At 60.1% G+C, this 69,894-nt stretch overlaps 1 protein-coding gene across 1 annotated transcript; it reads left to right on the forward strand.

The window, feature by feature from the left end:
• The first annotated feature begins 29,838 nt into the window (after window positions 1-29,838).
• LOC132321527 (E3 ubiquitin-protein ligase BRE1B-like) lies at window positions 29,839-50,190 on the forward strand. Its single transcript, XM_059835026.1, is given in 16 exon segments — window positions 29,839-29,870; window positions 29,872-29,971; window positions 30,264-30,431; window positions 34,663-34,782; window positions 36,085-36,264; window positions 38,733-38,868; window positions 39,551-39,672; window positions 40,153-40,281; window positions 40,441-40,637; window positions 40,815-40,932; window positions 42,386-42,535; window positions 44,296-44,508; window positions 45,477-45,602; window positions 46,145-46,285; window positions 48,051-48,152; window positions 49,797-50,190. Coding segments are annotated over 16 exon segments (2,211 nt in total). The 3' UTR covers window positions 49,974-50,190.
• The last annotated feature ends 19,704 nt before the right edge of the window (window positions 50,191-69,894 follow it).

Genomic DNA, 69,894 nt, shown 5'->3' on the forward strand with positions numbered 1-69,894 from the left:
ACTGGATCCCCTGACCCCCTCACAGGACAGACTGGGCCCTGTGCCAGTCTAAACTGGACCCCCTGGCCCCCTCCCAGGACAGACTGTGATCATTCCCAGTCGAAACTGGATCCCCTTGCTCCCTCCCAGTAAAGGCTGGGATCATTCCCGGTCCAGACTGGATCCCCTGGCCCCCTCCCAGGACAGACTGCGATCATTCCCCGTCCAAAATGGATCCCATGGCCCCCTCCCAGGACAGACTGGGCCTTGTCCCAGTCCAAACTGGATCCCCTGGCCCCCTCCCAGGACAGACTGGGATCATTCCCAGTCCAAACTGGATTCCCTGGCCCCCTCCCAGGACAGACTGGGCCCCATCCCAGTCCAAACTGGATCCCCTGGCCCCCTCCCAGAACACACTGGTGTCATTCCCAGTCCAAACTGGATCCCCTGGCCCCTCCCAGGACAGACTGGGATCATTCCCAGTCCAAACTGGATCCCCTGGCCCCATCCCAGGACAGGCTCTTCCCTGTCCCAGTCCAAACTGGATCCCCTGGCCCCCTCCCAGGACATACTGGGATCATTCCCAGTCCAGACTGGATCCCCTGGCCCCCTCCCAGGACAGAGTGCGATCATTCCCCGTCCAAAATGGATCCCATGGCCCCCTCCCAGGACAGACTGGGCCCTGTCCCAGTCCAAACTGGATCTCCTGGCCCCCTCCCAGGACCAAATGGGGTCATTCCCATTCCAAACTGGATTCCCTGGCCCCCTCCCAGTACCAAATGGGGTCATTCCCATTCCAAACTTGATCCCCTGGCCCCCTCCCAGGACCAAATAGGATCATTCCCAGTCCAGAGTGGATTCCCTTGCCCCCTCCCAGGACAGATTGGGCCCTGTCCCAGTCCAACCTGGATCCCCTGGCCCCCTCCCAGGACAGAGTGGGCCCTGTGCCAGTCCAAACTGGTTCCCCTGGCCCCTTCCCAGAACAGACTGGGACCTCTCCCAGTCCAAACTGGATCCCCTGGCCCCCTCCCAGGACCAAATGGGGTCATTCCCAGTCCAAACTGGATCCCCTGGCCCCCTCCCAGGACAAAGTGGGATCATTCCCAGTCCAAACTGGATCCCCTGGCCCCCTCTCAGGACAAACTGGGATCATTCCCAGTCCAAACTGGATCCCCTGTCCCCATCCCATGACAGACTGGGCCCTGTCGCAGTCCAAAGTGGAACCTCTGGCCGCCTCCCAGGACAGACTGGGCCCTGTCCCAATCCAAACTGGATCCCCTGGCCCCCTCCCTGGACCAAATGGGGTCATTCCCAGTCCAAACTGGATCCCCTGGCCCCCTCCCAGGACAGACTGGGATCACTCTCAGTCCAGACTGGATCCCCTGGCCCCTCCCAGGACAGACTGGGATCATTCCCAGTCCAAACTGGATCCCCTGGCCCCCTACCAGGACCGACTGGGTCCTATCCCAATCCAAACTGAATCCCTTGGCCCCCTCCCAGGACAGACTGTGATCATTCCCAGTCGAAACTGGATCCCCTTGCTCCCTCCCAGTATAGACTGGGATCATTCCCAGTCCAAACTGGATGCCCTGGCCCCCTCCCAGGACAGACTGGGATCATTCCCAGTCCAAACTGGGTCCCCTGGCCCCCTCCCAGGACAGACTGGGATCATTCCCAGTCCAGACTGGATCCCCTGGCCCCCTCCCAGGACAGACCGGAATCATTCCCAGTCCAATCTGGATGCCCTGGCCCCCTCCCAGGACAGACTGGGCACTGTCCCAGTACAAACTGGATCCCCTGACCCCTCCCAGGACAGACTGCGATCATTCCCAGTCCAAACTGGATCCCCTGGCCATCCCCCAGTGCAGAGTAGGATAATTCCCAGTCCAAACTGGATCCCCTGGCCCCCTCCCAGGACAGACTGGGCCCTTTCCCAGTCCAAACTGGATCCCCTGGCCCCCTCCCAGGACAGACTGGGATCATTCCCAGTCCTAACAGGATACCCTGGCACCCTCCCAGGTCAGACTGGGATCATTCCCAGTCCAAACTAGATCCCCTGGCCCCCGCCCAGGACACACTGGGATCATTCCCAGTCCAAACTGGATCCCCTGGCCTCCTCCCAGGACAGACTGGAAAGATTCCCAGTCCAAACTGGATCCCCTGCCCCACTCCCAGGACAGACTGGGATCATTCCCAGTCCAAACTGGATCCCCTGGCCCCCTCCCAGGAAAGAATGGGGTCATTCCCAGTCCAAACTGCATCCCCTAATCCCCTCTCAGGAAAGACTGTGCCCTGTCCCAGTCGAAACTGGATCCCCTGTCCCCTCCCAGTTAAGACTGGGATAATTCCCAGGCCAAAGTGTATCCCCTGGCCCCCTCCCAGGACAGACTGGGCCCTGTCCCAGTCCAACCTGGATCCCCTGGCCCCCTCCCAGGACAGACTGAGCCCTGTCCCAGTCCAAATTGGATCCCCTAGCCCCCTCCCAGGACAGACTGGGATCATTCGCATTCCAAACTGGATCCCCTGGCCCCCTCCCAGGACAGACTGGGCCCTGTCCCAGTCCATACTGGATCCCCTGGCCCCCTCCCAGAACACACTGGTGTCATTCCCAGTCCAGACTGGATCCCCTGACCCCCTCCCAGGACAGACTGGGATCATTCCCAGTCCAATGTGGATCCCCTGGCCCCCTCCCAGGACACACTGGGATCATTCCCAGTCCAATGTGGATGCCCTGGCCTCCTCTCACTACAGACTGGGCCCTGTCCCAGTCCAATCTGGATTCCCTAGCCACCTCCCAGAACACACTGGTGTCATTCCCAGTCCAGACTGGATCCTATGGCCCCCTCCCAGGACAGACTGGGCCCTGTCCCAGTCCAAAGTGGAACCCCTGGCCACCTCCCAGGACAGACTGGGCCCTGTCCCAGTCCAACCTGGATCCCCTGGCCCCCTCCCAGGACAGACTGGGCCCTTTCGCAGTCCAAACTGGTTCCCCTGGCCCCTTCCCAGAACAGACTGGGACGTCTCCCAGTCCAAACTGGATCCCCTGGCCCCCTCCCAGGACCAAATGGGGTCATTCCCAGTCCAGAGTGGATCCCCTGGCCCCCTCCCAGGACAGACTGGGCCCTTTCCCAGTCCAAACTGGTTCCCCTGGCCCCTTCCCAGAACAGACTGGGACGTCTCCCAGTCCAAACTGGATCCCCTGGCCCCCTCCCAGGACCAAATGGGGTCATTCCCAGTCCAAACTGGATCCCCTGGCCCCCTCCCAGGACAGACTGGGCCCTGTCCCAGTCCAAAGTGGAACCCCTGGCCACCTCCCAGGACAGACTGGGCCCTGTCCCAGTCCAAACTGGTTCCCCTGGCCCCTTCCCAGAACAGACTGGGACCTCTCCCAGTCCAAACTGGATCCCCTGGCCCCCTCCCAGGACCAAATGGGGTCATTCCCAGTCCAAACTGGATCCCCTGGCCCCCTCCCAGGACATACTGGGCCCTGTCCCAGTCCAAACTGGATCCCCTGGCCCCTTCCCAGAACAGACTGGGACCTCTCCCAGTCCAAACTGGATCCCCTGGCCCCCTCCCAGGACAGACTGGGATCATTCCCAGTCCAAACTGGATCCCCTGGACCCCTCCCAGGACAGACTGGGATCATTCCCAGTCCAATGTGGATGCCCTGGCCTCCTCTCACTACAGACTGGGCCCTTTCCCAGTCCAAGCTGGATCCCCTGGCCCCGTCCCAGGACAGACTGGGATCATTCCCGGTCCTAACAGCATACCGTGGCAACCTCCCAGGTCAGACTGGGATCATTCCCAATCCAAAATGGATCCCCTGGCCCCCTCCCAGGACAGACTGGGACTTTCCCAGTCCAACCTGGATTCCCTGGCCCCCTCCCAGGACAGACTGGGATCATTCCCAGTCCAAACTGGATCCCCTGGCCTCCTCCCAGTACAGACTGGAAAAATTCCCAGTCCAAAATGGATCCCCTGGCCTACTCCCAGGACAGACTGGGATCATTCCCAGTCCAAACTGGATACCCTGGCCCCCTCCCAGGAAAGAATGGGGTCATTCCCAGTCCAAACTGCATCCCCTAATCCCCTCTCAGGAAAGACTGTGCCCTGTCCCAGTCGAAACTGGATCCCCTGTCCCCTCCCAGTTAAGACTGGGATAATTCCCAGGCCAAAGTGTATCCCCTGGCCCCCTCCCAGGACAGACTGGGCCCTGTCCCAATCCAATCTGGATCCCCTGGCCCCCTCCCAGAACAGACTGGGATCATTCCCAGTCCAAACTGGATCCCCTGGCCCCCTCCCAGAACACACTGGTGTCATTCCCAGTCCAAACTGGATCCCCTGGCCCGCTCCCAGGACAGATGGGATAACTTCCAGTCCAAACTGGATCCCCTGGCCCCCTCCCAGGACAGAATGGGGTCATTCCCAGTCCAAGCTGGATCCCCTGGCCCCATCCCAGGACAGACTGGGATCATTCCCAGTCCTAACAGGATACCCTGGCACCCTCCCAGGTCAGACTGGGATCATTCCCAGTCCAAACTAGATCCCCTGGCCCCCTCCCAGGACAGACTGGGCCCTCTCCCAGTCCAAACTGGATCCCCTGGCCCCCTCCCAGGACATGCTGGGCCCTGTCCCAATCCAAACTGGATCCCCTGGCCCCCTCCCTGGACCAAATGGGGTCATTCCCAGTCCAAACTGGATCCCCTGGCCCCCTCCCAGGACAGACTGGGCCCTTTCCCAGTCCAAACTGGTTCCCCTGGCCCCTTCCCAGTACAGACTGGGACCTCTCCCAGTCCAAACTGGATCCCCTGGCCCCCTCCCAGGACCAAATGGGGTCATTCCCATTCCAAACTGGATCCCCTGGCCCCCTCCCAGGACAGACTGGGCCCTGTCCCAGTCCAAACTGGATCCCCTTGCCCCTTCCCAGAACAGACTGGGACCTCTCCCAGTCCAAACTGGATCCCCTGGCCCCCTCCCAGGACAAACTGGGATCATTCCCAGTCCAAACTGGATCCCCTGGCCCCCTCCCAGGACAAACTGGGATCATTCCCAGTAAAAACTGGATCTCCCGGCCCCCTCCCAGGAGAGACTGGGCCCTGTCCCAGTCCAAACTGGATCCCCTGTCCCCGTCCCATGACAGACTGGGACCTCTCCCAGTCCAAACTGGATACCCTGTCCCCTCCCAGTTAAGACTGGGATAATTCCCAGGCCAAAGTGTATCCCCTGGCCCCCTCCCAGGACAGACTGGGCCCTGTCCCAATCCAATCTGGATCCCCTGGCCCCCTCCCAGAACAGACTGGGATCGTTCCCAGTCCAAACTGGATCCCCTGGCCCCCTCCCAGAACACACTGGTGTCATTCCCAGTCCAAACTGGATCCCCTGGCCCCCTCCCAGGACAGAATGGGGTCATTCCCAGTCCAAGCTGGATCCCCTGGCCCCATCCCAGGACAGACTGGGATCATTCCCAGTCCTAACAGGATACCCTGGCACCCTCCCAGGTCAGACTGGGATCATTCCCAGTCCAAACTAGATCCCCTGGCCCCCTCCCAGGACAGACTGGGCCCTCTCCCAGTCCAAACTGGATCCCCTGGCCCCCTCCCAGGACAGACTGCGATCATTCCCAGTCCAAACTGGATCCCCTGGCCTCCTCCCAGGACAGACTGGGCCCAGTCCCAGTCCAAACTGGATCCCCTGGCCCCCTCCCAGGACAGACTGGGCGCTGTCCCAGTCCAAACTGGATACCCTGGCCCCTTCCCAGAACAGACTGGGACCTCTCCCAGTCCAAACTGTATCCCCTGACCCCTCCCAGGACCAAATGGGGTCATTCCCAGTAAAAACTGGATCCACTGGCCCCCTCCCAGGACAAAATGGGATCATTCCCAGTCCAAACTGGATCCCCTGGCCCCCTCCCAGGACAAACTGGGATCATTCCCAGTCCAAACTGGATCCCCTGGCCCCCTCCCAGGACAGATGGGATAACTTCCAGTCCAAACTGGACCCCTGGCCCCCTCCCAGGACAGAATGGGGTCATTCCCAGTCCAAACTGGATCCCCTGTCCCCGTCCCATGACAGACTGGGCCCTGTGCCAGTCCAAACTGGATACCCTGTCCCCTCCCAGTTAAGACTGGGATAATTCCCAGGCCAAAGTGTATACCCTGGCCCCGTCCCAGGACAGACTGGGCCCTGTCCCAGTCCAAAGTGGAACCCTTGGCCGCCTCCCAGGACAGACTGGGCCCTGTCCCAGTACAACCTGGGTCCCCTGGCCCCCTCCCAGGACAGACTGGGCCCTGTCCCAATCCAAACTGGATCCCCTGGCCCCCTCCCTGGACCAAATGGTGTCATTCCCAGTCCAAACTGGATCCTCTGGTCCCGTCCCAGTACAGACTGGGCCCTGTCCCAGTCGAAACGGGATCCCCTGGCCCTGTCCCAGGACAGACTGGGATCATTCCCAGTCCAAACTGGATCCCCTGGCCCCCTACCAGGACAGACTGGGTCCTATCCCAGTCCAAACTGAATCCCTTGGCCCCCTCCCGGGACAGAATGGAATCATTCCCAGTCCAAACTGGATCCCCTGCCCCCTCCCAGGACAGACTGGGCCGTATCCCTGTCCAAACTTGAATCCCTGGCCCCTTCCCAGGACAGACTGGGCCTTCTCCCAGTCGAAACTGGATCCCCTGGCCCCATTCCAGCACAGACTGCCATCATTCCCAGTCCAAACTGGATCCCCTGGCCCCTTCCCAGAACACACTGGCCCCTGTCCCAGTCCAAACTGGATCCCCTGGCCCTGTCTCAGGACAGTCTGGGATCATTCCCAGTCCAAACTGGATCCCCTGGCCCCCTCCCAGGACAGACTGGGATCATTCCCAGTCCAAACTGGATCCCCTGCCCCCTCCCAGGACACACTGGGATCATTCCCAGTCCAATGTGGATGCCCTGCCCTCCTCTCACTACAGACTGGGCCCTGTCCCAGTCCAAACTGGATCCCCTGGCCCCCTCCCACTACAGACTGGGATAATTCCCAGTCCAGACTGGATCCCCTGGCCTCCTCCCAGGACAGACTGGAAAAATTCCCAGTCCAAACGGGATCACCTGGCCCCCTCCCAGGACAGACTGGGCCCTGTCCCAGTCCAACCTGTATCCCCTGGCCCCCACCCAGGACAGACTGGGCCCTGTCCAGTCCAACCTGGATCCCCTGGCCCCCTCCCAGGACAGACTGGGATCATTCCCAGTCCAATCTGGATCCCCTGGCCCCCTCCAAGGACAAAGTGGGATCATTCCCAGTACAAACTGGATCCCCTGGCCCCCTCCCAGGACAGATGGGTAACTTCCAGTCCAAACTGGACCCCTGGCCCCCTCCCAGGACAGAATGGGGTCATTCCCAGTCCAAACTGGATCCCCTGTCCCCATCCCATGACAGACTGGGCCCTGTGCCAGTCCAAACTGGATACCCTGTCCCCTCCCAGTTAAGACTGGGATAATTCCCAGGCCAAAGTGTATCCCCTGGCCGCCTCCCAGGACAGACTGGGCCCTGTCCCAGTCCAACCTGGGTCCCCTGGCCCCCTCCCAGGACAGACTGGGCCCTGTCCCAATCCAAACTGGATCCCCTAGCCCCCTCCCAGGACAGACTGGGAACATTCCCAGTCCAAACTGGATCCCCTGGCCCCCTCCCAGAACACACTGGTGTCATTCCCAGTCCAAACTGGATCCCCTGGCCCCCTCCCAGGACAGACTGGGATCACTCCCAGTCCAGACTGGATCCCCTGGCCCCCTCCCAGGACAGACTGGGCCCTCTCCCAGTCGAAACTGGATCCCCTGGCCCCCTCCCAGGACAGACTGGGATCATTCCCAGTCCAAACTGGATCCCCTGGCCCCCTCCCAGGACAGACTGGGATCATTCCCAGTCCAAACTGGATCCCCTGCCCCCTCCCAGGACACACTGGGATCATTCCCAGTCCAATGTGGATCCCCTGCCCCCTCCCAGGACAGACTGGGCTGTGTCCCTGTCCAAACTGGACCCCCTGGCCCCCTCCCAGGACAGACTGGGCCTTCTCCCAGTCGAAACTGCATCCCCTGGCCCCATCCCAGGACAGACTGCCATCATTCCCAGTCCAAACTGGATCCCCTGGCCTCCTCTCACTACAGACTGGGCCCTGTCCCAGTCCAATCTGGATTCCCTGGCCCCCTCCCACTACAGACTGGGATAATTCCCATTCCAAACTGGATCCCATGGCCTCCTCCCAGGACAGAGTGGAAAAATTCCCAGTCCAAACTGGATCCCCTGGCCCCCTCCCAGGACAGACTGGGATCACTCCCAGTCCAGACTGGATCCCCTGGCCCCCTCCCAGGACAGACTGCGATCATTCCCCGTCCAAAATGGATACCCTGGCAGCACGATAGGCCAGGATCATTCCCAGTCCAAAATTGATCTCCTGGCCACCTCCCACTGCAGAGAAGGATCATTCCCATTCCAATCGGGATCCCCTGGCCCCCTCCCAGGAAAGACTGGGCCCTGTCCCAGTCCAAACTGGATCCCCTGGCCCCCTCCCAGGACAGACTGCGATCATTCCCCGTCCAAAATGGATCCCATGGCCCCATCCCAGGACAGACTGTGCCCTGTCCAAGTCCAAAGTGGAACCCCTGGCCGCCTCCCAGGACAGACTGGGCCCTGTCCCAGTCCAACCTGGATCCCCTGGCCCCCTCCCAGGACCAAATGGGGTCATTCCCAATCCAAACTGGATTCCCTGGCCCCCTCCTAGTACCAAATGGGATCATTCCCATAGCAAACTGGATCCCCTGGCCCCCTCCAGGACCAAATAGGATCATTCCCAGTCCAGACTGGATCCCCTGGCCCCCTCCTAGGACAGACTGGACCCTGTCCCAGTCCAAACTGGATACCCTGCCCCCTCCCAGAACACACTGGGATCATCCCCAGTCCAAACTAGATCCCCTGGCCTGTTCCCAGGACAGACTGGGATCATTCCTAGTCCAAACTGGATCCCCTGGCCCACTCCCAGGACAGACTGGGATCATTCCCAGTCCAAACTGGATCCCCTGGACACCTCCCAGGACAGACTGGGCCCTGTCCCAGTCCAAAATGGATCCCCTCGCCCCCTCCCAGGACAAACTAGGCCCTATCCCAGTCGAAACGGGATCCCAGGGCCCACTCCAAGGACCAAATGGGATCATTCCCAGTCCAAAGTGGATCCCCTGGCTCCCTCCCAGGACAGACTGGGCCCTGTCCCAGTCCAACCTGGATCCCCTGGCCCCCTCCCAGGACAAATGTGGCCATTCCCAGTCGAAACATGATCCCCTGGCCCCCTCCCAGGACAGACTGGGATCATTCCATGTCCGAACTGGATCCCCTGACCCCCTCCCAGGACAGAATGGGCCCTGTCCCAGTCCAAAATGGATTCCCTGGCCCCCTCCCCGGACAGACTGGGCCCTGTCCCAGTCCAAACTGGATCCCCTGGACCCCTCCCAGGACAGACTGGGATCATTCCCTGTTCAAAATGGATCCCCTGGCCCCTTCCCAGGACAGACTGGGATCATTCCCAGTCCAACCTGGATCCCCTGTCCCCTCCCAGTTAAGACTGGGATAATTCCCTGTCCAAAATGGATCCCCTGCCCCCCTCCCAGGACAGACTGGGATCACTCCCAGTCCAAACTGGATCCCCTGGCCCACTCCCAGGACAGCCTTGGCCCTGTCCCAGTCCAACCTGGATCCCCTAGCCCCCTCCCAGGACAGACTGGGCCCTGTCAAAGTCCAAACTGGATCCCCTAGCCCCATCCCAGGAAAGACTGGGCCCTGTCCCATTCCAAACTGCATCCCCTGGCCCCCTCCCAGGACAGATTGGTCTTTGTCCCAGTTCCAACTGGATCCCCTGGCCGCCTCCCAGGACAGACTGGGCCCTGTCCCACTCCAATCTGGATCCCCTGACCCCTCCCAGGACAGACTGGGCCCTGTCCCAGTCCAAAGTGGATCCCCTGGCCCCCTCCCAGGTCCAAATGGTGTCATTCCCAGTCCAACCTGGAGTCCCTGGCCCCCTCCCAGTACCAAATGTGATCATTCCCATTCCAAACTGGATCACCTGGCCCCCTCCCAGGACAGACTGGGCCCTGTCCCAGTCCAAACTGGATCTCCCGGCCCCCTCCCAGGACAGACTGGGCCCTGTCCCAGTCCAAAGTGGATCCCCTGGCCCCCTCCCAGGACAGACTGGGATCATTCCCAGTCCAAACTGGATCCCCTGGCCCCATCCCAGGACAGACTGGGCCCTGACCCGGTCCAACCTGGATCCCCTGGCCCCCTCCCAGGACAGACTGGGCCCTGACCCGGTCCAACCTGGATCCCCTGGCCCCCTCCCAGGGCAGACTGACACGCGGAAACCAACTTCACAACTCACACAGTTATAAAGCAGGCATGTTTACCTGGCGCCGGGTGCAAGGGGATTTCTCCTCAAAGCTTGCACACCGCGTTAAAATCGTGACAGGTAATTAAAACAGGTAACAAAGTTAGTTACGCCGACTGGTGCGACCCCTTAATGAACAGCTGGTTAATACTTTCCTTGCTTCATCTGAAAGTTACAGTTCTCTTTTAATTCACCACGCATGCTCAGAGAGTAGGGGGCTTAATTGCGCTGGGGCTTTCCTAGCTAGGGGGTGTGTTCCTTAGTATTATAACGAGATTATAATGAGACAAGTTAACTCTAGGGCACTATTTTGGCAGTCTTTTCTATTTTTCTACGATTCGTCCGTGTGCTAATCGTTATTGCTCGTTAGCAGAGAGTCAGTGAAGACAGTCTTTCTCTCTAATATGTCTAAGTGCCAGGCACAGTTGTTATGAAGCATCTTCTTTACATTCTTCTTTCTTACTTTTAGCCCTTGTTTCTCAAAATGCCCTGTAACATTCCCCCCTTTTCTTTCCCCTAAGCAAATTCTCTTGCTTTTAAAAGTGGTTCGTTATGTTTCATCATTAGTTTTAGCATCCATACTTGTCCAATCAGTTCCTTTAGTTTACACCAAAGGATAAGATTGACTATTGTTCATGTTCTCATGGCTATTAGTAACAGCAATATCGGGTGGGTCATTATGTTTAAGATTTTGGTAGCTGACGGGGAATAACCCCTACACACATCCCACCAACTGTGCTCTCCCTCTGACTTCACTCGTTCCACTACTTGGTGTCTTTCCTCTGCATCATGATGGACAGTAATTAAAGTCTTTCTTCCACTTTCTTGAACTTGTTTTAACAATCTTTTTAAATTTTCATGATGCAATAGTCTTCTTATTAGAGTGAGATTCATTCCAATAGGGGTGGGCTGTATATTCTGAATCAACGTATAATTAAATTGTAGCAATTGATAAGTAGTAACAGGAGCTGTGTAGTTAAAATCACATCCTGTAAGACTAACAAAGTTACAAATGCAAATATTTGAATGGTTGCTCGGGTCCACCATTTGATCATCTACTTGTACAAAATCACATTGAGTTCTCAAACACATTCCATACCCCTGTAAATTATGATGGTTCTTAGGGTCTTGTTGGGATGCACCTCAAAGTGACAAACAGTTTGTTCAGTGTCAAGACAAATATCTTGCCCTTTGATGGTGTTTCCTTCACAAATAAATCCTTGCTGGTCTCATACGATACAGGCCTTGACATCAACAGTTTGCCACTTATTCCTGTTTTTCATAGCCCATACCTTATGTTCCAGGGGATAAAGTACAGTTCCATGGTAATTTAATCCTAGCGCAACAATCGGGTATATGTTGTACACTAAAGCTTTATATCCTGTTAGGACCAAAGCTGTAGCTGTGTTGTTAGTAGGGTCAAAGGTAAAATTAACCAAATGCCACCACGATTGGAATCTCCTTTCATATTCCGTTGCATTATTCCAAATCACCTTTTGGATCTCTTTTGGTAGGATTCCGTCTTCACCTTCCCTAATGATTGCAGCTGCTATTGTCTGTATCCATAATTGAGCTTGGATACAGCTAAGTGCTGTAGAAACAGTAGTCGGAGCCACGTCTAATGCATTTATAATTAGTTCATTGTCCTTTTCATTAAGCTTCTCCCACTGTGGTAACACATTTGCTGTAAGCCATTGACCGGTTCCTAAAGTTGGGAGGGAAGATCTTAAAGGGTTCTGTATTTTGTTTGGATCACTGGTCACCGTTGCAAATTTGTTCCTTATTAGCTCAGTATCTATACTATTTAAAACTCCCAGTCCTGTTCCTACTGCAGCAATCACATGTCTCCTTTTTCTCATTCGGGAAGGAAGGGTCCTTTTATGTAACCATGACGTCCACGCTATATGTAAGGGTCTTATAAATGACAAACAGGCTGGTTGAACGGTGGAAATATCATTCTGTATTAATAATTCCACTCATTTAAGAGACCATATTGGATTAGACATTCCCTGTTGCTGACCGACATATTTAATTACGTATGGTCCTGTCGGATACACATATGGTCCCATTTGCTCAGGCTCTGTGGGACTTGATTTAGTAGCCTGAGTCGAGGTGGTGTAGGCAGGGGGAGTGGTGGTTTCCTCTGCTGTCTGCAACCAAAATCTAAAAGTTAGAGCTTGGGCCCCCTCTTGAGCTGCCCCCAGACATACTATGGTCACCATTTGAGTTATACTGAAGGGATACCAACAAACCTCCTTTCTTTCACACATCGTGCTGCCTGTTCTATTGGCAGAGTCCCAGACAGCACCGTTCTTGACAGGAATTTCGGTCTGGAGGGGAGGCGGGTTACTTACATTAAGGAGTCTACAACCTACCTGAACCTCCTTTCCTTTTTCAATCGTCCAGGTATAGACCGAATCTATTCTTTCCCATTCAGTTGGTCGCAGTGTCATGTTATTATTATATATTACCACAGTTGCCAAATTCAACACATATAGATCCTTTCCCAAGCTTCCCGGACACAAATAAGCGTTTGTCCAAGGCCACTCCCAACAGTGGTTCCAGTTCAGCAGAGTCATAAGAATCCATATCACCGCTTTCGAATGCGAAGCTTCAGTGGTCCCATAGGTGTCGATTCCCATCGTGGCTTAGGGGCTTTCTTCACTCTGCTATGATGCATCCACGAGGTCTGCTCTTTAATCTTGATCGCTGTATGGGATGTCAGCAGCACCTGGAAGGGGCCATCCCATTTCGGTTTCAGAGGTGAATCTGAAAAGGGCTTCACATACACATAATCACCAGGCTAATATCATGCACCGGCCCATCAAGACCTCGGGCTCTGGTTCCTAAGACAAGTTTCTCTATCTCCCAAAGTTGTTTTTGCAGGCTTATCATATAATCAGATAACGTTTTGTCTCCAAGCTGAGTTGATATTCCCGCCTGTACAATATAGGCCCTCCCGTACAGTATTTCAAAAGGGCTCAACCCCTCTTTAGTTCTGGGCTTACTTCTAATCCGCAGGAGTGTAGATAATGATTGTGGCCCAGGCAATCCGGCCTCCGGCCCCAATTTTACAATCTGTAATTAATTAAGTGGTTCATCTTTTCCACTTGACCACTTGCTTGTGGCCTATATGAGGTATGTAACTGCCAATCTGTTCCCAAGAGTTTACTAACTTGTTGAACGATTTTTGCAATGAAATGTGATCCTCTATCTGAGGAGATTGTTGCAGGAATCCCGAATCTCGGTATTACTTCTTGTAGTAATGCTTTAGTTACCTCCCTAGCCTTATTAGTTCGGCAAGGGAATGCTTCTGGCCAGCCTGAAAAGGTGTCTGTTAGAACCAGCAGATATCGAAACCCCCCTTTTCTTGGAAGTTCTGAGAAATCAATTTGCCACTGCTGCCCTGGGTAGTTTCCTTTCCCTATTTGTCCAGGTTGGACTTTAGGGCTTACCTTAGGATTATTTTGCAAACCTGTTTCACACTGCTGTGTCACTTGTTTAACAGTGGTGTAGAGGTTCCGGGCAACTATGCGCTGACTCAAATGTTTATACAATGCCTCAGCTCCCCCGTGGGATTTCCTGTGTTCTGCTATAACTATGGCCCACAATAACGCAAATGGGATCATTATTTTGCCCTGCGGAGTCTTTGCCCACTTACCTTTCCCTATTTCTCCACCTAAGTCTTCAACTAATTTCTGATCTTCTTTGGAATACCTGGGTTCACAATCAATTTGTATTTTACCGTCTGGGACCAAAGACTACACCTCTAATTCACCTTTCTCAGCTGCTCTTTTGGCTTCTCGATCCGCCATAGCATTGCCCAATTCTTGAGCGGTATCTCCTTTCTGATGAGCCTTGCAATGCCTGATAGCCACTTTTTCGGGTTGCTGCACTGCTTCCAGGAGCCTCAGAATTTCTTTAACATGTTTTATATGTTTCCCTTGGGTGGTAGGAGTCCTCTTTCTTTCCATATGGCTCCATGGGCATGGACTACCCCAAAAGCGTATTTGGAGTCCATCCAGCTATTAATCTTTTTGTCTTTGGCTAGCTCCAACGCTTGGATTAAAGCCATTATTTCTGCTTGTTGTGCCGAAGTATTTGGGGCAAGGGCTGCGGATTCTATTACCTTATTCACGGTGGTTATTGCATACCCCGCTCTGCGGACACCTTGTCGAACAAAGCTACTTCCATCTGTGTACCAGGAATCCTCAGCGTCTTCCAGCGGCTCCTCCTTTAGATGTGGTCAGCTGGAATAGACTGCTTCAATTGTTTCCAGGCAGTCATGTGATACCGGTTCTCCCGTGGTTCCACTGAGGAAAGTTGCTGGATTGACAATGTTAGTAACAATTATTTCCACATCATCCTGTTCCACCAGAACAGCCTGATATTTAAGGAATCTCCGTGGTGAGAGCCAATGCCCCCCTTTCACCTCTAATACTGTGGATACAGTATGAGATGTCAGCACTGTAATCTTTTGGCCCAATGTAAATTTACGGGCTTCTTGAATATTTAACACCAATGCTGCTACCGCCCTTAAGCAGCTAGGCCAACCTTTACTTTCTTCATCAAGTTTTTTGGAGAAATACGCCACTGATCTTCTATATGGTCCCAAGTTTTGGGCTAGGATTCCCAGGGCTATTCCCTGTTTCTCATGGGAGAACAACCAGAATGTCTTATTAATATCTGGTAACCCCAAAGCAGGGCCTTCCATTAATGTCCTTTTCAGTTGCTGGAATGCTCTTTCTGCTTCCCCATTCCAAGTGAGGTCTTTTGGATTAGATTTCAACAGTTTATAGAGTGGCCTTACCAAGAGTCCGCAGTTATAGATCCATAGACGGGCGCCATCCCGTCATCCCTAAAAACGTATGGAGTTCTTCAGCCATCTGTGGTCGAGGAGTTTGGCAGATGACCTCCTTTCTTGCTGTTCCCAGGGTCCTTTGGCCAGCAGTTATCTCCTATCCGAGGTAAGTTACCTGCCGCTGAGCTCTTTGGGCTTTCTGTGGAGAGACTCGATAGCCATTAATGGACAGGAGATTCAGCAGACTGACTGTCCATAGTATACACAGTTCTTTTGTTTTAGTGGCTATCAATAGATCATCTACATACTGGAACATTATTCCATCTCCAAGTCTTTGACTAGTTGGTTCCCAAAAAGAGTGGGGCTATTTTTAAACCCCTGTGGTAACACAGTCCACGTTAGTTGTGTCTTTCTCCCAGAGTCCGGGTTTTCCCACTCAAATGCAAACAGCAACTGGCTCTCTGGACTCAAAGGTAGGCAAAAGAAGGCGTCTTTCAGGTCCAATACGGTAAACCAGGCCAATTCAAGTGTCAGTTTAGTTAATAACGTATACGGGTTTGCCACGACAGGATGCAGATCCTCAACAATTTTATTACTGGCTCTGAGATCCTGTACTATTCGATAATTACCATTGGGCTGGAACTGTTGTCCAGGCTCTTCCTCACCCCGGCTGCCCCCAGCCCGTTTCACCCATTTCTCCTCAGGCCCCTCCACCTCTGCCCCACCCACCCCAGGCCGGCTGTGACTGACAGGCCACCTCCGCCTCCGCTGATTGGCTCAACTGTGGCCAATGGCGTGGCTGTTGCCAGGCGGGTAGGGGCAGCCCGGGCCTCTCCTCACAGAGCCGCCCCGCACCCGAAGCCCCCCCACCGCAGCTGCCTCCTCAGCCAGCCGGGACACTGGGCCTGCGGAGAGACGGCCTTCAAGAAGGGCCATGGCACCTGGAGCTGTTCCCTCAGCAGCACAAGGTGTGTGCACAACTCTGCTGTCCCTCGGTCCGCTCACGGGGTCTGGGCGTGCTCAGGGAGGGAGGGAGGGAGGGAAGGGGAGGGGGGTAAGGGGGGGGACATGACAGGAGGGGAGGGGACGGGAGGGGAGCTGCCCTGGATTTGCTCTGGATCGGCAAGTCTTTCCCAAAGGGCAGGTCTGTCTGTGCTCCAGCCACAGCCCTGGGCAGGAGGAGCTGCGTGACGGGAGCCGCTGGCGTCGGCCAGGCCGGCACCTGGCAGGAGACAGGGCTCTGCCCCCGGTCACACCGCCCATGCTGAGCCCAGCAGCCAGGGCCTGCGTCAGGCCTCACCTTCCCCCGGGGCTGAGGAGGGCAGACGCCCTGTCCTGGCGTGGCCCAGGGCATCCTCCTGTGGCCAGAAGGAAGGACAGAGCCCTGTCACTCTCCCCACGGGGGCTGACCTCGTGGCACGTGGGCTGGACAGGCGCCACGTCCCTGTTCGTCTGGGCGGCCTTCAGGGAAACGAGGAAGTCACAGGGTGCACACAGCCATGAGGCGAGGGAAAAGGAGTCCTGTCAAGGTTTTTCGTTCTTTCACATCTGAACTCAAATACCTGTGTGCAGCAAAGTCAGCCCTTTTTCCTCCAAGCTGCACAGCTTTCTGCCAGCGAAAGCGAGGTGGGCTGAGCTGGCCTTCGGGATAACTCGGCTCCTTTCTTTTCAAATTGTGTGCCTACACTTTTCCTTTTTTCCACCTTTTCTTTCTTCCTGCTTTCCCCCAGTTGCATTCTCCATTAAAGGTGATTATGATTTGGCTTTCTGGACAGGTCATAGAGTAGGTAGATACAGGAAATAAGTATAGGCCCGTCTATACCTCCAGAGCTGTAGGCTATAGACTAGATAGATCTGGGCGACAGGTAGAGTTGCTATTTGCTACTCATAATTTCTTTTCCATCTTGTAAAATAGGTAAGCATGGGGACAGCAGTGGAGTCCTCCTACTGAGAAGCTGGGCTCAGTCTAGAATGACAAGAAGCCCACCCGGACTGATCGGGAAGGAAGAGGACAGAAAAGGAGCACGGCCAAGAGAGCCATTAAAGTAGCAGCTGAAAGCCAGTCACTCCTGCACACAAGGTGGGAAAGTATGAGCTGGAGAGCCAGAGGGCTCTGCTGCTCACGCTGGCAACAAGTCAGCAGCAGGTCCTCTTCAGAGAAGATGACATGCATTGGAGTCTTTCAAAAGGGCCTTTGTAACTGCTCTGAACTGGAGCCCTGTGACAGTGATGGGAAGGTTCAGCCTGCAGCCCTGCAGCAGTTAAAATCGCACTGAAACAGTTTGGATGGTGTTTTGCTTTAGGTCCTCATTTCATTGAGCCAGAAGTATTCCTTTGCAATTAGGTGACGGAGATCTTCTTGCACGGATCTTCTCTTTCTGGACTGCGTCCTGACATCCTTTGTCATCCAGAGCTTTCCCCTCTGTTCCCAAGAGGAACGATGGTCACAATGTGGACTCCTGTGAGTAAGGACTGCAGAACTAGGCTTGGATTTTCTGACTCTCTGAAGAAAACCAGACATGGCAGGTGCTCCATCCCTGATTTTTGATGTGCTTGAAATCCAGAGGGAATACGGGGCTGTTTCCTCCTCTGCCTCCTCCCCTTCCTTCTTTTCCTCTTGCCTTCTATTACCTCCTCGTTGCCTCCTTCTCCTCATCGTCCTCCTCTTCTTCCTCCTGTTTCCTCCTGTTACCTCCTGCTGCCTCCTCCTCCTCCTCCTCCTTGGTTTGCCTCCTGTTATCTCCTTTGCCTCCTGCTGCCTCCTCCTATTGCTTCCTGTTACCTCCTCCTCTTTCTCCTCCTCTTTCTTCTTGTTGCCTCCTGTTCCTCCATCTTATGCCCTCCCCCTCCTGTTTAAACCTCTGCCTCCTCCTCGTTCCTGTTGCCTCTTGTTGCCCCCTTCTCCTCTCCCTGATGCTTCCTTTTGCCTCCTTCTCCTCTTTCCTCCTGTTTCCTTCCCCTTCTTTAGTTGCTTCGTGTTTCTTCCTGTTGTCTTCTACGCCTCCTAATGTTGCCTCCTGTTGATTTTTGTTTCTTCTTCCTCCTCCGCTTACTCCTCTTACTTGTTAGTGCCTCTTGTTGTCTACTTGTTCTCCTCGTCCTTTTGCCTTCTGTTGCCTCTTGTTGCCTCTTTCTCCTCCTCCTGCTGCCTTCCTTTGCCTCCTGATACCTTCCCCTCCTCTTGCCTCCTGGTGCATTTTAGTGCCTCCTGTTCCCTCCTCCTCCTCCTGTACTTTCCTCCTGTTCCCTCTTGTTGCCTCCTCCCTCTCCTCTTCCTCCTCCCTCTCCTCTTCCTTCTCCTTCTCTTCCTTCTCCTCCTCCTCTTCCTCCTCTTCTTCCTCCATCTCCTTCTACACTGCCTGCTGCTGCTTTCTCTTTTTCCTCTGCCTGTTGCTTCCTGCTCTATCATGTTTCCTCCTCCTCCTTCTCCTCCTTGTCATTTTCTCCTCCTCCAGTTGTGTACGCTTTCCTCCTCCTCCAGTTTTCTTCCTGTTGCCTCCTCTTCCTCCTCCCCCTGTAGCCTCCTGTTTCCTTTTACCCCTCCTCCTCCTCCTCTTGCCTCCTCAAGGGGAGATGGCCGCCATGCAGCTCTGCTGCCTAGCAGGGAGAGCTCAGAGAAGGCTGACTTAGGCTGTCATATTTATGGGCTAAACTGCTTGGCTCGTAGTCAAATTCTATGCGGTGGTCAAACTACATGCGATGGGAAAGGTATGCATGAGACTCCTAGTCCTCACAACTGTCTTTGTTCCTCGATAAATGAGTCTTGGAAAAGCCACCTGCTAGTCATGGGTTAATGGCATGATGGGTGTTCCAAGCTCATATGCATCAATGCTCTCACTGTGTCACTCTGCTCCATTGGGGGTTTTCAGAGAACAGATTGAACCTAGAGGAGTTCTTGGCCGGGCTACAGCTCAGGCCTTTACCTCCTCCGGAGCCTGCACCAAACCACTGCCAGTCTGGTCAAGGGGTCGAGCGCACCCGTCACAGTCAACAAATACTCTGAAGGATTGAGTGAGTTTTTATCTAAATGGTCCTTTTAGGACATGTAGTTACCTTCATTGTTACACAATTTCTTAAAAAGAAAATGTTGCCTGTGCACCCTTTGTCCAAAGACAAAGATTTCTTCAGAAAGTACGTGGCCTCACACAACCCCTTCTCCCTGCTGCGCATAGTGTGGTGAGCAGTACCTCCAGGGGCTTATGGATGAGTTTTTGTGCGGAAAACTCCGCCAATGACCCATTGCTTTTGGACCCCCAGAGCATCCCCAGATGCTCAGGCACTTTCCTGCAGGTGGGCAGGAGGAATTCCAGGGACACAAGTAAGAAGCAGCTCGCCAAGCCCTTGGCTGAGGTTGTTTTATAGGAGTAACTCTTCCTGCCCCCTCGGGAGGATGTTCCTCCCCTTCCCACACGCTCCTCCCACATCTCCCTGAGCCACGTCTCACCCATGCCAGTGTCCAGCCCAGCCATGGCAGGGGTGGTGTGCCCAGGCGGGGTCTGGATGGGTGGCTGCACCCACTGCTCCTCAATGCCTCGGCTCACCAGGTCAGGGCTCCTCTCGCCCTCCTGCCTCCCGTGCCCCCATCACTCCGATGTTCTAGTCAGTTCCCTCCCATGGCCCTGCTTGGTGCAGGGGGTCCTGGCACGGTGGGGGCACTGGGGGAATGGCCAGAGGGGTACCAGGGCTGGAGCTGCCCCGGGCTGTCCCCTGTGCCTGCCCTGGCTGGACCTCAGAGGGGCCATGCTGTGGTGGGAGGGGGCAGTCAGGACCCTGTGGGTGCTGGGAGGGGGTGGCAAGGCCCCAGGAACTGTGGGGATACACCGCCCCAGTGCCATCCACACACAAAGACACCTACACGGGGCCGCTGGGCCCAAATTATGGGGCTGGGGTCAGCCGGGCATGGGGCTAAGGCCCACCCCATCGTGGCCACCATGTCATGGCCATCAGCTCTCCATGGGCACCAGCGTCTGTCCCAGCATCACCATCCCTGACCCAGGGGGACGTAGGAGGTGACAGGGCCACAGGGTGATGTCGTTTGGCAATGGACCTTGAGGGTGTGGAGAGGAAAACTGGCAGCCCTCGCACCCCGGGAGGGGTCATTTTCAATTCAAATCACCAAAATGTCTCATGATGTGCCAAGCCAGACTAGTCAAAGGGACTCAACAAGACAGTGAACACAACTATACGTTCAGAGGACATGGCATTAGATGACGCAAATTTTGTGTGCTGGGGGCCAGGACATACCTTATAAGGCCATGCAGCCCCACCCCTGGCTGATTGCAGACGCTGTCTCCGCTTGTGCATGGTCACGGGAGGCAGCAGCTGCTGAGAGGGAGTGACACGCGACGTTGGTGGCTGTTGGTGGCAGCGTTTGGTTGCCATCCCTGCAGCCATGAGACAGGACGGTGCAAGACGGGGGCCCATGGCACGCAGCCGCCCCTCACCCTGCCAGGGCCCGGCGCAGAAGGATGAGCACAAGCGGCAGCTGGAGAGGCTGCGGGCTGAGCTGGAGGCTGAGCGACTCCGCTCCCAAGAGCTGCGCCGCCGCTTCGCTGATGAAACTCGTGAGCTGAAGGAGGCGGCAGAGCGGGACCGGCAGCTCCAGGCCCAACGGCTGCGCTCCCAATGGGAGCAGCGGCAGGCACGGGAGCTCCAGCGGCTGCGGGAGCTGAACCAGCGGCAGCGGGCAGCGGAGATCCGCCAGCTGCTGCGCTCGAAGGAGGCTGAGCTGCGTGAGGTGCAGGGGGTGCTGCAGCAGGAGCGTGACGACACCATCCATCAGGCACGGGACCTGCAGCAGCAGCTGGCCAAGGAGCTGGTGAAAAGAGCCTGGAGCAAGAGCGAGGCCCACAGGAAGCTCCAGGATGTCCTCGGCAAGCTGCGCTGGGAGACCACTGGCGAGCAGGCTGCTCGCATCCTGGGCCTTGAAAAAGAACCGCTGCTGCAGAGGAGACTCTTCCTAAAGTACATCTTGGAGCGGTTCGAGAGCGAGCAGCCTGCTCCCTGCAATGGGGCCAGGGCCAAGGCTACAACCTGGCAGCACCTGCAGACCCTCCTGGGCACCGGGGCCGCTGGGCCCTGCTCTTTGGAGAGCCTCATGGCGCCTTCCTCCTGCAACGGAGAAGGGCAGCCGAATACCCACCAGAGCTTAAAAGACGCTTGCCTCCAGGAGGAAGGGAACAACATGGACGTTTTTCTCGAGGCCGTGGGGCAAGACTTGCTGCCGCAGAGCTTGGAGTCCCCGCCACAAGGAAGCACCGGCAGCGGGCGGTCTGTGGCAGAGGTGGGTGTTCAGACTGAAGGGCAGCAGGAGGACTGGCTGCTGGGTAGCAGTCACAGCAAGCTGCTGGAGCACAACACCCACCTCCAGCGTGCCCTGAAGGACCTCGAGAGGCGATGCAGTGTCCTTCGAGAGGAGAACTGTCTTCTGAGGAAGGCAAGCTCTCCTGAAGTGCAGGAGGAGAGGGAGAGGCTCAAGCAGCAGGCTGCTAAGCTGCGCCTCATTAGCAAGCGGCTGCAAGAAAAAGCCCAGCAACTGCAGGCCATCGATGGCCTGATCAATGCTCAAGTGCCACTGCCCATCCAAGGCTCCACGAGGAACTGTGCATGACATGGTTTCCTCAGCAGAGGGCTGGAGAAATGGGAGAGCCTGCCGGAGCGTTGCTGGCACAGAACAAGCAGGATGAAATCAACAGCTGCAGAAAGTAACTTGAGGAGACAAAGTTAGCACTCCAGAGGAAAGAAGAGGAAGAAGAGGAGACGGATGTTTTCTGTCCTGTCTTCTTCTATCTTCTTATTAAATCTTATCTTAACGATCTCTGTGCGTACTCTCACTCTCTATCCTGTGTGTATGTGAACTGAAAGGACCATGTGCCAGCCACTGGGCGGCTGGAGTGGGTTGACTGGGTGCCAGCTACTGGAGTCAACCAGGGGGTGCAGGCACCCCTGGCTTGTGGTGCCAGCCACTGGCGTGGGTGCCAGTGCAGCTATTGGAGTGAGTGGGGGGGTCTCAGTGCAGCTACTGGAGCTTGTGGGGCTCTCAGCCACCAGGCGCTGGGGTGGTGTCGTGGTTTAAGCCCAGCTGGCAACTAAGCACCACACGGCCACTAGCTCTCTCTCCCCCTGCCCCAGTGGGATGGGGGAAAGCATAGGAAAAGTAAAAGGAGGAGGAGAACCCGGGTAGTTGTGGGGCTGGAGGGACCACAGGGGGTTGAGGAGAAGCTGGGTGGTTGTGGGGCTGGAGGGACCACAGGGGGTTGAGGAGAACCCGGGTAGTTGTGGGGCTGGAGGAACGACAGGGGGTTGAGGAGAACCGGGGTAGTTGTGGGGCTGGAGGGACCACAGGGGGTTGAGGAGAACCCGGGTGGTTGTGGGGCAGAGGGACCACAGCGGGTTGAGGAGAACCCAGGTGGTTGTGGGGCTGGAGGGACCACAGGGGTTTGAGGAGAAGCTGGGTGGTTGTGGGGCTGGAGGGACCACAGGGGGTTGAGGAGAACCCGGGTAGTTGTGGGGCTGGAGGGACCACAGGGGGTTGAGGAGAACCTGGGTAGTTGTGGGGCTGGAGGGACCACAGGGGGTTGAGGAGAACCCGGGTGGTTGTGGGGCAGAGGGACCACAGGAGGTTGAGGAGAACCCGGGTAGTTGTGGGGCTGGAGGGACCACAGGGGGTTGAGGAGAACCCGGGTAGTTGTGGGGCTGGAGGGACCACAGGGGGTTGAGGAGAACCTGGGTAGTTGTGGGGCTGGAGGGACCACAGGGGGTTGAGGAGAACCTGGGTAGTTGTGGGGCTGGAGGGACCACAGGGGGTTGAGGAGAACCCGGGTGGTTGTGGGGCAGAAGGACCAAGGTCTCCATGGGGTTGAGGAGAACCCAGGTGGTTGTGGGGCTGGAGGGACCACAGGGGGTTGAGGAGAAGCTGGGTGGTTGTGGGGCTGGAGGGACCACAGGGGGTTGAGGAGAACCCGGGTGGTTGTGGGGCAGAAGGACCAAGGTCTCCATGGGGTTGAGGAGAACCCAGGTGGTTGTGGGGCTGGAGGGACCACAGGGGGTTGAGGAGAAGCTGGGTGGTTGTGGGGCTGGAGGGACCACAGGGGGTTGAGGAGAACCCGGGTGGTTGTGGGGCAGAAGGACCAAGGTCTCCATGGGGTTGAGGAGAACCCAGGTGGTTGTAGGGCAGAGGGACCACAGGGGGTTGAGGAGAACCCGGGTGGTTGTGGGGCAGAGGGACCACGGGCATCCGGGGAGGGTTCGGGGTCACCCGGACATCCGGGGGGAGGTTGGGTGGTCCCAGGGGTCCGGGTGGGGCACCCAGCACCCGAAGGACCCAGACTTCCCGTGCGGCAGCTGACGCCCATCGAGCGCTATGCCATGAACTTCCTGGAGGCGTCGCTGGAGGACGTCAGCCGGGAGGAGCTGAAGCAGGCGGAGGTGGGTGGGGGGCACCCATGGGTGGGGGGTAACCAGCGTGGGGGGCTGCTATGGGGTGGGTGGGACCACACAGGGTCTTGTTCTGGGGCAGGGGGCACCCTGGGTGGGGGGCTGAGGGGGTGCTGCTGGGGGTCCCAGAGGGTCCTGCTTTGGGGTGGGGGCACCCATAGGGGTGTCACTATGGGGCGGGGGCACCCAGGGGGTCCCGCTGTGGGCCAGGTGGCACCCGTGGTTCCCTGTTAGTAGTAGGGGCACCCATGGGTGCCCTAGTATGGGTTGCGGTGCACCCGGGGGTGGTGCTATGGGGCAGAGGGCACTCAAGGGGGTCCTGCTGTGGGGCAGGGGGCACCCATAGGTCCCTATTAGTGGTTGGGGCAGCCATGGGTGCCCCAGTATGGGTTAGGGGGCACTTGGGGGTCCTGCTGTGGGGCAGAGAGCACCCACAAGGTTCTTGCTGTGGGGCAGAGGGTACTTGGCGGGGGGTCTGGCTGTGGGTCGGGGCCACCCGGGGTGTTTTCTGGGTGTGGGTTGGGAGCACCCATGGGTGCTGCCCCCGCAGGAGCAGGTGGAGGCGGCGCGGAAGGACATCGACCAGGCCAAGGGTGGGGGGCGCTTCCGCCTGCCCCCCCAGGAAGAGGAGGAGGAGGAGGCGGCCGCCACCCCGGGGGGGGACGAAGGCCCCGGGGGACCCCGGCGGCCCCGGCGGGTGCGGGGTCCCCCCCGGCCGCTCCCCGAGCGCCCCGGCACCCGCGCCAGCCAGCGCCTGCGGGCCGCCGGGACGGCCAACCGGGCCCCCCCGGCGTCCCCGCGGGCGACACCCCTGTCGCCGCGGGCCCCCCCGACGTCACCGCGGGCCACGCCGACGTCACCACGGGCGACGCCGACATCACCGCGGGTCACCCCGACGTCGCCGCGGGCCACCCCGACGTCCCCGCGGACGCCCCCGACGTCCCCCCGTGGGGCGGGGACGTCTCCCCGACCCTCCCCAGCTCCTCCTCCTCCGGCCACGGTTGCCCCGGAGACGTCGCAAGGTGACGCGGTGACGTCGCAAGCGGCCCCGGTGACGTCGCAAGCGAAGACGGCGACGTCACAAGCCGCCCTGGTGACGTCGCAGGCCGCCCCGCTCCTGCCCACTGCCCCCGTGACGTCGCAAGCGATCCCGGTGACGTCGCAACCAGCCCCGGTGACATCACAACCGCCCCCGGTGACGTCACAACTGCCCCCGGTGACATTGCAGCTGGCCCCGGTGACATCACAACCGCTCCCATTGACGTCGCAACCGGCCCCAGCAGCCGCCAAAGCAGCCGCAGTGACACCACAACCGCCCCCGGCACCGGTGCCACCCAGCACCCCGCCGCCACCGCCACACCCAGCACCGGTGACATCACACCTGGCGCTGGTGACATCACATCCAGCGCCGGCGCCATCCCAGGTGACTCTCCCACTTTCCCAGGTGGCGCCGACGCCACCGGACGCAACGCCAGCGCCACTGGCCACACCGCCGGCAACGTCGCCGCCGGCCCCGGCGCCCTCAGAAGCGTCGCCGGTGACGCCGGAGGGGCCGGGGGGGACGCCAGCAAGTGGGTCAGGACCAGGCGGGGCCGGGCGGGGCCCCCGCCGCCGCCGCAGCGCCGACGTGGAGATCCGGCAGAGCCGGGGGCCGGGACCGGCAGCCAAGGTGCTGCGGCAGCTGCCGGGGCGGTTGGTGACGGTGCTGGAGACCCCCGTCCCCGGGCGACCCCGGCGCCGCCGCCACGATCCCCCCGGCGCCAGCCCCAGCCCCGGCGCCAGCCCCGGCCCTCCCAAACGCCGCCGGGGCCGCCCCCCCAAGCGCCGGGGGCTGCCGCGCCGCCGCCACCACGACCCTCCCGGCAAACGGCGGCGGGGCCGGCCAGCTCGGGGGGGGTCAGTGGCGACAGGGGCCCCCCAAAGCCCCGGCAAGCGGCGGCGGGGGCGGCCCCCCAAGCGGGCATCCCCCGACAGCAGCGCTTCGCCCCCCCCGGCCCCGCGCAGCACCTGCCGGCACCCCGGGGCCCCCCTCATGGCCCCCCTGGAGCGGGAGCCAGGCCGGCGCCGGCGGCGTTCCCCGCCCCCTTCCTCGGAGGAGGGGGGGAGCGGGGACGAGGGGGGGCGGCGGCGGCCCCCCCCGGCCAAGCGGCGCCGGCGGGCGGGCGGGGGGGCTCCCCGGCACCGCCGGCGGCGGCCTCCACCGCCAGCCCGGCGAGGGCGGCAGCGGCGGCGGCAGCAGCCCCCCCGGCGCTGCGCAGCCCCTCCCGCTGCCAACACCCGCTCGGCCACTGCTGCCCCCACCCCACCCGGGGGCCCCCCAGCGCCCCCCGACACCACCTCGGCAGCGGCGGCAGCCGTTCGCGGCCGCAAGGCCAAGACGTGACCCGCCCGGCCGCCCCCCTGCGGTCCGAGGGGGCCGGCAAGATGGCCGACCGGGGCCCTACAAAGGGCTGAGTGGGGCGGCGCGGTGGCGGGGTGGGGGGGGGCACAAGGTGGCCGGCGGAGTGCTCCCGGTGGGTCTGGGCGGATGGGCCCAAAATGGCCATCAGGGCACCCGCAAAATGGCCGACCAAGCGCCTACCAAGTGGCCGACCGGGCGCCCACAAAATGGCTGACTGGAGCCCCCTCAAAATGGCCGACCAAGTGCAGCTTCCGAATGGCCGACCGGGCCCCACCCCCCAAAATGGCTGATCCTCAAAATGGCCGCCAGGAACCGCCTCAGTAAGGAGTGGCTGAGCGTGCCCTCAAGATGGCCGACCGGCCGACCCCTCGGAACAGCCAAGCTGGTGGCCCCAAGATGGCTGACGGTGACCCCAAGATGGCTGATTGAGCTCGCCCCAAGATGTCCGCCTGGAGCTGCTCCAAAATGGCTGATGGTGACCCCAAGATGGCCGATGGTGACCCCAAGATGGCCGATTGAGCCCACCCCAAGATGTCCGCCTGGAGCTGCTCCAAAATGGCCAACGGTGACCCCAAGATGGCCGATGGTGACCCCAAGATGGCTGATTGAGCCCGCCCCAAGATGGCTGCCTGGAGCCGCTCCAAAATGGCCGCCTGGGTGGCCCCAAGATGGCCGACGGTGGCCCCAAGATGGCCGACGACCCCAAGATGGCCGCCTGGAGCTGCTCCAAAATGGCTGATGGTGACCCCAAGATGGCCGACAGTGACCCCAAGATGGCCGACGGTGACCCCAAGATGGCCGATTGAGCCCACCCCAAGATGGCCGCCCGGAGCCGCTCCAAAATGGCCGACGGTGACCCCAAGATGGCCGATGGTGACCCCAAGATGGCCGACGGTGACCCCAAGATGGCCGATTGAGCCCGCCCCAAGATGGCCGCCCGGAGCCGCTCCAAAATGGCCGACGGTGACCCCAAAATGGCCGACGGTGACCCCAAGATGGCCGACAGTGACCCCAAGATGGCCGACGCGGCAGAACGATGATGTCAGAGGCGGTGCGTAGCTTGAACGCAGTGACGTCAGAATGGGCCCTCCTGTTGGACTTGGTGACGTCAGAGGCGGCGGCCATCTTGAACCCGGTGATGTCACAGGCGGCGGCCATCTTGATCGCGGTGATGTCACAGGCGGCGGCCATATTGGACGGGACGCGATGATGTCAGACCCGTCGGGTCTTTGACCCGGTGATGTCAGAAGTGGCGGCCATCTTGAGCACAGTCACCTGGAGGGCGGTGGCCATCTTGAACGGTGATGTCAGAACCAGCGGCCATCTTGAATGGCGGCCATCTTGAACGGTGATGTCAGAACGAGCGGCCATCTTGAATGGCGGCCATCTTGAACCAAGCAATGTCGGAGCGGGCGGCCATCTTGACCTCCGTGGACGTCAGCGCAGGCGGCCATCTTGACCATGGCAGATGTGGGAACCGGCAGCCATCTTGACTCCAATGGATGTCATAACTGGCGGCCATCTTGAAACGCAGTGAATGTCGCGGCCAGCGGCCATCTTGACCTCAGCAGACGTGAGACTCGGCGGCCATCTTGACCTCAGTGGGTATCAGAGCCGGTGGCCATCTTGACTCTCTGGCAGACACGGCATCCGGCAGCCATCTTGGCTCCAGCAGACGGCAGCGCTGGCAGCCATCTTGACCCCAGCAGACATAGGACCTGGCAGCCATCTTGACTCCAGTAGACATCTGATCTGGCGGCCATCTTGACTCCAGTGGACATCGGAGCCGGTGGCCATCTTGACTCCAGTGGACATCGGAGCCGGCGGCCATCTTGACCCTGGCAGAGATGAAACCCGGCGGCCATCTTGACTCCAGTGGACATGGCAGCCGGCGGCCATCTTGACCCTGGCACAGATGAAACCCGGCAGCCATTTGATTCCAGTGGCCGTCAGAGCCGGTGGCCATCTTGCCCCCGGCAGCTACACCACCCGGCAGCCCCTTCGCCCCCCGCGGCTGTCCGACCCGGCGGCCATCTTGCAGCAGGAGCTGGCAGCCGGGAACCCAACGGAGTCGGAGGGCTCCGGGGGGGCGCCGGGGAAGTGGGGGGGGGGGGGGCGTTTTTTACCCGTGTACATTGGCGGGGGCCCGACCCCCTGTACAGCCCCATGTAAAATAGGTTCCTTTTGAACACGATCTATGCAAAGGTGCTTTGTGCTGGGCTGGGGGGGGGGGCCGGAGGGGGCGGGGGGGGTTCGGGGTGCCGGGGGAGGGGGGGTGGGGTGTCATGGGGGGCCCCCTCACCCCCCCAGCGTGGGGCACCGTGTACAGACGGCGGCTGTAAGCTTTCCTGCGGGAGAATGCGATGAATAAAGGGTTGAAAATGGAGAGTTTGGGGGACCCCCCCCACCCCCCCACTATGAGACGGGGGGGACGCAGGCGGTCGGGGTGCCCATGGGGTGGAGGGTATCCTTAAAGGTGGTCTCTGGGGGGGGGTCTGACAGAGTTCAGGGGGGTCCAAGGGGTTTGAGGGTCCCTATGGGGCTGGGGGGGGGTCCCTATGGCACCCAGGGGGGTCCCCAAGGGGTTGGGGGAGGTCAGAGGGGGGGTATGGGGATCCATAGGGGGGGCCCATGGGGTGAAGGGGGTCCCTGGATGGGGGGGTTGTGGGGCTGGGGGAGGTCAGAGGGGGTTTGGGGGTCCCGTGGGGGTCTCTATGGGGCTGGGGGCATCTCTGTGGGGCTAAGGGGATCGCGTGGGGTTGCGGGGGGTCCCTATGGACCTTGAAGTGGGGCCTCTGTGGGGCTGGGGGGGGGTCTCCGAGTGGGTCTATGGGGCTGCAGGGGGGCCCTCGGGGGTCTTACGGGGCTGGGGGGGGGGGCAAATCTTTGGGGGTTCCCTGTAAGGTCCTTGGGGGGGGTCCCTGGGGTTTGGGGGGGCCCTGTGGGGCTGGGGGAGTCCCCATGGGGCTGGGGGGGCCCTGGGGAGGGGGTTTTGGGGGTTCCCTTGGGGCTGGGGGGGGGACTTTAGATTTGGGGGGTCCCCCCAGGGCTGGGGGGGGTCCCTATGGCTCTAAGGGGGACCTTGGGGGGGGTCTTAGGGGTCCCCATGGGGCTAAAGGGGACTCTGTGGGGTGGGGGGGGGGGGGTCTCCGTGGGGTGGGGGGGGTCCCCCCAACCGGTCACGATCGCCCCTCGGGTTTAGGCGGAGGCATCGCCCCTTTAAGAGCGCCCGGCCCCGCCTCCCCCTCCCTCCCGCCGCTTCTGATTGGCCGCTGCGGGAGAAATGTAGCGAAGCCCCGCCTTCCCCCCCACCCCCCCGTGGTTACCATGGTGACGGTCGGTGGAGAGGAGCGCGCTTGCGCCTGCGCGGGAACGTCCCCTGCGTGGGGCGGGGGCTGCGCATGCGCGCGGCGGGGGTGGCGCCTGCGCAGTGGCATGGGGCGGAGGCGGCGGTGGGTGCTGAGGGGCGGGAGGGGGGTCCGGGCCCTTATAGCCCCTTATAGCCCTTTATAGCGCCTTATAGCGCCTTATAACCCCCTATAGCCCCTCTCCCCCCCCCCTATAGACCCCCCCCCCCGTCCCCCCCACCCCCTTACCCACCCCCCTGAGCCCTATTAACGGCTCATCCCGCCGCCTTCCCCCCCCCCCTTAGGCCCCCCGTTTCCCCCCCATAGGCCTTCGGTGCCTCCTATACCCCCCCTGCTGCCCCTCACCCCCCTCTTCCCCCCCCCTGTTACCCCAATAACCCCCTCTCCCCCCTCATAACCCCCCCCCAAACACCCCATAACCCCCCCCTCTCCCCCCAGGCAGAACCCATGTCGGGGGCGGGAGCGAAACGGGGGGCCGGGTGATGGGGGGGGCGGCCCCCCCGAGAAGAAACCCCCCCGTGAGGAACAGCCCCCCACTACCCTCATCGAACCTCTGCGTCTCGGCGGCATCTCCTCCACGGTGGGTACAGCCCCACACCCCCCACACCCCCAATCCCAGACCCCTGGGTGCCCCCCCCGCACCACTGGGTGCCCCCCCAAACCACTGGGTGCCCCCCCCAAACCACTGGGTGCCCCCCACCACCATCAAACCCTCGAGATGTGGGTCTAAGGTGGGATGTGGGGCAGGTTCCTGGACACCCGGGTACAGCCCCCGCCAACCGCAGACCCCTGGGTGCCCCCCCCCGAATTTTTGGGTGCCCCCCCCACAAATTTTTGGGTGCCCCCCCCCGAATTTTTGGGTGCTCCCGTAGGAGGAGATGGACCTGAAGGTGCTGCAGTTCAAGAACAAGAAGCTGGCCGAGCGGCTGGAGCAGCAGCAGGCCTGCGAGGACGAGCTCCGCGAGCGCATCGAGAAGCTGGAGAAGCGGCAGGCCACCGACGACGCCACTCTCCTGCTGGTTAACCGCTTCTGGGGGCAGGTGGGGACCCCCAAATCCCCACCGCGGCACCCCCAAATCCCCACCGCGGCACCCCGAAACCCGCCAAGGGTAACCCCAACCCCGGGGCGGACCCTCCAACCGACGCGGGGGCTGTAGCCGAGCGCCGTGATGCTTAAAAGGGATGAAAGCGGCTCAAAACCGGCCTCGGGGACCCCAAAAACGGCCTCAGGGACCCCAAAAATGGCCTCGGGGACCCCAAAAAGCTGTCAGGGGACCCCAAAATGGCTCCCAGCACCCCAAAACTCCCTTGGGGTTTTTTCGGGGGATCCCAGTTTGGGAGACGCCAATGGGGTGTTTGAAAAAGGGTTGAAAGCGCTTCAGAAATCAGCCCCAGGATTGCAAAAGTGGGTCTGGGGACCCCGAAAGTGGGTCTGGGGACCCCAGAAATGGTACTGGGGACCCTGAAAGTGGGTCTGGGGACCCCAAAAAATGGTACTGGGGACCCTGAAAATGGGTCTGGGGACCCCAGAAATGGTACTGGGGACCCCGAAAGTGGGTCTGGGGACCCCGAAAATGGTACTGGGGTCCCCGAAAGTGGGTCTGGGGTCCCCGAAAATGGTACTGGGGACCCCGGAAGTGGGTCTGGGGACCCTAAAAATGGTACTGGGGACCCCAGAAGTGGGTCTGGGGACCCCGAAAGTGGTACTGGGGACCCCAAAAATGGTACTGGGGTCCCCAAAAATGGTACTGGGCACCCCGGAAGTGGGTCTGGGGACCCTCAGAATGTTGTGAAGGGACCCCAAAATTGGCCCGAGTGCCCCAAAAGTTGCCTGAGGGATTCTAGGGGGGTCTTGGGGGGGGGGGGGGGGTGGTTCCAGCTCGGTGAGTGTGGATGGAGTGCTTGAAAACACCGGAAGGGACCCAAAAATGGCATTGGGGACCCCAAAAATCACTCCGGGCACCCCGAAAATCACTTGGGGCTCTTTTGGGTTGTCTTGGTTCGATAGATGTGGATGAAGTGTTCCAAAACGGTTTTGGGGACCCCACGAATGGGTCTGGGCCCCCCAAAATAAGCCCCGGGGGCCCCAAAAATGGTCGGGGAGGGGGCAGAAGGTGTGAGGGGGACCCCAAAATTGGCCCTAGAGCCCTGAAAGTCATCTGGGGTCCTTTTGGGGGTGCCCTGACCCCCCCCTGTTCCCCCCCCCGGCTGGACACGGAGGTGCAGGCGCTGCTGCGGCGCTACGAGGGGGAGGGGGGGGGCACCCCCTGCCCCCCCCGGGGATCCCCCCGAACCCCGACCTGAGGGGCCCGAACCCCCCCCAGCCCCTCCCGGTGAGACCGAGGGTGCCGACAGGAGGGGTGAGTGGGGCTGGGGGTGTCAATTGGGGGGTCTGGGGGGGGATTTGGGGGGCTGTTGGGGGAGGGGGGGGCAATTTAGGGGGTCTTGGGGGGCTGGGGTCCTATTTGAGGCCCTGGGGGGGCATTTAAGGTGCCTGGGGAGCAATTTAGGGGTGTTGGTAGTTTGGGGGGGGCTGTGGGGGTTAATGAGGGACAATTTGGGGGGCTATGGGGGTTCTTGAGGATCAACTGGAGACCGTGGGGGGATAACTGAAGGTCCTGGGGGAAATTTCGGGGTGGTGGGGGCAGTCTGGGGGGGCTCTTGGGGGGCAATGAGGGCCCTTAGAGCAATTTCGGGGTGGTGGGGGCAGTTTGGGGGGGCTCTGGGGGGGCAATGAGGGCCCTTAGAGCAATTTCGGGGTGGTGGGGGCAGTTTGGGGGGGCTCTTGGGGGGCAATGAGGGCCCTTAGAGCAGTTTTGGGGTGGTGGGGGCAGTCTGGGGGGGCTCTTGGGGGGCAACGAGGGTCCCTAGAGCAGTTTTGGGGTGGTGGGGGCATTTTGGGGGGGCTCTTGGGGGGCAATGAGGATCCCTAGAGCAGTTTTGGGGTGGTGGGGGCAGTCTGGGGGGGCTCTTGGGGGGCAACGAGGGTCCCTAGAGCAGTTTTGGGGTGGTGGGGGCATTTTGGGGGGGCTCTTGGGGGCAATGAGGATCCCTAGAGCAGTTTTGGGGTGGTGGGGGCAGTTTGGGGGGGCTCTTGGGGGGCGATGAGGGCCCTTAGAGCAGTTTTGGGGTGGTGGGGGCAGTTTGGGGGGGCTCTTGGGTGGCAATAAGGACCCTTAGAGCAGTTTTGGGGCGGTGGGGGCAGTTTGGGGGGGCTCTTGGGGGGCAATGAGGGCCTTTGGAGCAGTTTTGGGGTGGTGGGGGCAGTTTGGGGGGCTCTTGGGGGGCAATGAGGGTCCCTAGAGCAGTTTTGGGGTGGTGGGGGCAGTTTGGGGGGGCTCTTGGGTGGCAATGAGGGCCCTTAGAGCAGTTTTGGGGCGGTGGGGGCAGTTTGGGGGGGCTCTTGGGGGGCAATGAGGGCCCCTAGAGCAATTTTGGGGTGGTGGGGGCAGTTTGGGGGGGCAATGAGGGCCCTTAGAGCAATTTTGGGGTGGTGGGGGCAGTTTGGGGGGGCTCTGGGGGGGCAATGAGGGCCCTTAGAGCAGTTTTGGGGTGGTGGGGGCAGTTTGGGGGGGCTCTTGGGGGGGGCAATGAGGGTCCCTAGAGCAGTTTTGGGGTGGAGGGGGCAGTTTGGGGGGGCTCTTGGGGGTTGGGGGGCCACTTTTGGGAGAGCAGGCGAGTCCTGCGGAGTGGTTTCGGGTGCTGGGGGGGCAATTTAAGGGTGCTGGGGGGGGAAATTAGGGGTGGGGGGGGTGCAGTGGGGTGTTGGGGGGCAATTAGGTTTGTTGGGGGGCGGGGGGGGCTCTTTAGGAATCATGGGGGGGGGAATTGAGGGTGGTGGGGGGGCACCCATGGGTGCTGGGGGGCTGGCTCCCAATTGCGCCTCACCCTCTATCCCCCCCCCACCCAACAGAGCCGTGGGGGGGTCCCGGCGCTCCCCCACCCCCCCCCTCCACCCGCCGCCCCCCCGCCCCCCCCGGGAGGAGTTGGGGGGCGTTTGGGGGGTCCGGCGGCGGCTTTCGTGGCGGCGCTGAGCCGCAGCGGCCCGAGGAGGGGGAACTGCGCCTGCGCCCGCGTCTGGCCTTCGCCCCCGCCGCCGTCGCCCGCCTGGTGGAGGGGTTGGCGGGGGCCCACCGCCGCGCCCAGGAGATGGGTGCCCGTCTGGCCGCCCGCCGTGAGTCCCTGCGCCGGGCGGGGGGGGAGGGCCTGGGGTCCCCCCGGGGGTCTGGGGCAACGAGGGTCCCTAGAGCAGTTTTGGGGTGGTGGGGGCATTTTGGGGGGGCTCTTGGGGGGCAATGAGGGCCCCTAGAGCAATTTTGGGGTGGTGGGGGCAGTTTGGGGGGGCAATGAGGGCCCTTAGAGCAATTTTGGGGTGGTGGGGGCAGTTTGGGGGGGCTCTGGGGGGACCCTCAGGGTGCTGGGGGGGGGGGTTGGGTGTTCTTAGGGGCCTTTGGGGGTCACTGGGGGGTTGGGGTCCTTTGGGGGGAGTGTTGGGGTGACCCTGGGAGGGTCTGGGGGGGATTTGGGGGACTCAAGGGGGTGTTTGGGGGGGCTTGGGGGACCCTGGGAGGGGTCTGGAGGGGGGATTTGGGGGGTCCCTGGGGGGGCTTGGGGGACATTTTGGGGGGTCTGGGGGAGGTTGGGGGGGCCCTGAGAGGGTCTGGGGGGGGATTTGGGGGGGCTCAAGGGGGTCCCTGGGGGGAGTTTGGGGGTCCCTGGGGGGCTTGGGGGACATTTTGGGGGGTCTGGGAGAGGCTGGGGGGACCCTGGGGGGGTCCTGGGGGAGATTTGGGGGGCTCAAGGGGGTCCCTGGGGGGCTTGGGGGACATTTTGGGGGGTCTGGGAGAGGTTGGGGAGACCCTGGGGGGGTCCTGGGGGAGATTTGGGGGGCTCAAGGGGGTCCCTGGGGGGCTTGGGGGACATTTTGGGGGGTCTGGGGGAGGTTGGGGAGACCCTGGGGGGGGTCCTGGGGGAGATTTGGGGGGCTCAAGGGGGTCCCTGGGGGGCTTGGGGGACATTTTGGGGGGTCTGGGGGAGATTTGGGGGGCTGGCAGAGTTTTGGGGGGGTCGCAGTGGGTTTTTTTGGGGTGACCCCCAGATTTTGGGGGGACCCCCCCCCTAGTTCAAGATGCTGAACGCCAGAGCTGGGGGGGGGCTTGGGATGTGTCCCAGAGGTTTGGGGGTGTCCAAGAGGTTTGGGGGGGGGTCTGGGGGGTGTCGTTGGGTTTTGGGGTGACCCCAAGATTTTGGGGGACCCCCCCCCCCCCCAAGTTTGAGATGCTGAACGCGGAGCTGGAGGGGAACCAGGAACTGGCCAACAGCCGGATGGCGGAGCTGGAGAAGCTGCAGCAGGAGCTCCAGCAAGCCGTGCGCAGCCACGAGCGCCTCAAGGTGACGCGGGGGACGGCGTCGGGGACGTTGGGGACATGGCGGGGTGGGGGGGGGACACACACGCGTTGGGGGGCATCAGGGATGTGGGGGAGATGGGGGACGTCGGGGACGTGGGGGACATCAGTGACGAGGGGGACTTTGGGGACACCAGGACATGGGGACATCAGGGACGTGGGGCACATTAGGGGTGTTGGGGATGAGGGGGACATTGGGGACATCAGGGACATGGGGACATCAGGGGCGTCGGGGACATGGAGGACATTAGGGGCGTTGGGGATGAGGGGAACATTGGGGACATCAGGGACATGGGGACATCAGGGACATGGGGACATCAGGGGCGTTGGGGACGTGGGGGACATCAGGGACATGGAGGACATCAGGGGTGTGGGGGACACTGGGGACATCTGGGACATGGGGGACATCGGGAATCAGGGACGTTGGGGACGTCGGGGGCGTGGGGGATATTGGGGACATCAGGGACGTGGGGGACATCAGGGGCGTTGGGGACGTGGGGGCCATCAGGGACATGGGGGACATCAGGGACGTCAGGGGCATGGGGGACATCAGTGACAAGGGGGACATTAGGGGCGTCGGGGACGTGGGGGACATTAGGGGCATCGGGGACGTGGGGGACATTGGGGACATCAGGGACATGGGGACATCAGGGGTGTGGGGGACACTGGGGACATCTGGGACATGGGGGACATCGGGCATCAGGGATGGGGACATCGGGGGCGTTGGGGACATGGGGGACATCAGGGACGTGGGGGACACTGGGGACATCAGGGACATGGGGGACATCAGGGACGTGGGGGACACTGGGGACATCTGGGACATGGGGGACATCGGGGGCATCAGGGACGTTGGGGACATCGGGGGCGTTGGGGACACTGGGGACATCAGGGACGTGGGGGACACTGGGGACATCAGGGATGTGGGGGACATCAGGGACGTCGGGGGCGTGGGGGACACTGGGGACATCTGGGACACTGGGGACATCAGGCGTCAGGGACACTGGGGACATCAGGGACGTGGGGGACATTGGGGACAGCAGGGACGTGGCGGGGGACACGGGAGTCCCTGAGGAACCCGGGGAGGAGGGGACACTGTGGTGACACTGGGGACATTTAGCGACAAGAAGGTGCCACCGCCGATGCAGCCCTGTCGCAGAGGCACGAACAGGGGACGTTTGGGGACCCGGGAGGACAGCGGGGACGTCTGGGAGGACGAGGCGGGGAAAGGGGGGGGACACCGGGGCCATGGGGGGACACCGGGGGACACGGCTGGGGACGGTCCCCGCAGGTGGCCCTGCGCTCGCTGCCGGAGGAGGCGGTGAAGGAGACGCTGGAGTACAAAGTGCTGCAGTCGCAGTTCTCCCTCCTCTACCACGAGAGCCTCCAGGTGAAGACGCAGCTGGACGAGGCTCGCGCCCTCCTCCTGGCCACCAAGAACAGCCACCTGCGCCACATCGAGCACATGGAGGTGAGGGGACGCGTCCCCGAGGGGTCCCCAAGTGTCCCCGAGGGGTCCCCGAGGGTCCTGGGGGCTCCCCGGGGTGTCCCCTTGGTCCTGGGGGTGACGGGACGTCACGGTGTCCAACCGTTGGCCGTCCAAGATGGCCGCCTCCATAATATTGAGAAGGTGGAGGTGGGTCATGGTGGCCCTGAAGTGTCCCCAAGTGTCCCCAAATGTCCTGGGGGCTCCCTGGGGTGTCCCCTTGGTCCTGGGGGTCACAGGACGTCACAGCGTCCAACCGTTGGCCATCCAAGATGGCTGCCTCCATACAATTGAGAAGGTGGAGGTGGGTCTTGGTGTCCCCAAGTGTCCCTGAGGTGTCCCCAAGTGTCCCCAAATGTCCTGGGGGCTCCCTGGGGTGTCCCCTTGGTCCTGGGGGTCACAGGACGTCACAGCGTCCAACCGTTGGCCATCCAAGATGGCCGCCTCCATAATATTGAGAAGGTGGAGGTGGGTCTTGGTGTCCCCAAGTGTCCCTGAGGTGTCCCCAAGTGTCCCCAAATGTCCTGGGGGCTCCCCGGGGTGTCCCCTTGGTCCTGGGGGTCATGGGACGTCACGGTGTCCAACCGTTGGCCATCCAAGATGGCCGCCTCCATAATATTGAGAACGTGGAGGTGGGTCATGGTGGCCCTGAGGTGTCCCCAAGTGTCCCCGAGGTGTCCCCGAGTGTCCCCGAGGTGTCCCCGAGGTGTCCCCAAATGTCCTGGGGGCTCCCCGGGGTGTCCCCTTGGTCCTGGGGGTCATGGGACGTCACGGCGTCCAACTGTTGGCCGTCCAAGATGGCCGCCTCCACCATGTTGAGAAGGTGGAGGTGGGTCTTGGTGGCCTTGAAGTGTCCCCGAGGTGTCCCCGAGTGTCCCCGAGTGTCCCCAAATGTCCTGGGGGCTCCCCGGGATGTCCCCTTGGTCCTGGGGGTCACGGGACGTCACAGCGTCCAACCGTTGGCCATCCAAGATGGCCGCCTCCATAATATTGAGAACATGGAGGTGGGTCATGGTGGCCCTGAGGTGTCCCCAAGTGTCCCTGAGGTGTCCCCGAGGTGTCCCCAAATATCCTGGGGGCTCCCCGGGGTGTCCCCTTGGTCCTGGGGGTCACGGGACGTCACGGTGTCCAACCGTTGACCGTCCAAGATGGCCGCCTCCATAATATTGAGAAGGTGGAGGTGGGTCTTGGTGTCCCCAAGTGTCCCTGAGGTGTCCCCAAGTGTCCCCAAATGTCCTGGGGGCTCCCTGGGGTGTCCCCTTGGTCCTGGGGGTCACAGGACGTCACAGCGTCCAACCGTTGGCCATCCAAGATGGCCGCCTCCATAATATTGAGAAGGTGGAGGTGGGTCTTGGTGTCCCCAAGTGTCCCTGAGGTGTCCCCAAGTGTCCCCAAATGTCCTGGGGGCTCCCCGGGGTGTCCCCTTGGTCCTGGGGGTCATGGGACGTCACGGTGTCCAACCGTTGGCCGTCCAAGATGGCCGCCTCCATAATATTGAGAACGTGGAGGTGGGTCATGGTGGCCCTGAGGTGTCCCCAAGTGTCCCCGAGGTGTCCCCGAGTGTCCCCGAGGTGTCCCCGAGGTGTCCCCAAATGTCCTGGGGGCTCCCCGGGGTGTCCCCTTGGTCCTGGGGGTCATGGGACGTCACGGCGTCCAACTGTTGGCCATCCAAGATGGCCGCCTCCACCATGTTGAGAAGGTGGAGGTGGGTCTTGGTGGCCTTGAAGTGTCCCCGAGGTGTCCCCGAGTGTCCCCGAGTGTCCCCAAATGTCCTGGGGGCTCCCCGGGATGTCCCCTTGGTCCTGGGGGTCACGGGACGTCACAGCGTCCAACCGTTGGCCATCCAAGATGGCCGCCTCCATAATATTGAGAACATGGAGGTGGGTCATGGTGGCCCTGAGGTGTCCCCAAGTGTCCCTGAGGTGTCCCCGAGGTGTCCCCAAATATCCTGGGGGCTCCCCGGGGTGTCCCCTTGGTCCTGGGGGTCACGGGACGTCACGGTGTCCAACCGTTGACCGTCCAAGATGGCCGCCTCCATAATATTGAGAAGGTGGAGGTGGGTCTTGGTGTCCCCAAGTGTCCCTGAGGTGTCCCCAAGTGTCCCCAAATGTCCTGGGGGCTCCCCGGGGTGTCCCCTTGGTCCTGGAGGTCACAGGACATCACAGCGTCCAACCGTTGGCCATCCAAGATGGCCGCCTCCATAATATTGAGAACGTGGAGGTGGGTCATGGTGTCCCTGAGGTGTCCCCGAGTGTCCCTGAGGTGTCCCCAAGTGTCCCCAAATGTCCTGGGGGCTCCCTGGGGTCTCCCCTTGGTCCTGGGGGCTCAGGGGTTGACCTGGTGTCCAGCTCGTGGCCGCCCAAGATGGCGGCTGCAGTGGCGCTGACCTACCGGTGTGTCTGTCCCCTGTCTGTCCCCCGTGTCCCCTGTCTGTCCCCGCCGTGCCGGGGCAGAGTGACGAGCTGGGGGTGCAGAAGCGGCTGCGGACGGAGGTGATCCAGCTGGAGGACACGCTGGCGCAGGTGCGGAAGGAGTACGAGATGCTGCGCATCGAGTTCGAGCAGAACCTGGCGGCCAACGAACAGGCGGGTGAGAACCGCCGCGGCTCCCACAGCACCCACCATGGCACCCACAGCACCCACCACAGCTCCCACAGCACCCACCATGGCACCCGCGGCCTCCCTGGAGGAGCTGCCGGGGGAGAGAGGGGAGGGGGGGCCCTGGAGGGAGGGGGCGCTCTGGGATGGTCCTCCATGGCAGGGGGGGCGCTCTGGGATGGTCCTCCATGGCAGGGGGGGGCGCTCTGGGATGGTCCTCCATGGTGGCGGGGGGTGCTCTGGGATGGTCCTCCATGGCGGGGGGGGGGGGGCGCTCTGGGATGGTCCTCCAACATCTCTATGGTGGGTGCTCTGGGATGGTCCTCCATGGCAGGGGGGGGCGCTCTGGGATGGTCCTCCATGGCGGGGGGGGCGCTCTGGGATGGTCCTCCATGGTGGGGGGGCGCTCTGGGATGGTCCTCCATGGGGGGGGGGGGGGCGCTCTGGGATGGTCCTCCCAAAGCTCTATTGGGGGGGGGGGGGGGCGCTCTCTAGGACAGTCCTCCCCCCCCTCCATGGTGCCCCCCCCCAACTCTCCGGTGCCAACACCGCAGACCGCTCTGCTCCCTCTTCCCCCGGTCTCTATGACCCTGCGTGACGCTGGGGGGGGGGGGGGTGTGGCTGCACAAGGGTGCCCCCCCCGACCCCCAGGTGTCCCCCCCCCATATCCGCAGGGCCCATCAACCGGGAGATGCGGCACCTGATCAGCAGCCTGCAGAACCACAACCACCAGCTGAAGGGCGACGTCCAGCGCTACAAGCGGAAGCTGCGGGAGGTGCAGGCCGAGATCAACAAGGTGGGCGGGGCCCGCGGGGGGGCGGGGCTTCTGGGGGTGGGGCCCTTTGAAGGGGTGGGGCGGCGCCCCACCGCATGGCTCAGTGAGGATTGGGTGGCGTAGCCCCTTTAAGAGGGGGGGGGGTGTGTCCCGTTGGGGTGTGTGGCGCCTTTAAGGGGGCGGGGTTATGGTGAGGGAGGCGGGGCCAGCCCGCCTTGGGTGGGGCGGGTGTGCAGAGTGGCGATTGGCTGTTGCCCCTTTAAGAGGGCGGGGTGAGGCCTAGAGGCAGGATTGGGCGCTTGTTGCCACCGAGGGGGCGGGGCCACGCAGGTGGGGCGGGTCTTAAAAGGGCTGGGGCAGCGATGGCTGGGTGGGCCCCACCGAGGGGGCGGGGCTTGGGCTCGCCCCTTTTAAGGGGGTGGAGCCCCATGAGGGCGGGGCGCAGAGGCACGCCCCTCTTAAAACGGGGGGGGGCTGCTAACCCCGCCCTCCCTCCACTAGCTCCGCCTCCAAGCCAGCGGCGCCCCGCCCCCTCAAGGCAGCGCTCCGCCCCCTCCGCCCCCACCCACCGCCGCTGCCCCGCCCCCAGAGGAGACCACGCCTACCGGGGGAGCCCCGGGCCCCGCCCCCGTCAAGGAGGAAGAGGGCGTGGCCCCGCCAGGCCCCGCCCCCCCGGAGCCCAAGCGGGAGGCGGCCCTCACCCCCGCCCCACCGGAGGCGCCCCCTCCGCGGCGACCGCCGGAGGAAGAGGAGCTGCCACCTCCCGCCGCCCCCCCGGTTCCCGCCGCCGCGCCCCCCCCGGCGCAGCCCCCTCCGCTCCGGGTAAAGGAACCCCCCCCGGTTCCCCCCCGTCCCCCCGGAGCTTCCCGGGGGGTTCCGGATCGGGAACGGGAACGGCTGCGGGAGCGGGAGCGCCCCAAAGGTCCCCCGGAGGAAGGCAAGAAGAAGGATTCGGAGGTCCTCAAGCAGCTGCGGGGGGAGCTCAAGTGAGGGGGGGTCCGGTTGTGGGGGGCGGTGAGGGGGGTTTGGGGGGGTCTGGGGGGTTATTGGGGGTGGGGGGGGGCTGTTAAAGGGGGGCTGGGGGGTTGTGCGGGCGGCGGGAGGGAAATGAGATGTAAATGAGATGTAAACGAGCTGGAAATGAGGTGGAAAGATGGCGGTAGGAAGGCGCAGGAGAGCCAGAAGGAGATGAAGCTGCTGCTGGACATGTACAAGTCGGCCCCCAAGGAGCAGCGGGACAAGGTGCAGCTGATGGCGGCCGAGAGGAAGAGCAAGGCGGAGGTCAGGGCCGCTGAGGCGCGCGTCCCCTCACGCCGTTCCCTCACGCCGTTCCCTCGTCTCGTTCCCTCACGCCGTTCCCTTATCTTGTTACCGCATGTCGTTACCTCATGCCATGACCTCACACCGTTCCCTTCTCTCGTTACCTCACGCCATGATCTCACACCATTCCCTTCCCTCGTTACCGCATCTCGTTACCTCACGCTGTTCCCTCACCTCGTTACCTCACCTCGTTACCTCACGCCATGACCTCACGCTGTTCTCTCACCTCGTTACCGTATCTCGTTACCTCACACTGTTCCCTTACCTTGTTCCCTCACCTCGTTACCTCACGCCACGACCTCACGCCATTCCCTTCCCTCGTTACCGCATCTCGTTACCTCGCGCCATGACCTCACGCTGTTCCTTTACCTCATTACCGCATCTCATTACCTCACGCTGTTCCCTCATCTCGTTACCGCATCTCGTTATCTCATGCCATGACCTCACACCATTCCCTTCCCTCATTACCGCATCTCGTTATCTCACACTGTTCCTTACCTCGTTACCTCACCTCGTTACCTCACGCCATGATCTTGCGCTGTTCCCTCACGCCGTTCCCTCACCCCATTGCCTCCTGCCGTTACCTCATCACGTTACCTCAGCTCGTTACGTCGCGTCGTTATCTCACGCCATGATCTCACGCCGTTTCCTCACAGCGTTGCCTCACCTCGTTACCTTATGCCATTATGTCACACCGTTGCCTCGTCTCGTTCCCTCACGTCATTCCCTCACCTCGTTCCCTCACGTCATTCCCTCACCTCGTTCCCTCACGTCATTCCCTCATATCGTTCCCTCATCTCATTCCCTCATATCGTTCCCTCATCTCATTCCCTCATATCGTTCCCTCATCTCATTCTCTCGCACCGTTCCCTCGCGCCGTTCCCTCATGTCATTCCCTCGCGCCGTTCCCTCACACCATTCCCTCATTGTCTCGTCTCGTTCCCTCGTGTGCCGTTCCCTCGTGTGCCGTTCCCTCGTGTGCCGTTCCCTCACGTCGTTCCCTCACGTCGTTCCCTCACCTCGTTCCCTCACGTCATTCCCTCACCTCGTTCCCTCACGTCATTCCCTCACCTCGTTCCCTCACCTCGTTCCCTCACGTCATTCCCTCACCTCGTTCCCTCACGTCATTTCCTCACCTCGTTCCCTCACGCCGTTCCCTCATCTCATTCCCTCATGTCGTTCCCTCACCTCGTTCCCTCACGCCGTTCCCTTCATCTCATTCCCTCACGTCGTTCCCTCACGTCGTTCCCTTCATCTCATTCCCTCGCCTCGTTCCCTCGCCTCGTTCCCTCACGCCGTTCCCTCCTTCCACCGGCTATGGGGGTTGGGGGGGACGGGGGGGCCGTGGCGGCAGCGTGACGTCACGTACCAGGCGCGGTGAGGTCACGGTCCGCCCCCTCCCCGCCGGCGGCAGGCGGAGGAGCTGCGGGGACGGGCGCGGGAGCTGGAGGAGCGGGAGCGGCGGGAGAGCAAGAAGCTGGCGGACGAGGAGGCCCTGCGGCGCCTGCGCCACGCCGAGGAGCAGATCGAGCACCTCCAGCGCAAGCTGGCCGCCACCAAGCAGGTGGGCGGGGCCTCCGGGGGGCGGGGCCTCCGGGGGGTGGGGCCTGGGGGGCGGGGCTTTGCACGGGGGCGGGGCTTCACCTGGGGAAAGGAGGCTGCAGGGGAAGGAGGGAGGGGAGGGAGGAGGGGGCGTGGTCTTGAGGGAGGGGGCGTGGTCTTGAGGGAGGGGGCGGGGCCGGGTGGGAGGGGTGGGGCCTGGGGGGCGGGGCTTCACCTGGGGAAAGGAGGCTGCAGGGGAAGGAGGGAGGAGGGGGCGTGGCTTTAAGGCCGGGGGCGGGGCCTTAAGGTAGGGGGCGTGCCCTTAGGGATGGGAGGGGCGGGGCCTCGGAGGGCTTAGCCCGAGGAAAGGAGGGAGATGAGGGTGGGGGTGTGGCCTTAGGGGAGGGGGTGTGGGAGGGGAGGGGCCTCGGGGGGGCGGGGCTTCGCCTGGGGAAATGAGACTGCAGGGGAAGGAGGGAGGAGGGGGCGTGGTCTTAGGGGAGGGGGCGTGGTCTTAGGGGAGGGGGTGTGGGAGGGGCGGGGCCTCGGGGGCGGGGCTTTGCCTGGGGAAATGAGACTGCAGGGGAAGGAGGGAGGAGGGGGCGTGGTCTTAGGGGAGGGGGCGTGGTCTTAGGGGAGGGGGTGTGGGAGGGGCGGGGCCTCGGGGGGGCGGGGTCACCCGGGGAAAGGGGGCTGCAGGGGAAGGAGGGAGTTGAGGGAGGAGGGGGCGTGGCCTTAGGGGAGGGGGTGTGGCCGGGGTGGAAGGGGCGGGGCCTCGGGGGGCTTAGCCCGAAGAAAGGAGGGAGATGAGGGAGGGGGTGTGGCCTTAAGGGAAGGCGTGGCCTTAGGGGAGGGGGTGTGGCCGGGGTGGGGGGCGGGACTCGGGGGAGCGGGGCTTCACCCGGGGAAAGGAGGGAGGTGAGGGTGGGGGCGTGGCTTTAAGGGAGGGGGCGTGGCCTTGGGCCTATGTGGTGGCCGGTTAGCAGGGAGGGGGTGTGGCCTAGGGATTGGGGGTGTGGCTGGGGTGGGAGGGGCGGGGCCTCGGGGTGGCAGGGCCTTGGTGGGCGTGGAGGGGGCAGGGCCTAAGGGATGGGCAGGGCCTTTGGGGTGGGGGGGGTCATATGAAAGGGGCGGGGCTTCGGGGGGTGTGGCTTGTGGGGGTGATGTTATGGGAAGGGGTGTGGTCTGATGGGGCAGTAGGCGTGGCCTGTGGCATTGGGGGCGTGGCCTGTGGCATCGGGGGGCGTGGTTTCCCCCCAGGGCAAGCCTATGGGGGCGTGGCTTGGTCCTGGAGGGCGTGGCCTGGTTCCGAGGGGCGTGGCCTCTAAGGGAGGAGTCAGTGGGAGACGTGGGGGTTAGGGGATGGGGGGTGGGCGGGGCTCACGGCGGCGGGGGGGTGGGCAGTGTGATGTCATAGGCGTGTCTGATGAGGTCATAGATAGAGGCTGTGACGTCATCAGCGTGTTTTTATCGGTCGGTAAAAGACGGGGAGAGGAAACGTCGGCGACAGGGGCGGGGGAGCAGCCTTTAGGGTTGCTGGGCGGTCCTTCTGACATCACAGGCGGGCCGCGTGACATCATCAGCGCCTCCTACGCCGCGGCTCGCGATGCCGCAAGGGCTCTCCGCCTCCGCGCCGGCGGGCGGGATGCGCCCGTGGCGGGGCGAGGCTCACGAGGTCACCGGCGCGCCGCCGCCGCCCGGCTTCAGGGCGGGGCAGGGAGGGGGTCTTGGGGCGTGGCCCTGACGGCGGCCATGTTGCGGCCCCACCCCGGGGCGGGGCAGGAGGAGGAGGCGCTGCTGTCGGAGATGGACGTGACGGGTCAGGCCTTCGAGGACATGCAGGAGCAGAACCTGCGGCTGCTGCAGCAGCTGCGGGAGAAGGACGACGCCAACTTCAAGCTGATGTCGGAGAGGATTAAGGCCAACCAGATCCACAAGCTGCTGCGGGAGGAGAAGGACGAGTTGGCCGAGCAGGTCCTCGCCCTCAAGGCTCAGGTGGGAGCCGGGGCGATTTGGGGGGACCCCCATTTTTGGGGGGACCCCGGTGGTTGGGGGGCTGGAGGGACGCAGGTGGGCAGGAGAAGGTTGAGGTGGTGCAGAAGGTTCTCACCATTAAGGTTTAGGTGGGACCCAGATGTCTTGGGGGGCACCCAGGTGTCTGGGGAGGTCCAGGAGGATTTGGGGGGACCCCGATTTTTGGGGGGACCCCGGTGGTTGGGGGGCTGGAGGGATGTAGGTGGGCAGGAGAAGGTTGAGGTAGTGGAGAAGGTTCTCACCATTAAGGTTTAGGTGGGACCCAGATGTCTTGGGGGGCACCCAGGTGTCTGGGGAGGTCCAGGAGGATTTGGGGGGACCCCGATTTTTGGGGGGACCCCAGTGGTTGGGGGGCTGGAGGGACGTAGGTGGGCAGGAGAAGGTTGAGGTGGTGGAGAAGGTTCTCACCATCAAGACCCAGGTGGGACCCACACATCTCGGGGGGCACCCAGGTGTCCGGGGAGGTCCAGGGAGACCCAGATGTCCAGCAGGGATTTGGGGGGACCCCGATTTTTGGGGGGACCCCGGTGGTTGGGGGGCTGGAGGCACCTAGGTGGTCAGGAGAAGGTTGAGGTGGTGGAGAAGGTTCTCACCATCAAGACCCAGGTGGGACCCAGGTGTCTTGGGGGGCACCCAGGTGTCTGGGGAGGTCCAGGGGAACCCAGATGTCCAGGGGGGATTTGGGGGGACCCCGATTTCTGGGGGGACCCCGGTGGTTGTGGGGCTGGAGGGACGCCGGTGGGCAGGAGAAGGTTGAGGTGGTGGAGAAGGTTCTCACCATCAAGACCCAGGTGGGACCCAGATGTCTGGGGGGCGACCCCAGCATCTGGGGGGGGGACGCAGGTGTTTTGGGGGTACCCCAGCATCTTGGGGGGACCCGTGGACGTGGGGGGGGGCACCCAAGCGTCCGTGGTGGGTGTCATCCCCAGGTGGACGCCCAGTTGCTGGTGGTGCAGAAGCTGGAGGAGAAGGAGCGGGGGCTGCAGAGCAGTCTGGCGGCGGTGGAGAAGGAGTTGGCCCTGCGCTCCCAAGCTCTGGAGCTCAACAAGAGGAAGGTGGGAAAGGGGGGCACCCAGGTGTTCGGGGGGGCACCCAGGCATCCGGGTGGGATCCAGGCATCTGGGGGCACCCAGGGGTCCAGGTGATGACACCCTTGGACCTCTCCATGAGGACCCAGGTGTCCAGGAACCTTCTCCTGGTCGCACCTTGGAGCCACATCTCAATGGCTTGATGGTGGCGGGGGGCACCCAGGTGTCTAGGGGGGCACCCAGGGGTCCAGGGGGGCACCCAGGTATCCGGGTGGGACCCAGGTGTCTGGGGGCAGCCAGGGGTCCGGGCGATGACACCCTTGGAGCTCGCCGTGGGGACCCAGGTGTCCAGGAACCTTCTCCTGGTCCCACCTTGGAGCCACATCTCAAGGGCTTGAGGGTGGCGGGGAGCACCCGGGGTTCCGGGAGGGAGGAAACGGGGTGACCCCGGTGTCGGGGTGATGTGGGGGGACCCTGCTAATGGGGGTGTTGGGATTTGGGGAGCGGGAGATGAGTGGGGGGGACACCCCATTCCCCGAGGAAGGGGACCCATGCGTCCGGCCGTGCAGGCGGTGGAAGCGGCGCAGCTGGCGGAGGACCTGCGGGCGCAGGGGGAGCACGTCCAGGCGCGGCTGCGGGAGCTGCAGGCTTGCGCCGCCGAGAACCGGGCCGCCAAGGACAAGGAGTCCCTCAGCCTCAAACGGGCCCAGGTAGGGGGGGCCCCTATAGCATCCATAGGGGGACGCAGGGTGGGGGCACTGGGGGGGTCCTTATGGGGCTGTGTGGGGTGCTATGGGGGCTCTGTAGGGTGCTATGTGGGCTGTAGGGTGCCCCCCGGGGCTGTTTGGGGAGTCCACGGGACTCTATAGGGTGCCTACAGCACCCTGTAGAGTCCGGAGAACAGCACCCTATAGAGTCCGGAGAACAGCACCCTATAGAGTCCAGAGAACTCTATAGGGTGTCTACACCGCCCTATAGAGTCCGGAGAACTCTATAGGGTGCCTACACCGCCCTATAGAGTCCGGACAACTCTATAGGGTGCCTACACCGCCCTATAGAGTCCGGAGAACTGTATAGGGTGCCTACACCGCCCTATAGAGTCCGGACAACTCTATAGGGTGCCTACACCACTGTATAGAGTCCGGAGAACTGTATAGGGTGCCTACACCGCCCTATAGAGTCCGGAGAACTGTATAGGGTGCCTACACCGCCCTATAGAGTCCGGAGAACTCTATAGGGTGCCTACACCGCCCTATAGAGTCCGGAGAACTCTATAGGGTGCCTACACCGCCGTATAGAGTCCGGAGAACTGTATAGGGTGCCTACACCGCCCTATGGAGTCCGGAGAACTCTATAGGGTGCCTACACCGCCCTATAGAGTCCGGAGAACTCTATAGGGTGCCTACACCACCCTGTACAGTCCAGAGAACTGTATAGGGTGCCTACACCGCCCTATGGAGTCCGGAGAACTCTATAGGGTGTCTACACCACCCTGTAGAGTCCAGAGAACTCTATAGGGTGCCTACAGCACCCTGTGAGCTCTATAGGGACCTGGGGGGGTGGTCTATGGGTGCGTAAGGAATGAGTAGCGATTCTTTATGGGGTTCTGTGGGGGTTGTGTGGGTTTTGGGGGGCCCCGTGGGGCTGTTTGGGGGCCCGGGAGAACTCCATAGGAGCCTCGAGGCACCCTATGGATTCTATAGAGGGCCTGGGGGGAAATACGGGGGCTATGGGGTGGCTGGGGGGTCCTTATGGGGCTCTGTGGGGGTGCGCTGTGGACTCTGAGGAGCCCTGTGGGGTGGTTCAGGGACTCGGGGGACTCTGTAGGACCCCTATGGGCTCTATAGGGTGCCTGGGGGTGGCTATAGGGTGGCTGGGGCCAGCTATAGGGTGGCTGGGGGTTCCTTATGGGGCTCTACACCGGCTCTGGGGGGCTTTGTGGGAAGGTTCGGGGACTGTGTGGGACTCTATAGGGTCCCTATGGCACCCTATGGGTTCTATAGGGTTTGGGGGGGGAAGATACAGCTGGTGTGGGGTGTTAGGGAACCATATAGGGTGGGGGGGGGTTCTATAGGAACGTTATAGGGTTCTATAGAAGATGTAGAAGGTTTTGTGATATCTTATAGGAGATCTATGGGGACTTAAAGACGCTTTGGGGGTCTCTATAGGGGGTCTGTGGGGTTGTTAGAGGCTTTGTTGGGCCCTATAGAGGGTCTGTGGGGATCTATAGGGGACCTGCAGAGATCTATAGGGGATTTGTTGCTCCTGTAGAGGCTCTATAGGGGCTCTGTGGTTCCCTACAGGGGGTCTGTGGGGACCTATAGGTGTGTGGGGACCTATAGGTGTGTGGGGACCTATAGGTGTGCAGGGACCTGTAGGGGGTCTATGGGGACCTATAGGGGGTCTATAGGGACCTATAAGGGGTCTACGGGGACCCACGGTGCCGCCGTGGGTCATCGCCCCCCATCCCCGCAGGAGGAGCTGTCGCAGCTGCGGCGGAAGCTGGAGAAGCAGCGGAAGGTGGAGGTCTACGCCGACGCCGACCAGATCCTCCAGGAGGAGATCAAGGAGTATCGGGTGCGGTGGGGGTTGGGGGGGGCACCCATGGGTGCCGGGGAGGGGGTGGGTGGGGTTGGGGGGGGCACTCCCGCCTTCTCCCAGGGCTCCCGGCGGCTGGGCGAGGTGGCTGGAGGACCTTGGAGGACCCATGGGTGGGCGCTGGAGGACTTTGGGTGGGGTTGGAGGTCTCTGGATGGGTGCTGGAGGTCTCTGGATGGGTGCTGGAGGTCTCTGGGTGGGTTTGGAGAACCTTGGGTGGGTGTTGGAGGACCCTTGGGTGGGGCTGGAGGACCCATGGGTGGGTGCTGAAGGATTTTGGGTGGGGTTGGAGGTCTCTGGGTGGGGTTGGAGGTCTCTGGATGGGTGCTGGAGGACCTTGTGGTGAGGCTGGAGGACTTTGGGTGGGGTTGGAGGACCCATGGGTGGGTGCTGGAGGTCTTTGGATAGGGGCTGGAGGACCCATGGGTGGGTGCTGAAGGATTTTGGGTGGGCTTGGAGGTCTCTGGGTGGGCTTGGAGGACCTTGGGTGGGTGCTGGAGGACCTTGGGTGGGTGCTGGAGGACTTTGGGTGGGGTTGGAGGTCTCTGGGTGGGTTTGGAGGACCTTGGGTGGGTGTTGGAGGACCCTTGGGTGGGGCTAGAGGACCCATGGGTGGGTGCTGAAGGTCTCTGGGTGGGTTTGGAGAACCTTGGGTGGGTGCTGGAGGACCCATGGGTGGGTGCTGGAGGACCTTGGGTGGGGCTGGAGGACCCATGGGTGGGTGCTGGTGGACTCTGAGTGGGGCTGGAGGACCTTGGGTGGGGTTGGAGGACCCATGGGTGGGTGCTGGAGGACCTTGGGTGGGTGCTGGAGGACTTTGGGTGGGGTTGGAGGTCTCCGGGTGGGTTTGGAGGACCTTGGGTGTGTGTTGGAGGACCCTTGGGTGGGGCTAGAGGACCCATGGGTGGGTGCTGAAGGTCTCTGGGTGGGCTTGGAGAACCTTGGGTGGGGCTGGAGGACCCATGGGTGGGTGCTGAAGGATTTTGGGTGGGGTTGGAGGTCTCTGGGTGGGGTTGGAGGTCTCTGGGTGGGCTTGGAGGACCTTGGGTGGGTGCTGGAGGACCTTGGGTGGGGCTGGAGGACCCATAGGTGGGTGCTGGAGGACCCATGGGTGGGGCTGGAGGACCTTGGGTGGGGCTGGAGGACCCATAGATGGGTGTGGAGGACCTTGGGTGGGGCTGGAGGACCTTGGGTAGCTTGGAGGACCTTGGGTGGGTGCTGGAGGACCTCGGCTGGGGCCGGAGCACCCATGGGTGCTGCAGGTCACACCCCGGGGCCGTCAGCCATCTTGTCCCGCCCTCCCCACCACCTCCCGTAGGGTTGGAGGACCTGGGGCTGGGCTCGGAGGACCTCAGCACGGGCTTGGAAGAACGTGGGGTTGGGTCCGGAGCACCCATGGGTGCCAGGAGACGGCCGGTAGGGTGTCACCACGGGGCTGACGGCCATCTTGTCCCGCCCTCCCCACCACCTCCCGTAGGGTTGGAGGACCTGGGGCTGGGCTCGGAGGACCTCAGCACGGGCTTGGAAGAACATGGGGTTGGGTCCGGAGCACCCATGGGTGCCAGGAGACGTCCGGTAGGGTGTCAACCGCGGGGCTGACGGCCATCTTGTCCCCGCCCCCAGGCCCGCCTGACCTGCCCGTGCTGCAACGCCCGCAAGAAGGACGCCGTCCTCACCAAGTGCTTCCACGTCTTCTGCTTCGAGTGCGTCAAGAGCCGCTACGACACGCGCCAGCGCAAGTGCCCCAAGTGCAACGCCGCCTTCGGCGCCCACGACTTCCACCGCGTCTACATCAGCTGAGCAACCGCGGCACCCGCGGGTGCTCTCCCCAACCGGCTGCGGGAGCTCCCTGTCCGACCACAGGGCCGCGGAGGTGGGTCAACGCCACCTTGGAGGACCGTGTTTTTCCTCGTGTCTGTGTTTGTTGAACCCCATGTTGGTCCTCAGCCACCCATGGGTGCCCTGTGAGACTTATGGGTGCCCCATCGCAACACACAGCACCCATGGGTGCCCCATGGCCAACCACAGGTCTTGGAGGTGGGTCAACGCCACCTTGGAGGACCGTGGTTTTCCTCGTGTCTGTGTTAGTTGAACCCCATGTTGGTCCTCAGCCACCCATGGGTGCCCTGTGAGACTTATGGGTGCCCCATCGCAACACACAGCACCCATGGGTGCCCCATGGCCAACCACAGGTCTTGGAGGTGGGTCAAGGCCAACCTTGGAGGACCGTGGTTTTCCCCATGTCTGTGTTTGCTGAACCCCATGTTGGTCCTCGGCCACCCGTGGGTGCCCCGTGAGACTTATGGGTGCCCCATTGTGACCCACAGCCCCCATGGGTGCCCCATGGCCAACCACAGGTCTTGGAGGTGGGTCAAGGCCAACCTTGGAGAACCGTGGTTTTCTCCGTGTCTGTGTTAGTTGAACCCCATGTTGGTCCTCAGCCACCCATGGGTGCCGCGTGAGACCTATGGGTGCCCCATTGCGACCCACAGCACCCATGGGTGCCCCATGGCCAACCACAGGTCTTGGAGGTGGGTCAAGGCCACCTTGGAGGACTGTGGTTTTCCCCATGTCTGTGTTTGTTGAACCCCACGGTGGTCCTCAGCCACCCATGGGTGCCGCGTGAGACCCATGGGTGCCCTATGAGACGTATGGGTGCCCCATCGCGACCCACAGCCCCCATGGGTGCCCCATGGCCAACCATGGGCCTTGGAGTTGGGTCAAGGCCACCTTGGAGGACCGTGGTTTTCCTTATGTCTGTGTTAGTTGAACCCCATGTTGGTCCTCAGCCACCCATGGGTGCTGCGTGAGACCTATGGGTGCCCCATCGCGACCCACAGCACCCATGGGTGCCCCATGGCCAACCACAGGTCTTGGAGGTGGGTCAAGGCCACCTTGGAGGACTGTGGTTTTCCCCATGTCTGTGTTTGTTGAACCCCACCGTGGTCCTCAGCCACGGTGAGGCAGGCGGCATCAGGGCTGTCCTGTGGCGCTCTGGCGCTAGAGACCAGCAGCCGCTCCAGCCACCTTGGGCCAGACCGGATCCGACACCGCTCACGGTTAAAGCGTCGGGCGCAAAAACCATACAGCCGGCCTGGAAGACGCTGCTGACTGGTCACGCACCAGCTCCAAGTGCTGGCCCCCATCCCCCAGCACAATAAAGTTGGCTGCTCATCTCATCTGACCTGGAAGATCCCACGCTCATTTGTCAGTCATCCTCCTCTGCCTTTCTTGAGGGGCAGCGTTAGGGGACGGGACTGGGGGGTTGTCTTCTCCCCTGCGGTTGGCAGCACCTTCCCCAGACCTGCCTCCCTACGGCTGGCCTTGGCCAGCTGCCCACCACCTTGGCCACGTGCTTCAGGCCTTGCTGGCCCCAGGAAGCTGCTGCTCAGTGCCGCTCCGCAGCAGCGCTTTTTCCCTGGTGCGATGTTCACACACACCCCCTGAGCCCCGTCTGCACCCGCAGTCTCTGCCCCTTCCCCATTACCCTGAGACAGCTCTTCCCCTCCTCCGGGCGCAGCTCCGCCATTCCCCCAGGCACTCCCTGCCCCGGGGAGGGCAGCCTTGCCCAGGATGCCCTGACTGGGCCCCAGTGCCCTGGCAAGTCCCAGGGAGCCGTGGTAGCGCAGCTGGGCTGGTGGTGAGGCTGCTGTCGGACATGGGCCACCCCGGGCTCCCTGCTGCAGCCGCCATTCGCTGTCTTGGACAAGTTGGGGGGGCCCAGCCCGGGGGCTGCCCCTGCTGCCATGGCGTGGCCTCAGCCCACCAGGCTCAGGCGGCTGCGCCCCGCTGGGGCTGGGCAGTGCTGCCAGTTTTGGAGGGAGCTGCCTGATCTGCAGAAAGGTGCCCGGTTTGGGGCTGTTTCTGCATTTGGCAGCTCTTTCTGGACTTGGGGGACCCTTCACAGGTTTAAGGTGTGCTCCTGGGCTCGGGGGTGTTTGTGGGTTTGGAGGTTGCAAACAGCTTTTGGGGTGTGTGTCTGGGTCTGGTGGGTGCTGCCAATTTGAGGGGAAACCTCAGGGTTTGGGGGTGTTGCCGTGTCAGGTGCGTGCTGGAGGTTTCGGGGGTGCTGCCGGGTGTGGGGTGCACCTGGCTTTAGGGTTTCTTCCTGGATTTGGGCAATGCTACCAGGTCTAAGGGTTATTTCGGGTTTGGGGGTGCCAGTGGGTGGAAAGCTGTTGAAAGCAGCACCTGCTCTGGTGGAAACGAGCCCTGTCCCTGCAGCAGTGCCAGCAGTGCATCTCAAAAGGTGCTGGGCACCGGTGTGGTCACACTGCGCTCCCTGGTTGCTTCTGTCAGCAGCTCGGGCACCCGGCTGGCCACCCGTGAGAGGAGCTGGGGTGCCACCCTCAGATGTTTCTAACTTGCCCCATGTGAGGTGAAATCGTGTCTCAGTACTTCATGATCGTACACACCGTGCTGTCTGCTCTGCCTCAGTAGTAAATGATGTGTTTCTGTTTGTAGTTCAATTGCCTTATTCCTTCTTCTGAACCTCTGATGTCGGTCACTCAGGGCCATTGATGGAGGCTGATGTTTGCATTGTGCTGCTGTTTTGGTCGGCCGTGCTGCAGGAGGGGATCCAGGCAGCACTGCTCCACTGCTAGCTGCCGGGGTAGCCGCAGAGGAAAGAGGATTTAAAAAATCCTTTCCCAAGTCCAGCTGAAAGTCAAGAGGTTTTCTGCCAGTGGAGCTGCCGTGGCACTCACATCACTTGGCAAGGTCTCTAAATTTTCTTGGGTTGACCTTAGTGTCTGCTCTGTATGAGATTGTTGGCAAACATTGCATTTGCACAGCCTGTGCTCCTGTTGAATCGTCTTGTTGCTTTTTGTCACAAAGTGGTTTGTCAGACAACTGCCTTGTGAACAAAGCTTCCAGTGGTGGTTCGCTGTCTGGATATTCCAATACAGGAGAGGGATGTAAGTTGACATTTTTAAGCTGGATGGAAACAGCAACTTGACTTTATTAAATGTCTTGGCACATCTCCGATCAGCTCTGACAGCAGCCTCTGCCTTCTAGTGATACTGGGTAAGATCACGAACCGTTAGTCCCCTGCTAGGTTTTACCTGCAAACACTTCTGTGTACTTCTTCCTGCACCTGCTTTTGTCCCTGTAAAACCACCAGCTGGCCTCTGGGTCTTTTGCTTTGTAGTCAATGATCTTCTTCTGCAGTTCAGTTCATCTGCATTTCTCTCTTATCTCTCACTCCCTCCCTCTTTTGGATAGCTGAATAGTCTAATAACCTGTTAAAGAGAAGATCAACCAGGTGCCTCTTCCTGTACTAAAGAACACAGTGTAGGAGGGAAAGGCAGAGGTGTCTCATGAGGAGACATGCAAAAACGCAAGGTGACGGGCAGTTTCAGCCGTGCTTGGCGGCAGTGGTTGCTGTAGCCCTGCAAAGGTGAGTTTCTGGCTTGGTTCTGCCCGTGCCTTTGGTTGGTGTGGGGTCTGTGGGGCTGCCTGGAGTGTGGCTTCATGCCCTGCCTGCTAGGCTGATTTGTCTGCTTTGGGAAGATTTTGAGCTGTTGGATAGGTGGGACTGAGAGCAGGGAAGGCATCTGGCTTTGGGCTCTTGTGTGATTTCGTTAGTGCAAGGACGCTGACTACTTTTTGGGTTATCCCTGTTGTTCAGTCCAGGTACATCAGCTTCCGAGAAAGGGAGAAGTCTAACGGCAGCATCCTCCCCAGCAAGTTTTGTTCTAGGCATCTGTCTGTCTGATGTCCACTGAAAATAGCTCTTGGCCCTCTCTGCTCTTGGCGAGCTAGGGTTGTGCTGGGGGCAGGCAAAGTGGGGCACGTTACTTTGCCATGAGCTCTCCTGTCAGCGTGCCTGGCGTTTTGGTTTTCAGTATTTCTAATTCCTTTGCCTGGTGATTAATGACTGGAAAGCATGGAAGTTTGCTGGAATGGTCTCCCTCTCCTTCTTCCCGTCCACCCTTCTCCCTGGACTCAGCTCTTTGGTAGAGAGCCCCGTAGCAGTCAAATAGGCCTTGAAAACAACATTTGCCATATGAGAGCAACTTTTAAGGTATGGTATCTGGTCTTTCGAGGCCTAAGTTCCTCCCAGGGGAGCCCGCTGCAGACATCTCTCTCTCTCTCGATCACGCTCTCAGCAGCAGGACGGAGCAGTGACTTTCCCCCCTTTGCCCCCCTGGGGCAGCTGTCCCAAGCGCCTGACAGGCAAACTGCCCAGCCTGTGTGCGGCAGCGGCGTGTCGAGCAGCGCCGGGCTGAGGGGCAGCCGAGGCGGGAGAGCGACCCTGCGCTCAGCAGGATCAGGCCGCTCTCTCCTCTGCCGCCATGAGCAGCGCTGGCAGGACGAGCCTCCCCTGCCCGGCCTCTGGCTCGGCTGCACCCGGCAGCCAGGAAGGCTGGGAAGAGGGAAATGGGTTTGAGCTGCCATTACCACGGGTGTCCTCAACCAGTGCTACACCAGTGGGAACTGGTTTAGGCTGGGGAGCGGGGCCCCCCCGCTGCCCCCGGCCCGTCCCTCACACCTTTCTCCTCAGGCTGCTCAGCCTCTGCCCCCTCCAGCCCCACCCCAGGTGGCTGTGACTGACAGGCCACCTCAGCTCTGCTGATTGGCTCAGCCGTGGCCAATGGCGTGGCTGTTGCTGGGCGGGCAGGGGCAGCCTGGGCCTCTCCTCACAGAGCCGCCCTGTGCCCCCTCACAGGCGAGCAGGGCCTGACCTGGGCAAGGTTGATGTCATTTGTTGCCAAGTAAAAAGGGAGCAGGAGAGCAGCAACAAAAGCAAAGGAAACCAGCTTCCCCCAGCCCCGCTCTTCCCAGGCTCAGCCTCACTCCTCCCTTCCCGACTCCTCGGCCCCTTGTCCCCCCCGAGCGACGCAGGGCGACGGGGAAGGGGGCTGCGGGTGGCCCACAGCGCCTCATCTCTGCTGCCCCTTCCTCCTCGCGCTCCTCCCCGGCCCCCTTGGGCCCCACGGGCCACAGCTCCGCCCAGAGAACCTGCTGCCTCCTGGGCTCCTCTGCGGGGGCTGCAGCTCCTGCCAGGAGCCTGCTCCGGCCTGGGCTCTCCATGGGCTGCAGCCTCCTGGTGGAGCTGGCGATGGCTGCCCGAGGGTGACAGCGTTGGTGGCTGGATCCCCTTCCAGGCGTCCGTTTCACAGAATCACAGGCTACGGGAAGGTGGCCGGGAGGTGACCTGGAGGGTGAAGTCACCTGGTGCAAGCCCCTGCTCAAGCAGGGCCACCTGCAGCCGGTTGTCCCTGACCATGTCCAGAGGGCTGTGGAACATCTCCAAGGACGGAGACTCCGCAAGCTCCCTGGGCAGCCTGGGCTGGTGCTCGTCACCCACACAGCACCCTTTGCACTTCCCCTTGCCAAACTGCGTGAGGTCCCTGTCAGCCCATCTCTCCAGCCTGCCCAGGCCCCTCGGGATGGCCGCACGACCCCCCGGCCTAAGCGCCGCTCCTCCCAGCCTGGTGTCATCTGCCAACTTGCAGAGGGTGCACTCTGCCCCATCAACCCCACATGAAGGAAGATGTTAAACAGGATCGGACCCAGTATGGGGCCCTGGGAGGCACCGCTACTCACTAGTCTCACACTAGTCAACATGGGTCCACAGAGGGAAAGTCCTGTTTAACTAATTTGAGCTCCTTCTATGATAAGGTTGTCTGCCTAGTGGATGAAGGGAATCACAGAATCACTAAGGTTGGAAAAGACCTGTAAGATCATCAAGTCCAACCATAAAACAAACAAACAAACAAACAAACAAACAAAAAACAAAAAAAACCCCACCACTACACACACACCCACAAAGAGAAAAAACAAAACCACCCACAAACCACAAAACACCCACAACCCACACCAAAACAACCCACCCACACCACACAGCACCATGCCCATCAAGCCACATCCCACAATGCCACATCCACACGCTCCTTGAACACCTCCAGAGAGGGTGACTCTACCACCTCCCTGGGCAGCCTGTTCCAATGTTTCACTACTCTCTCAGTACAGAACTTTTTCCTAATATCCAGCCTGAACCGCCCCTGGTGCAACTTGAGGCCATTTCCTCTAGTCCTGTCACTAGTCACTTGGGAGAAGAGGCCAACACCCACCTCTCTGCAACCCCCTTTCAGGAAACCATAGAGAGTGATAAGGTCTCCCCTCATCCTCCTCTTCTCCAGACTGAACAACCCCAGTTCCCTCAGCCGCTCCTCATAAGACTTGTGCTCCAGACCCCTCACCAGCTTCGTCGCCCTTCTCTGGACACGCTCCAGCACCTCAATGTCCTTCTTGGAGTGAGGGGCCCAAAACTGAACACAGGATTCGAGGTGCGGCCTCACCAGAGCCGAGTACAGGGGCACGATCACCTCCCTACTCCTGCTGGCCACACTATTTCTGATACAGGCCAGGATGCCGTTGGCCTTCTTGGCCACCTGGGCACACTGCTGGCTCCTCTTCAGCCGGCTGTCAATCAACACCCCCAGGTCCTTTTCTGCGGGGGAGCTTTCCAGCCACTCGTCCCCAAGCCTGTAGCGTTGCCTGGGGTTGTTGTGGCCAAAGTGTAGAACCCGGCACTTGGCCTTATTGAACCTCATACAATTGGCCACGGCCCATCGATCCAGCCTGTCCAGATCCCTCTGCAGAGCCTTCTGACCCTCGAGCAGATCAACACTCCCTCCCAACTTGGTGTCGTCTGCAAACTTGCTGAGGGTGCACTCTATCCCCTCATCCAGATCATCAATAAAGCCATTAAACAAGACCGGTCCCAAAACTGAGCCCTGGGGGACTCCGCTTGTGACCGGCCGCCAGCTGGATTTCACCCCATTCACTACAACTCCCTGGGCTCAGCCATCCAGCCAGTTTTTAACCCAGCGAAGAGTGCACCTGTCTAAACCACGAGTCGCCAGCTTCTCCAGGAGAATACTGTGGGGAACAGTGTCAAAGGCTTTGCTGAAGTCCAGGTAGACAACATCAACAGCCTTCCCCTCATCCACTAGGCGGGTCACCTGGTCATAGAAGGAGATCAGGTTGGTCAAGCAGGACCTGCCCTTCATGAACCCGTGCTGGCTTGGCCTGATCCCTTGGTTATCCTGCACGTGTCCCGTGAGCGCCCTCAAGATGAGCCTCTCCATAACCTTCCCCGGCACCAAGGTCAGGCTGACAGGCCTGTAGTTCCCCGGATCCTCCTTCCGGCCCTTCTTGTAGATGGGTGTCACATTGGCAATCTTCCAGTCGTCCGGGACCATTTCTTTACCAAGAGGGTGTTCAAACACTGGAACAGGCTTCCCAGAGAGGTGGTCGATGCCCCAAGCCTGTCAGTGTTTAAGAGGCATTTGGACTGTGCCCCTAATAACGTGCTCTGACTTTTGGTCAGCCCTGAACTGGCCAGGCTGATGGACTAGATGATCGTGTAGGTCCCTTCCAAACGAACTATTCTGTTCTGTTCTGGTTTATCCTATGCTCTGCTATGCTCTGCTATGCTACTCAATGAGTCAGAAAAAGTCACAGTTCTGTGAGAAGGAACGGACCTACAGCTCTTCTGGGCAGTGCCCATTTGGGCCGCAGCACCTCAGCTGTGGCAGCAGGGAGGAGGACAGCCTTCTCCCAGGGAAACCTGAGCAGTCAGCGCTTCGCTGTTCTGTACTGCATGTGCAGGGTGGTCTTCACGCTTGTGCTGTGCTGCACAGATCCCTTGGCCACAGGACAACCTCAGCAGCTCTTTGCCACAGAGGAGCTGCAGGCAGGTCCCACTCTGTACTGGCCATTATGCCTCCTGCCTGGCTTTGCCTGTACCTAAGAGTGCAGCAAGAAGTTCTCAGGAGAACGGTGTTTCTGTTTGACCATAGAAATGATAAATAGTGGTGTTTCCTTGTAAGAAAATCCTATGGTAGCTTGAATGACGAAACCAGGAGACTCTTCTATGGATGGGGTCTGCATGGTGTGCTGTGTGTGGGTCGGAAGCCCATTCAGTGCTACTCCACCTGGGGTTCCCACCATCTAGAGTGACATAACATTAGCTATATGATTCTCCCCTTATAGTGTTAGCGCTAATGAACAGCATTTTAAATGATATGTCACAGAGCCTGGGTGCCTTTCTTACTGGGATCATAACAGACCAGCACCTCCTGGGGAGAACCTCTCTCAGCACCCTTGGGTACACCCCCTCCGGTCCCATGGACTGGTAAGGGTGTAGTTTGCTCAAGGAACGCCTGGCTTGGTCCCCATCCACCGCTGGTTTTTCCTGTCCTGAGTCCTGCCTCAAAGCACAAAGGTCTGGGAGACCTCCCTGGTGGTAACTGAGGCAAAGAGGTCACAGACTGTCTCAGACCTACCTACACCTACTCTTAATAAATTCAGCAGTGCCCCCCACAGTGCCTCTGTTTCTTCTTTAGCTGTTCCTGAAGTACCAAAAGCTCATCTTTGTGCCTTTGAATTCCCTTTCAAGTTTCAACTGAGTTTTGATATGAACCGTTGCTGTGCTTGGAGGATGTCATCCTTGAAGACAACATGTATCGAGGCACACTGTGAAAATGATTGGCGTGTTCCTTGACTGTATCATCAAGGGAGTGAGTAAAGACCCCAGTGTGATGTGCTTTGTGTTCACGCAATGCCTGCAGCTAGTGGGCAGAGAAGGGACAGGCCTTGCCTCTCTGATGGCATCTGATGGCCGATGTCTCTGATGGCATCAGTGTATGGCACACAGGCACCAAATCACACTCTCTGCGATGCCGTCTGGGATGTCTGTCACACACTCCCCCTGAATGGGAGTTGCTTTCCTGTAGGTCCTGTGCTGTCCCTGCCAGCCCTGGCATCTCATGTAGCTCTGTGGGCCTGGATTTGAACGTGAAATCGAGTAGATACCCTGAATTCTGTTAGGCGATGTGGGGATGAACATGAGGCAGCTGCCAACATCTCCACGTCAGTGGAGATCCAGTTAATACAGCAGAAGGAGAAGAGACTGAGCTCTCCCAATGGCACATGACTCGAATCATTCAGATAAGTAACTCTATCAACTGCCCTGAACGTAATGACTAGGGACAGTTTTAAGGTCCAAAACTGATTTCAGAGCCCAAATTTCCTTTTTCAGGGCTAAAAGCCTCATTTTTAGGATCCAACCCCTCATTTGATGGTCCAAATGCTCATTTTAAAGCCCAAAGCCTCCTTGTTAAGGTCCAAACCCTCATCTTGCGATCCAAAGTTTCATTTTTAGGGCCCAAACCCACATTTTTAGGGCCCAAACCCTCACTTTTAGGGATTAAAGCCCCATTGTAGGGTCCAAAGCCTCTTTTTAGGCTTTAAAGCCTCATTTTTATAGTCCTGAGGCTGCATTTGAGTTTGCAAAGTCTCCTGTTAGAGTCCAAAGCCTCATTTTCAGGATCCAAAGCGGCATTTTTAGGATCCAGCCAGTCGTTTTTAAGGTCTAAGCTGCATCTTGAGTGCCTGAACCGTCATTTTTAGGGTCCAAACCCCTCTTTTAGGTATCACAGCCTCATTTTTTGAGTACTAAGCTTGGATTCTAAGGTTGAAAGCCTCATTTTTATGGTCCAAGCCCTCATTTTTATGGTCGGCAAGTCCCATGCCCAGCTCCCTGCCTGCTGGCACCACAGGCATCCACATCCCTCTGTTACCCAGTATGAAGTTCAGCCCAAAACTGGTGAACTCCTGGGTTTGCTGCCGTTACGACCCGGACAATTGTGCTGCTGCCCTCTACTTATTGCTATGGTCTTATTCAGCAATAAATGGTCGACCCATGAAGCTGTCCATGGGGAGTCTCTCATCGCACCCCCAACACGTACCCTGGTGGGGCCACCTCAAGCCCTTGCAGGAGGATCTGGGCCATAGGGTTGGAGGAAGGGGCGGTGGTTTCAGTTCCTCCAGGGGCTGGAGGTCGCTGGGCCAGTCCTGCAACAGGCGGCTGGCTGAGTTGGACAGCCATGGGAGCCAGGGTGGGGGCGGGCAGGCCAGGCGGGTGTCCGGGCTGGCAGGGGCCAGTTCCGCAGTGCTCCCTGGCAGGCAGGCTGGATTTCCAGGCACAGGCGGTGGCTGCTGGCATCGGGTCTGGCTCTCAGGGGTGCTGGGGCAGGCAGGATGGCTGTCGGGACGTGTGGGGCAGCTGCTGGTGTTGGGCCGGGTTCACGAAGCTGCTGAGAGGCGCCTGCGGAGAGAAGAGGCTGCTGAAGCCCCGCTGTGGCTGCAGTGCCGGGTGGGTGCAAGGGTGTGGGGCAGTGCTGGGTGCACCACAGGGTTCGGGCAGCTGGCTGCACATGGGAGCTGTGGGCATGGAGAACTTTGTGCAGAAAACAGGGCACCCCACACCAAAGCTGGGCACGGCACTGCAGGGCCAGGAGAGCCTCCTGTTCTCCTTTCTCCGCGTGCCTGGCAGAGACCAGCGCTCGGCTCCCCTGCCCGTCCCTGACCAGACAAGGGGACAGCCTCGGCTCTCTGTTTGCTGGGGTGCTCTCCGTCCTCTCTTCAGAATACATATCCAAAGATATACGTACCCCTGCACAGACAAAACCCTTGCCTTTGCTGAGAACATGCACGCGGGCAGTGTTGGGGTACAGATGGGACAGACTGACTCTCTTTCTCCAAAGCAAGGCCGATAGCTGGGAAGGTTCCTCAGCACGGTCCGAGTTGCTGGGACACCTTGGCCGAGGTGAAGTTCTGGGATTTACGGCTTCACCTAACAGGGTGATTTGTGCTGGTAGGTTCACTGGTAGGAAGATGTCAGTCTTGCAGTTTTCACTTTCCATGGCCTTGTCATCCCTTGGTGTTCTTACTTTCTGACCTTGCTCTGCCTACGCCTGTTGCTGGGTCTGCTCTTGTCGAAGCAGGGTCACTTGTAACCAACACTTGCAACAGTAAGAAGGGGTTTCAGGACAGAATGCCCATGAATTGAGAGGCCAGTTAAAACATCTGACAGCAGAAATCTGGCCAATAACTGACTCGGCACTCCAGAATACCCTACCTCTAAATGCTTCATGGCTAATAGCAGCCGTCTCATACAGAAGTTTGGCAAAAGAACTCCCAACAACTCACCGTTTTCTCTTCCTCCACAGGCAGATCACACAATACAATACTATGTGTCATGGCTTTGCTCCACCTTCTTGGCCACCCTTCACATTTGCGCACAATTTCTTTTGCGCTCGCCCACCTTCACTCTCCAAGGTTTGCTAGTGCTGCTGCATGGAGGCTCACTCTGACCCTTTGGGACAAGTTGTCCCACTGAACAGAAGTCATGAGGCCAGATGGAGAGCACGTGGGGGAGTGCAGCTCTTTGACCAATCGTCCCTTTGAGCGACATGGACAAAACCCATCCCTGCATCAGGGAGTGCCACCCCCAGCTCTCCCTCCCCAGCCCAGCACCCACACCCCGAGAGGACGAAGTCAGGCCCTCCCAGGAGACACCTGAACCTCGCTCTCCCGCTTTGCCTTTTCTCCAGTATGGGCACTGCTTGCATGCCTCCAGTTTTCAGGACTTGTCTCCCACTTATGGCCCCCTGCAAGACTGCTCAGTACCTGGATTCTTTTGAAAAAAATCATCTCTGCTGGCGTGGTGGGCTTCCCCGCGGTTGGACTGCACTGCCAAGAATCAGAGAAAGGTAAAGCCTCAGCATGGCTCAGGCACAGAGGATGCAGAAGGAGAGCGCAGGTTCCCTCTAAGCCCGTGCCCGATCCATCAGCGAATCCCTTTGGACCTCAGTTCACGGGAGGGATCCCCCTCTGTTGTGCCTGGGGCCTCTATGGCCTTGTTCCCAAAATGGCAGAGTCCTGAAATTCCTGTGAATGGGGTGCGGTGGGAGGTGAGCATTTCACTGCATCCACAGAGGGTTACCAGCATCTCTCTGGCACGCCGCTGGCAATAGCCTGCACACCCCAGAGATGACAGTCATCCTCAGAGAGCCGCTCCTGGCTTCTTTCAGAACTCTTGCTCTGTACTAATAGTTTGGCTGCTGACACCATGTGCAGTAGCGGGCACCATAGGAAGAGCCTGCAGACACCCAGTGACTTTGGTTTATGAAAGTGGATGCCCGAGGGACAGCAATTACCTGGCATGCCTGTTGATTGCATTGTCCCTGGTTTGTCATCGGAGACTGGCACTGCGTGACTGCCTCCTTCCTGAAGCGCCTCCTTCTGCACAGTCTCACGGTCCACCTCTTTAGAAAGAAAGAGGGTCATTTTAATTAGAGGCAACCATTCCTCATCAGGAACACGGTATCTTCAGGAGGCAAAATACACTAATAATGCTTAGAAACAAAGCCTGGGCATTTGGGGGTGCACCTCGTCACTAGGCCAAACAATGCGTCATTCCCAGAGAAACATTTAAGAGCTGGACACTTTCCAGTTTCCCAGTAGACAGCAACCTGCTGAAAGACTAGGAGATTGCAGGTCATCTTCTTGTTTGCATTCCACGTAGTGCATTTTTGGCAAACTGCATGATGATGGTAAATTACTTCCTTCAGAGAGGACAGGAAGATGCCGCAGCCAATTCAGCTGGGGAAAGAGCACTTCCCATCATGCCCACCCCATCACACGGTAAGGGTAACAGACACACCTAGTGGACTGAACCCCAAGCTCTTGCGTGGTGGGCTTCCCCGCGGATGGACAGCACTGCCAAGAATCAGAGAAGTTTGATGGAAGTCTGCGTGTCCCCCCAGTATGGGCAAGGGCGCCCTCGGCTACCTGCCCCACCCTGTGACACGGCCACCGCCTCACGGTGGTGGGTCTAAAGTGCCGAGGCCAGGGCTGAGCCCTTGGCACCCAAGTTGGGGGGGCGGCTGCTCTTGCACCCATATGGGGCTGCAGTGCTGGCACAGGTTGCCCAGAGAGTCTGCGGAGTCTCCTTGGAGGCAGGCCCATCCCGGCTGGATAGGGGTCAACTGCATGGGGATGTGGACAGCACTAAGAGTGGGGACTAGGATGTACCGAGCAAGGGGCTGGGGACCTTGAAAAGTTTGGGGTCTGGGGACACTGCAAGCGTGTGACAGGGGTGGCAGCAAGCACAGAGAGGGGGACCTCACTGAGTGTGGAGTTGGTGGCAGCGCTGAGCATGTGTACTGGTTTTGGATGGGACAGAGTTAACTTTCTTCATAGTAGCTTGTATGGTGCTATGTTTTGGATTTGTGACCAAAACAGTGTTGGAAACCCACCGATGCTTTCGCTATGGCTGAACAGAGCGTGCACAGTGTCAAGGCCTCTTCTCCTTCTCACACAGCCCCACCAGCGAGTAGGCTGGGGGTGCACAAGAAGCAGGGAGGGGACACAGCTGGTACAGCTGACCCCATATGACCAAATGGATATCCCAGACCTTATGACGATGGGCTCACAATAAAATTGTGGGGGATGGGCAGGTTCCAGAGCTGCCATTGGCATGCTAGGCATCGCTCGGCTGGTGGCGAGGAATTGTGTTTGGTTTGCATCACTTGTTTTTCTTTGTTTTGTTCTGGGTTGTGGTTTGGTTTATTTTCCTCTTATGAAAGTGTCTTTACCTCAACCCATGAGTTTTTGCACTTTTACCCTTCAGATTCTCTCCCAAGAGAGAACTGCGTACATTTAGATGCAAGCCCCCTGTGCAAGTGCGCTTAGTGCATATTTATTACGTGAGTTTGCACAATTATGTTGGAAATGTGCTGCTTTCAGCTGGTTTGGTATTGTTTCTTTAGCAGCAAACTCACTTGTACAGCTGAGGTCATTGTCGGTCAAGCTCTCTTGTGCAGGTGCTTGTGATGTCATACAGCTCTTGCCAGGCATCTCCAGGAGCATTTTGTTTTCTTCTGGAGACAAGTGTATTGCCAAACAGCCACCCCAGACTCTTCTCATTAGCCACCCAAAGAGCATTGATTATGTTGGGGGAAGGTCCATGCCCTGTTGCAGCCCTGGGACTTCTCCCAGGCAGCTCCGGAATGTTTTGACCTCCCCTGGAGACAGCTGAATTTGGCAGGTAGCACGCCCAGACTCCTCCAAGGAAGGCAACTGAGGAATATGGTCAATGTTTGAGGCAGGTCCATGCCCTGCACCTTTCTGGGACTCTAACGAGGCAGATTTGGACTGTTTTGGCCTTTGCTGGCTATAGCCCACACCGCCGGTAGAAGCTCCAGACCTCTCCTAGGCAGCTACATGAAAAGTTTTTTCAATGTTTGTCTGTCAAGTTACCTCAGTCGGTGATGGTGTCACTTGCTGTATCCGCTGTTGTGTGGGCATTTGCATGTGCGCTGGATCTGTGACTGTTCTTCTCTCCTTAATTGTATGTGCAATTGTACCTGTGTCCGGAATGATATCTATTTTGTGCCTGCATCTGCAATTCTATCGGCAATTCCACGTGAATCTGTGTCTGTAATTGCATTGGTCTGTGTGATGGTACCGGTACCTGTATTTCTGCGGGTGCCAGTACCTGTGCCTCTACTGGTATCTGTAGCTGTACCTGTCACTGTACCTGAAACTGTACCTGCATCGCCAATGGTCTGAGTGTCCTGCAATGCTTCGTGTACGTGCACGTGTGTTTGGTTTGTGTGTGTGTATGTGTAATTCTCCCTCTAGCTGAAACAGTGTCAGCAAGGGTATCTCTAGTGGTATCTGTGCCGCTAACGGTCTCGGTGTTGGTGTGACTGTCTGTAACGGTGTTGCTGCCTCTGTACTGGTATCGGGATCTGTGGTAGCAGTGGTAGTGGCATCTGCACTGCTATTGCTGTCTGCTTCGGTATGCGTAATGCTATCGATAGCTGCCATGGCCTCTGTATCTGCCATGGCACCTGCAGTGGTTTCTTCAGCTGCAGCGGTACCTGCACCCCGCAGTGCTATTTCTCTGAAGGTTCTACCAGCCTATTTACACAACTTGCAGGGCAATATTGGGTAGGTGGAGAAAGGGCATTCGAGGATTTAGCCCCATCCTGAGCTGAAAAGTGTATTCTAGGTGCATTACTACCATCCAGACAGGGGCCCTGCTGAAGTCCCAGGGAGCAGCCCCAGACTCTCCACACGTAGCTAGATGGTGGGTTTTGTCCATGTTAGGGGCAGGTCCATGCCTGTCATCTCCTCAGAACCTTTCCCAGTAATGTCCCTGATCCTTTTGGCCTCTTGTGGACAGAGCTGAAGGGCCAGGAAGCTGCCCCAGACTTCTCCAGGGTCGCTACTTGAGGAGTTGTGTCCATGGAGGCAGGTCCATGCCTGGAAGCTCCCTGGGACTCCCCCCAAAGTGCTCCAGAATATTTTGGCCTCCCCTGGAGACAGCTGAAGTCCCACGTAGCAGCCCCAGTTTCCCCAAGGTAGCTACCCGAGGAATTTTGTACACTTTTGAGACAGTTCCATGTCTGGTGCTCTCCAGGGCTCCTCCCAGGCATCTCCGGGAGTATCTCTTTTCATCTGGAGAGAGCTGAAATCACGGGTAGAAGCCCCAGACTCCTCCAAAGTGGCTGCTTGAGAAATTTTCTGTATGGTGAAGGTCGGCCCATGCCCAGTAGCTCCCTGGACTCCTCCCTGCATCTCAGAGAGTCTTTTGGCCTCCTCTGGAGACAGCTGATACCCACGGGAGCAGCCACAGAGCCAACCCACCGGGCAGTTTTTCCTGGCAGTCCTTCTCCTCTGGAGGAGGTTCCTCCCCTGCTAGCCCCAGAACAGCTGCAGCTGCCTCCTTAGTTTGCTTTTCTTTGAAGTTTTCGTGTATTTTGCTTTTTTGCTGTTCTTTTGTACTCTTGGGTTTCCCTCCTGTTCTTTTATTTGTTAAGGGAACGGAGCGCCAGCTCGTCTTCCTCCCAGGACTGGCTCTGGGGTTGGGTTTTCCGCTGTGTGAGGTTTTTTCTCCTTGTAGCCCCATGCCTTTGGTGAGCCCCTCCCAAGCAGGGACGGGGCAGCAGAGAGGTGCCTTTTGTAGCGGACTGGTGCTCTGCTCTGGCATCTTTGCCTGTGTGTGTTGTTGCAAGAGCAGAGCTTGGATGGAGTGCAGGGCTGAGGGCTCACACGTGCCTGTCAGGGCGTGTGAAGAGGTGCCGGCTTCTGCTGTGCAACATCTCCTCAGTCCACCTAAGAGGAGGGAGATGATTTGTGCTGTTTGACAGGTCCGGGCAGGCTCTCAGAGGCACAGTGGAGAGAGACTGATTCCAAAAGCATGGTTTGTCCTAGCGGAGCGTGGATGTCCACGAGAGGTGTAAATGTTCCCCTCTGGACACTGATATTCTTGACCCATTACAAAAAGGACACGCAGGCAGTGACAGGGAGGTGTTGGCTGGACCCTGTGCCGGGCAGGGATTCAGCTGAGGCAATGCAGGCATCTCATCCCCAGCTGGAAGCCCTGGGGCTGGAGCGGGATTCAGCTCCCCCCATGCAACCCACAGGCCCACGGTGTTAAGGGATGTCAAGACTGGCCACCACTTGCAGCCACTCCAGCCCAGAACCCCTCCTGCCGTGCTGCTGGAGCCCAGTACAAACCAGTAGCAGCCAGTATGGTCCTGCCCATCTCCTGGAGCCCAGCCCGGTGCCTGAGGACCTCAGGTCTTTTCCCAGGCTGAGGGATGCAGGTGCCACTTTTCCACTCGCAGGTGGAACTAGTAGCGAAGCTGAGCACACATCCCAGAGATGCACACACACCGACACACACAGGCAGAGGACACTGACAGGGCCAGTCACACGGACTGCCACAGATGAGGCACTGCTGGCAACAGCACCCACATGCGGGACTCGTGTAAAACACAAACACAGGCAGCCGCGTCCCCTCCGCCTCTTGGGCTGGCTCAGACAGGAGGTCACCAGTGCAGGCATCCACAAGACACACTTTGTTTTCACAAGCACGTGCATGGTCATGGATCCCAAATGTACCGGCACGGCCCCTCTGTCTCCCTGGTACCCCTGCCCAGATCTTGTCCCTCTGACCCACCCCACGGGTCCCCTACTCGCTGGCTGGTCCATCTTGCTGCTCCCTGACAACACGCAGCACCCCACATTTGTCCTGCAGGCCTCCCACGCTTGCACATCTCCTCAGGTGCCAGCACGGACCCTCTGCCCGCATGATACCCCAGCCCAGACCCGAGCTCCCCCTAGTCACCAGCTGGTCCAGCTTGAAAGTTGCTGGGAAATGCACACTCACAGCCCATGCACCCCGGTTCTGGGGAATATCCAGACACTCCCAAAGCCTCTCACTCGCCTCACTCATGCCGGGCCCCCACTACTCACACCATTCCTGCCCCAGCGCCTGGTGGCCGAGAGCCCCACAAGCTCCAGTAGCTGCACTGGGACCCCCCCACTCACTCCATTAGCTGCACTGGCACCCACGCCAGTAACTGGCACCACAAGCCAGGGGTGCCTGCACCCCCTGGTTGACTCCAGTAGCCGGCACCCAGTCAACCCGCTCCAGCCGCCCAGTGGCTGGCACATGGTCCTTTCAGTTCACATAGACACAGGATAGAGAGTGAGAGTACGCACAGAGATCGTTAAGAAAAGATTTAATAAGAAGATAGAAGACGACAGGACAGAAAACACCTGTGTCTTCTTTTTCCTCTTCTTTCCTCTGGAGTGCTAACTCTGTCTCTTCATGTTCCTCTCCAGCTGCTGACTTCTTTCTGCTTTTTCTCTCATGGCTTTCAGTTCACGCTCTGCCTCTTCCAGCTGGGTTTGAAGACAGATGTTCGTTCAGATGGCAGAATCTTGCTCCTCTGCCACTTGCCTTAGTTGCCGTTTGCGTCAAACCCATCTGCCCACAGAGGCGAGCATTTTCTTCAGCCATTTGGGTTTTCATTGGTCAACTCCTTAAGCTGCACCCAGAACTCCTCACAAGTTGGGCAGTGGGTGGTCACATAAGAGGATTCCTCTTCATCTGCAGCCACTTGGGCCTGGAACTCCTTAGCCGCCTTCTCTGAGAAGTCATCCTGCTCGTCCTGTGCCAGCAAAGCTCTGGCAAGCTCTTCATTTCTCCAGCCCTCTGCTGAGGAAACCATGTCATACACAGTTCCTCGTGGAGCCTTGGATGGGCAGTGGCACTTGAGCATTGATCAGGCCATCGATGGCCTGCAGTTGCTGGGCTTTTTCTTGCAGCCGCTTGCTAATGAGGCGCAGCTTAGCAGCCTGCTGCTTGAGCCTCTCCCTCTCCTCCTGCACTTCAGGAGAGCTTGCCTTCCTCAGAAGACAGTTCTCCTCTCGAAGGACACTGCATCGCCTCTCGAGGTCCTTCAGGGCACGCTGGAGGTGGGTGTTGTGCTCCAGCAGCTTGCTGTGACTGCTACCCAGCAGCCAGTCCTCCTGCTGCCCTTCAGTCTGAACACCCACCTCTGCCACAGACCGCCCGCTGCCGGTGCTTCCTTGTGGCGGGGACTCCAAGCTCTGCGGCAGCAAGTCTTGCCCCACGGCCTCGAGAAAAACGTCCGTGCTGTTCCCTTCCTCCTGGAGGCAAGCGTCTTTTAAGCTCTGGTGGGTATTCGGCTGCCCTTCTCCGTTGCAGGAGGAAGGCGCCATGAGGCTCTCCAAAGAGCAGGGCCCAGCGGCCCCGGTGCCCAGGAGGGTCTGCAGGTGCTGCCAGGTTGTAGCCTTGGCCCTGGCCCCATTGCAGGGAGCAGGCTGCTCGCTCTCGAACCGCTCCAAGATGTACTTTAGGAAGAGTCTCCTCTGCAGCAGCAGTTCTTTTTCAAGGCCCAGGATGCGAGCAGCCTGCTCGCCAGTGGTCTCCCAGCGCAGCTTGCCGAGGACATCCTGGAGCTTCCTGTGGGCCTCGCTCTTGCTCCAGGCTCTTTTCACCAGCTCCTTGGCCAGCTGCTGCTGCAGGTCCCGTGCCTGACGGATGGTGTCGTCACGCTCCTGCTGCAGCACCCCCTGCACCTCACGCAGCTCAGCCTCCTTCGAGCGCAGCAGCTGGCGGATCTCCGCTGCCCGCTGCCGCTGGTTCAGCTCCCGCAGCCGCTGGAGCTCCCGTGCCTGCCGCTGCTCCCATTGGGAGCGCAGCCGTTGGGCCTGGAGCTGCCGGTCCCGCTCTGCCGCCTCCTTCAGCTCGCGAGTTTCATCAGCGAAGCGGCGGCGCAGCTCTTGGGAGCGGAGTCGCTCAGCCTCCAGCTCAGCCCGCAGCCTCTCCAGCTGCCGCTTGTGCTCGTCCTTCTGCGCCGGGCCCTGGCAGGGTGAGGGGCGGCTGCGTGCCATGGGCCCCCGTCTTGCACCGCCCTGTCTCATGGCTGCAGGAATGGCAACCAAACGCTGCCACCAACAGCCACCAACGTCGCGCGTCACTCCCTCTCAGCAGCTGCTGCCTCCCGTGACCATGCACGAGCGGAGACAGCGTCTGCAATCAGCCAGGGGTGGGCGAGCATGGCCTTATATACGTGTCCTGTCCCCCAGCACACAAAGGAGGGGTGGGCGAGCATGGCCTTATATACGTGTCCTGGCCCCCAGCACACAAAGGAGGGGTGGGGCTGCATGGCCTTATATACATGTCCTGGTCCCCAGCACACAAAGGAGGGGTGGGGCTGCATGGCCTTATAAGGTATGTATTGGTCCCCAGCACACAAAGGAGGGGTGGGGCTTCATGGCCTTATAAGGTATGTATTGGTCCCCAGCACACAAAGGAGGGGTGGGGCCGCATGGCCTTATAAGGTATGTCCTGGCCCCTAGGACACAAAATTTGCGTCATCTAATGCCATGTCCTCTGAACGTATAGTTGTGTTCACTGTCTTGTTGAGTCCCTTTGACTAGTCTGGCTTGGCACATCATGAGATATTTTGGTGATTTGAATTGAAAATGACCCCTCCCGGGGTGCGAGGGCTGCCAGTTTTCCTCTCCACACCCT

Source organism: Gavia stellata, unplaced genomic scaffold (assembly GCF_030936135.1).
Source record: "Gavia stellata isolate bGavSte3 unplaced genomic scaffold, bGavSte3.hap2 HAP2_SCAFFOLD_109, whole genome shotgun sequence".
In the NCBI taxonomy this organism is placed as follows: Eukaryota; Metazoa; Chordata; class Aves; order Gaviiformes; family Gaviidae; genus Gavia; species Gavia stellata.